The 55,447-nt window shown below is 47.7% G+C and overlaps 1 protein-coding gene and 1 long non-coding RNA gene across 5 annotated transcripts; both read right to left on the minus strand.

Moving 5' to 3' along the window:
• Nucleotides 1-18,960: 18,960 nt before the first annotated feature.
• On the minus strand, nucleotides 18,961-28,272 carry GORAB (golgin, RAB6 interacting). The gene is made up of 5 exons (XM_083847716.1): nucleotides 28,119-28,272; nucleotides 27,187-27,535; nucleotides 25,001-25,102; nucleotides 23,402-23,542; nucleotides 18,961-20,728 (listed from the first exon to the last, which is right to left on the minus strand). Exons 1-5 carry the CDS (start codon nucleotides 28,186-28,188, stop codon nucleotides 20,260-20,262), a joined length of 1,131 nt encoding a protein of 376 aa, XP_083703842.1. The 5' UTR covers nucleotides 28,189-28,272; the 3' UTR covers nucleotides 18,961-20,259.
• A 4,702-nt stretch (nucleotides 28,273-32,974) lies between these two features.
• LOC310903806 lies at nucleotides 32,975-53,620 on the minus strand. Of its 4 annotated transcripts, XR_014587825.1 has the most exons (6): nucleotides 53,032-53,620; nucleotides 40,147-40,262; nucleotides 36,794-39,605; nucleotides 36,453-36,584; nucleotides 34,728-34,822; nucleotides 32,975-33,918 (listed from the first exon to the last, which is right to left on the minus strand). It is a non-coding gene; the product is annotated as an uncharacterized lncRNA (long non-coding RNA). The 4 variants fall into 4 exon arrangements; XR_014587826.1 differs by having other exon boundaries at nucleotides 36,794-40,262; nucleotides 53,032-53,619; XR_014587827.1 differs by having other exon boundaries at nucleotides 36,794-40,265; nucleotides 53,032-53,619.
• Between the last annotated feature and the right edge of the window lie 1,827 nt (nucleotides 53,621-55,447).

Below are 55,447 nucleotides of genomic sequence, written 5' to 3' on the forward strand. Positions count from 1 at the left end.
GTGCTTTTAGGAAAGGAAAGCAAAATGAACAAGCAATTTATTACTGCTCTGTGCTCCTTGGCCTTAACTGTGCGAGGTGCTCAGCTACTCCAAGGAATGCCGGGTGCCCTCCAGCCCTGCTCTCCTGAGCCCTTTGGCCAAAAGCCCAGCCCTCCGCTCCCCAAAACTTCAGCCTCATCTCCCTAGGGCAAGGCGGTGAGCGGCATCGCATCAGAGCAGCTCTGCTGCTGGCCACTTCTGAGGCTGCACCCACCCCGTCCCACCCCTTGTCCAGCCCTGCGATATCCCCGCTGCTGGGCTCTGTTGCCAATACCTCATGCTGGGGAGCCAAACCAGAGCTCTGCAACCCTGGAAGATTTTTTTTTTCCCTTCTCCCTGACGCACCAGTTCACTGAAATGTCTGGTTTTGGGCTCTTTGCACTTGCTCCCCCTAGGACTGGGTATGAACTATGCAGAGCTGGAGACAGAGAGCACCTGCAGGAGGACGTGTGTGCCTAGAAATGCATCACACCTCTGTGTGTTCAGGCAGGTATGAACCCATTTCCAGCCTGGCAGCCCTCTTCCCCCAAACTCCTGCTGCACACTTGGGCCAAAGCTCCCTCTTTCCTTCCCCACACAGAGGTGCGTAAGTAGATCTGTGGGGATCAGGTAGTCTACAGCCGTTTTAAGCCGTAAACTCAACGTCAGGGGTTCTTCTAATCCCAAACATCTTGATGTCATCTGGAAATGCCACGAGCAGTTTATAATTAGGGTTTAGCATGCAGATTAATACCAGCAGCTCCAGGGTGAACAGACCATCAGAGTCCAATCAAAGCTCAAATGGGGCAGCAATTTAAAACTGAGATTTATTATTCCTCTGCATAATATTCTGAACCAGGGGCTGAGTTCACATCGCACACAATCATTCCTGGAAGTGCTATCACATCTCCAGTCGGAACGAGGTGGCTTGTTACTGGTTCACGGGGGTCATAAATGCTAGGCTTCGGGAACTTATTTGGGAATCACAACATTGGCACCGTACAAGATTTAGAACCTGAGGCAGAAGAGCGCTCACATGTGTGTGCAAGGCATGGGCTCCAGCTCCACGCGGATGGCGGGGCAAGGCCGTGCACTCCCGTTTCTTTGCTGTGCACCAGCTGCAATGAGGGAGGTGGCCCCGGGACACCAGCTACGGGGTTCTCTCCTTTGGCCAGGTGAGGAAGGATGTCCCTTGCCTCGTCAGCTATGAAACACAAGAGGACGAGGGGGCTGGGAGAGTGGAAATTCGGTCATTGGCTTGTTTGCACAACTCCCAGTTTTTAGGTTTCAAGACAGACTGAGTTTCAATTGTTGCCACCTAGCTTCCAACAGAGATGACAAGCAAATTTACCAGCTGCCAGAGGCACGAACTAGTTTTCTATTTTCTTTTTTTTTTTTTTTTTCCCAAAAGCTTTCCACCAAGTAGAAGAGGGGCTGTGAGGAAGGGAATGTCCCCATGTCCGTGCTACAGGGAGGCACTTTACCACCATTACCAGTCCTACTGTATGACCTGAAACAAGGATGTCCTACAAAAATCTGCTCTCTGACAGCTCCCGTGGCACTGCCAGCACAAACTCCTGCCCCAAAAGCTTTGCTCCAGCACCTGGGTGCTGAGCAGCTGGGCTGGCAGTGGTGGTGCCAGCAGTGTCAGACCACGAGTGGTGATGGGGCAGGGTCCTGCAGGAGGATGGCGCTTGTCCCCGTCATGCTAAGCTCCATCCCCTGCTCCATCCCCTGCAAGGATTTCGGTGGGGTTACTGGCCTCTGGAGCAAGGACTCTGCCTAGGAAGAAATCAGGTTGTGGCCCTTTCAGGTTGTCCACTAGCCTACCACGGCCACCTGGGGGCACTGAGATGGCCACCAGGGTCTGCCCGCTGCCAGCTAACCAGAGCTAGGCACGCTGAAGCAGGGCTAAGCCGTGTGTTCCCAAGGGCTCAGACCTGAGCTGGCTCCAGAGCTCCCAGCACAAGGAGCCACGGGTTTGGATAAGCCAGCCGTTTAACCGGGGTTTTATTACCGGGCAGGGTAACAAAAGCACTCAGAGGTCACCCGGGAACTTTAATCAGCTCCAAGGGTCACTGGGTACCTGGCCTAGACGGCACAAGGGCAGGGCCCAGGGCATGCAAATAAATAAATAGATGTATTGAAACCACCTCCACTCCTCCAAATGATTGCCTCCCTCTCTCCCCCTCCCCATGCACATTATAAAGATCTGTGCTCTTTACAATCAGACGCTCAAATGGCCCTAATTTCCCCAGCAGAAACTCCGAGATCTCCTGCAAATTTAGCTAAGACGTTTATCCACAAGCTAAAAAAAAACAAAACCAACAAAAAAAAACCTCTCACTGCTGGAGATGAAAGTTCAGTCTGCTGGACTGCTCTTGGGCTGGATATCAGATATCCCGAACCCTGGGGAGAGAAAGCGTCCCACCAGCTTCTCTCCCCTGCAGGAAAAAAAAACCTCCCATAATCAGAGTCTGGGCAGACAAATTGGCACCACTGTTTTCGTCTTTTCTCCCTCCACCCCCCCCCTTTCTGGAAGAGGACTAACCCTTCGGAGCACAGTCACAACTCACAAATATTTGTGGGTATTATATTGCAAGAGGGAAAAAATGCAAAGGAAGGTAACTGTTAAAAGCTTAGTCCCTCTCCAATGGAAAGCAGCTTTATGCATGTCCATAAATCTCCTTTGTAAGTGGTCATTAAAATTGTGTCTTGTTTAATTTTTTTTTTTTTTAATCTCATTTAAACACTTTTTCTCATCTTGCAAACGAATGATGTCATTGGCAGGCCCGGTAATGAACTGAAAAAAAAAAGTCACTCTTCTAATGTTTTGGGGTCTCTCTCTGAAAGCAAACATTTCAATACCAGTCCAGTAACCCAGCCAAGTATTTAAGCATGTGCTTAACAACAACTTGGATTTAAGTGCCTTGCTCCCTCGGGGACATCTGTCCACACTCATCTTCATGCACAAATGATGTGTTTAAAATGAAGAGCATGTTTAATCTGTTGCAGGGTGAGTGTCCCAGGGCCGGACTGCTGAGCTGTTGAGCTTCTCATTGCACGGGCAACACGACCAGAACATGACGGAGATCCCAAAACTGCTGCATGTGGGTATCCTGATGGTCACCAGTCTTCCGTCTCCTCTGCAGTCCTCAGAGTCTCGAGACTGATGTCCTCAGGGTTTCCTGCATTACCATTTTCTTTCTAACCATCAGGCTCACCTCTCCTTTTTGCCCACTTCTCAACGGAGCAGGCTTTCTCGTGCCACAAAGCAAGACCACCACATACCTGCCCTTTGCTTCACATACATGCCCTTCAACCCCAAAATGCTGTTTGGTTGGAAGGCTCCTTGCCGGATACTTGTGCTGTTGGGTTTGGGTGTGTGGCTGAGGTTTTTAGGTTGTTTTTCTCCCCTCTTTTTTTTTTTTTTGGAAGCCGTTTTTAATGAAGTGGAAGCAAAACCAAAGAGCAGACTGTGCAAATGGGGGAAAATAAATGCAAAACTTGAAAATGAATAATTGGCGTGGTTTTAATTAAAAAGCGGTTAACTGTTTCGGGGTGAAGAGCATGGGTTTGAGTTGACACCGCCTGAACCCGGGAAGAGCACGTTAAGCTGTTCACCATGCCGCGGGTTAACAAAATGGGAAATAAATACATCCCAGCCACTTGGAAAACTAAACCATCTTTAGGGCTCAGCTGTAAACTTTCTTCAGCAATTTATTAGAGTTCCAGAAAGCACTTGTTGAGTAGCCTTGGCCTGTAATAAATATCAGTCCTTGTTTGTTTGTTTTTGTAATGGGAACAAAACCACATCTTTTTCTTTCTAAAGTGGATAATTTAATTACATGGCAAGAAACACATTCATTGTCCAGAATACCCGGAGAAGATTGCCATGTAACTCGCTGTTCAGCAGAGAGAGGGGGGTAGCAGAGCCATCTGATACCCAGAATCATTTTCAGGGAAGATTTTCCTGTCGGCACACATGCTTCCTCTGGAGATGATGCTAGCGCTGGGACCGCCATCACAAACTGGAAGAGGAGACAGGCGGCTCACACGGCGCAAGGAGCTGTACCTCTGGGTAAGGCAGTGCTCACCTCAGGGGACCTGGAGCTGCGGAGCGGCAGGGCAGACACGAATGAAAGGGAAGGAGGAAAGCAGGGAAGGGAAAGGGATTTGTCTGAGCTGCTCAGCGGGTCAGAGGTGGCAGGGGGAACTGAGCTGAAGGCCTCCGATCTCAGCCTGGTATCTGCACTCACGTCTTTGTCATCGTCTCCTCCAGAAACTGCAGAGCCCGGGTTTCTGCCTCCGCCGTCAGCAGGGAGCCTGTCGCGTCCGTGTGTCAGCCCTGCTCCAGCAGCCTCGCTCAGCTGCCTGCTGACATGTTCTGCCTGCCTGGCCGGGGCCCCTTTCGGACCGGTTCCAGCAAAATGGGTCTTGTCTGAAGTCAGAAAAGCACCACTGTCCCACATCTCATCTCTTACTCTCTTTCAAACGTAGCTCCAGCCTGAAAATATCAGTGTTCCCATCTAGAGGCTGAGATGCTGCAACTTTTCTTGCTCTGTCATTCCTTTCTGTGGGAATCTGTCCTGGCCTCAGGTGTAGGAGGCAGATAATGGTGGGGCTCAAAAGTACATCTGGAGAGAAAAGCAGTGGATGTCCTAGGAGAAATGGGAGTGCTTGTGAGCATCCGTCCCTTTCCTTGCCCTTCATTTCTGGGGACCTGCATTGCAGAAGGAGAAACAGGGGTCGAGCCTTTAAAATCAGCTCTTGGTGGGTTGGATTCACCCACCCTCCCCAGGCAGCCTGACCCTGGGTTTAATGCTGGAAAAGTCACTGAGCCGAACTGGCTGAGGGGGGCACAATCCAGATAAGCAATTACCAGTGCGCCTTCCCAGGGACAGCCCAGCAATTACAGTCAGCAATAAAGAAATCTGACGGTTGTCAAAACACAGACCCTCATTCCTCCGAGCTCTTCTCGCGGGGCGCAATTAGCATGCTGATGTGATTAAAGCCACGTTTGGCCCTGCGATAGGAGGGCCAGATGCACCCAGATAACTCCTGCGAAGCCAGACGCTCGAAAGCGAGGCGTTGGTTACCTGATTTGTAGCCAATCAAGTGGAAATCAACCATTCCTGTCCACATAGCTACATCATGCCGTTAAACAGCCAAAAACTCTTCTCTTACATGTCTTTGAGGGAGATGAATTCCATATGGCCCAGAGAGAGAGCTCAGGCTAGGGATGGAAGGAAGGACAGAAACAGCATTTCTCCAGGACAGAAGACAATAGAAACGTTTCCACTGATTCCAATAGGTTCTGAATCAGCGGCTGCAACCAATTTTCCTCCTAAATGGACTTCCATATGTCTAAAAAAGTCTCACAAGCGCTGGAATTTGTTACAGAACAAACCTGTGCTTTATTACGCTGCTCCCCGACTCCTAGCGTTTCTCCCTTGAAATTCCTTGGTCAGCCATTCCTGGGCTTTGGGGTTCGCTTTCGAGAAAGGCATTCGCTTCTAAAGCAAACATTTTCCATGAAACAGAGAAAATCTCCCCCTCTGCCCCCAGACTTCACTTGGCTCCGCTGGGAACTTGTGTCTTAAACTTCATCCGAAAAAGAAGTGGCTCTATGTGCAGAGGAAAGAGCAGGGAGGAAATCAAGTTCACCAGACCTGAAACCTCCTCTGCTTTACAGATAGCCTCTGAAATGCAGATAGTTGGGCAAAAGCCTAGCAAAGCTGATTTTTACCAGAAATTTTCCATTTTCCACTTCTCCAAAAACAGAAGAGATCTTATTTTGCCGTCTTTGTGACTGGCATCTTTAAAGATTTTTCTATTTCCTTCTTTCATTAAGTAGAAACAAAAATTGGCAGCAGTGGACTTTTTCATTTTCATCAAAACCAGTTTTGTAAGGAAAGAGAGTCGCTTTTCTGCCCACCACCTCTGTGCTACGTGCTACATTTTAGGGATTTAGGAACCTATGTACCATTTTCAAAAGCAGTTTAGGCACTAGAAGGGACATTTGCACAGCTAGCTTCGTATCTTTGTTCCAGTAACATCAGTAAAGGTTAAGCTGCCAAATACCCTTAACTTGTCCTCAAGAGTCAACGACAGCCAGGCTTTCTACAATGCCTTGAACCCAGGGCTTAAGTTTAATTAAATTCCTGAAACCTAACAGAATTTTTAGAACTTACTTCTAACGCTGTACGGAAATGACCACAAACATTACAGTTTTCAAATTCATCTATCTGAGCAAAAATTATTTCTATTGCCTTGCAAGAATGAAAACACAGGAAGAAAGTTTCAAAACAACTCCCCCAGCGAACATCCCTAAGGCCCCATTTAATTCACAATTTTAAGAAGTTTTTTAGTTTCCAGAGCATTTTTTAGTTGATGTTAACTTTAGTTTAAGAGTGTTGCTTCGAAATGAAATCTCAAAACATTTCATTACAAAACAAAGCCAAAACGCTTGGACTTCTTTTTCTTCCCTTGCCAGAACAGTTCGTCAAGCTGATGTGAACTCACAAACATTTGCAGCCAACCTAAAGCACAATCTTTGGCAAATGAATAATTTGCCTAAAAAAAGAGAGTAATTGTCCTGTTCTAAGAATAAGGACGAAAATCCGTCTGTGATTTTAAGTGCTCGAACTGAACAACGATAGAGTATTTGCCCCAACGGCAGAGAATGAGAAATAAATTTTGGTCGTTACTTTACATATATATTTATACATATCTGAAATTTATACACACGCACGGCTCTTTCCTTCCAACATGAATGTTTTCAACACAGAAAAAGTAAAGAGAAGAGATTTAGTGCTGATTAGAACAAAAGTCGCACTGTACCTTACAGATTTCAGCATGTCTCATTAAAACCGGGCTTGAAATATACATATCCTTTAATAAATAAAGCTTAAGGTACATAAACACTGCAGCGGATATAAATTATTTTAACCAAAGTATGTAGGGAAAAAAAAATTACTGGAACACCATGATCCAGGGCATTTTACAGTAAATTGGACTTCATCAGCGGTTTTGCATTTTTATTTGATTTTGGAGTTCCTCCACTAAAGCTGTAAGTTTTGTAGAGTTTATTTCACACCTTGTAATTTAAAACGTTACACTCCATCGAAATTCCTCTCAAAAAAAGGACCCGAGTAATTAATGTCTTTGGGCTCAACGTTCATTATATCCCACTAGTGTGAAAATTCATAAAAATAAGACATGGGATTAGGAGCTTAACAGCCTCACACATTTGCAGAGCTGCTGCATTGGCAAATATTTCTCTGCCCTTTCGGAGCGGAGCGCTCTCCTGGCTGCTCTCGTTTGTTTTGTTGGATCATCCTGAGTCATTAGAAAGTGCCTGAAAAGAAAGCTCATGTCTCGTGCTCATTTCTTTTCTTGGAAGCAGATAAATAAAAGGGGTTGGGGCCATTTCTGCCCGTGCTCTTAACGTATTTTCTTCGTTTGGTGGCAGGATGTGCCTTAACTCCTGATGGAGACAATGAGAATTTTGGCCACGCGCAGCAAGGGGACTCCAGCTCCTCCTGGAAGGGAAGCAGGACCTGGGTTTTGGTTACCGAGAGCTGAATTGCTTCCTTCACAAGGACGCCCTGGGTTCTCCTCCCTGATTCCAAGGAGGTGGAACAGCTCCGGGTTGAAACCCAGGCTCCGTTTTGCCCTTGGTGGATTCAGAGATACAGCGGGTGAATTTCTGCAGTAACTTTGACCAGGGCTTAATTTCAGAGGGACATAAACCATTCACAAAGTTGGGTTGAACCTGACAAGCACCTTTTGCCAAAAAAACAAACAAAACCAACAACCCTAGTACAGGAGGCTCTTTTTTAAACTTCAAAACATTTCATTCCAAAGTGTTTTCAAAGCAAAGAGGTTGACTTCATGTAGGTGTTTCTGAAATGAGCCTTTTGGAGGTTTTATTGAAAAACCTGACTCTAGAAAAGAAGAAATTAAACCGTAAAATGGAACATTGTGCTTGAGATTAAAGACCATGTCCTAGGTTGACTCAGTATTTCAGGTTTATCCATTTATTTATTTATTCCTTCTTATTTTAAGATCGTGTTGGTCCAAACAAACAGAAGTGCTTAATTCCCTGGTCCCCTCCCCAGGTACCTGAATTTGACTACGGTACAGTGCATCTTTTATTCACGCAGGTTGCAATCACTCACCCCAGGACATGGCTGGCCAGAAACCCTACGGAGTCGATCGGTACAGCTCTCCCTGCGGCGCTGGCTGTTCAACTTCATTCTAAACCAGGCAATTCCTCCTGTACAGAGGTCCGTTCCAGGTCTGAGTTAATGAGCCTTCTAAAGCTGCTGGTGAGAAATTCCAGCCCAAGATCAAGCCATGCTCTGAACTTGCCACTTGCTTTTAGAAGGAATCAAGCTGTCCAGCTTGGACTTGGAGATACCTTAAATGAGGGGATGTGAAGTCTGCAACAAATGTACTCTGGGGCAGAAGGAATCACTGCAAATTGCTGTTGTCATTACTGCACGGGGCTGTGGAAAGGAAAACCTTTGTCCAAGATAGAGAGATCAGCTGCTGCATCTCTCCTGGAAATGAATTTGTCGGCAGCAGCTGGGAAAAGTGCATCAGCATTCCAGTCCTTTGCTGCTTTCTGATGTGTAAGGTCACATTCGCATCACCTTTCTGCCAAGTGTTTTTTTGGCTGTAAGATCACTGATCCAGGGAAGGGCTTTTCAGGAAGCTCTCAAAAGGATAGCAAGCCAGCAAAAAAAAGAACCATTTTATTTTCCTCTGCACATTTTTAAGCAATGCAATTAACATAATCATCTGAGCATCCTAAATGAGGTTTGCACATTTTACCCCATGACCAGTGCTTCTAACTGATGCAGTTAAAACATGCTCCTCAATAAAAAATTACACATCTTTTGAGCGTAATGAAAGAAGCTCCTGCCTCCAGACTTGATCTGGAGGCCGTGTTGCAGCCTCCCTTTGCTCTCCAGCCCTAGAGAACTCTTTTGTGCTCAGAGCAAGCCACCTTTGCAGTAAAGGGCGAGTGGATGCTAAGCAAACATCAGGGCTTCTCAGATGGGTGAAAACTGGGAGCTCTCTCAGAAAAGTTACTCTTTAGTTTGATCAAGAAATCTGTCATCACGTACTCTGGCTGGTGAAGAGGTGATAAAATCACTCAGCTTTGGGACACGGAGCGGTTCTCTCAAATTTAAATCAGATGGAAAGAGAGACAACTTGTTTTCAAAAGTAGTTAGGCTCTCAGCAAGGATGATGAGCCTTCTCATTTTCGTGTAGTTGCAAACTGAGCACGTTTAAGAGCTTGCATACAGCACTGAACAACCAGCATACTTTTGTTATGAACTTATGGTGCATCACAGCTCTGTGCCCTCACGAGCACAACAATGAGGAGACCTGGTGCTTCTGTCCATGTGTGCATGCAGTGCTCCACTTTGCTCTGAAGCTATCTACATGAGTTGACGCACAAGCATGAAGATGAGTCACAGATGGCTCGATTAGTGTTGGAAACTCGGTGCAGATCTGAACAAGTTTTGGATGCTTCCCACCGTGCATACTTCACTTTCTGTCTCACTGCAGAGCCTGCTGTGTGAATGCTTTAAAGGTTAACGCAGAGAAAGGGCTGTGCTTTGGAGAAGATAAAGAACCATCCTCCTAAATGCAGTTAATGGGACAAGAAGACCCAGGTTCAAGCTGCAGCAATACAGGTTCAAGTTAGGTCTTGGGGTAAACGCCTCCTGAAAGACCGATTCTCCATCACCGCAGGGCGCAGGAGCTATCAGACAATTATCTGTCAGGACAGACAGGATGGACATGGTTGTGGTTGCCAGTTAGAAGACATCTTGAAATCCTTTCCAACTTTGTCATTCCAGAAAAGGAGGCCTCCCTACCAGCACCTTAATCCTGAGTGGCACTGAAGGTGCACCCCAAGAAGACGTACTCTTACAGGTCAAGTCCACACACAGCAATTATTGAAGTAGCAATCTAAGAAACCACCTTAACATTGCTGTAACTTTTCAGCAGGCTCAGAACTCACACTTCTACAAGGAAACATCCCCATGAGCATGAGACTGCATGAGACAAAGTTTTGTTTGAGGGTGAACAGACTGGATTAAAGCTGCTGTGACCCCATGCAGCAAAACATTGATCTAGTGTATACCATTCTGACCGGTCAAATTTATCCTCTGAACTGTTATGGGGTAACTTCAGTCTAACAGAATTCATGCCAGATGGGGTATCGTATGTCTTCCTGCCGTCAGTGTAAAACATGAAGCCAATATAAACACTATATAGCATGTTCTAGCTAATTCAACACAAAGCAACAGCGCGCACACACCTGATCTGGATCACATTTGTCCTGCCAGGTGATTTTGCAGTACACAAGCGGAGTGTTAGTGATGTGGAATCCTAACCTCATCTATCGCCCTCTCAGATGCTTGGCTGACAAGTCCTCATCCAGTGTTTCCTTCTCAAAAAACCCTTCACACCACTTCAAGCTCACACGCGGCGTTCAGAGACACCACTACAGTCCTGACGAGTTATTCATGGTGAGTTTTCCCACTCTCAAGCAATCAATCCATATGTTCAAACCAGGCAGAGCCTGTGGGGAAAGGGATTTGTGTCTCTTAGCAGAGATGCACGAAACAGCACTGATGCTCAGCACCATCGCATAAACCCATCCCACAGAAGAGTCCCAGCCATAGTCCCTTGCTACGATCCTTCAGCTAGGGCTCAAAAACATGCAGGCACCCTTCCCCTTCACACATATCCTCTTGTGTGCCCTGACAGCACCTTCCCCTTCTCCCTGAGGACAATTCAGCTTGGGTGAGGGCCAACTCCCGTTACTCTCACGGCCACAGGCAAACCTGCTGCCCCCTTGTAAGCCAGCTAGGACAACAGTGTTGGATTCGCCTGAACTTCAAAATAAATGCCATACCTTACCTGAAATACCCCAACATGCCTGGGGCGCAGAAGAAGCCAGGCCCAATTCTCCTCTCTCCTCACCCCGTATCTCCAACCCTATGGGATGTTTCTCCCTGGCCTTCACACACCTCTGCTGCGCTCTGATTCTTCAGAGCCCAAACCTTTGGCCTTAACACTAGAAACTATCACCCCTCTTGGCCTTGAGACCAAGGGAAGGTCCAAAGATGCCCCAAGCACCACCTCCTGATGGCAGCACAGTTATCAGGTGAGGACTTGACTAGTTTATACAGCAGAAAATTGGAAGTGGAATGTGTTTCACCCCACCTTACACACACAAACACATACCAAATGCACAGTTGCAAATGCCTAGGGCTTGTTTAAAAAATAAGCGGCCTCTTGTTTCGGAGTTAGCTGGTCATTTTACCACAGAAACTCCTGTATCAGCACCTGCAAGTATTTAAAATTCTCAAGCCTTCTTGTTTTTGTTGTATCCACCTCCTGTTTTTTTCGAACCATTATGTTACAACTGAGCTGGATTTTCAAGCTCTTCTCCACAGAAATGAGGCCACCAGGTGACCCAGAGCATGGATGGCCAGCCAAAACTCTGTGGAGATGGGATGTGAACAGGTAGGGTGAGGGGAGAAAGCCCTGAGTGGAAGCAGGGTGCCAGAGGCCCTGAGAAAATCTCTAAACTGGAGGATGGATGGTATTAAAGGGGTGGAGAGGAAGGAAAAGTCTGAAGAGAAGGACTTTACCTCATGTTATTGGTAGTAAAGCTATGCCTAAGCAGACCGTGTGCCTCCTCTGTGCGTGGAGTGACCACTCCATGAGTTTTTCCCACAATAGCTGGGAAAAGTATACTAAAGCAACCCAAGGGAACATCAGCTGATCTTCAGGTCCAGGGTGGAAGGAGGATTCTTCAAGGCCAAGCAGGACTGGGAAACAAAAGCTGTGAGCTGCATTAGTCATGTACCATTCGGTCCTGTAAGAGAAGCCACGTTTCTACCTTGCACGGCTTCCCTGTGCTCTGGTGTGCAGCTGAGCCCCTGCAGTCCACAGGGTGGATGTTTTAGTGCCTGGCTCTTTTTAACTGGCACATGTTAAGAGCTTTGAATTAACAGGTGCATAAAAACTGTCAAAAAACACTTAGCTCTCAAGACAGTCTGTCGGTTGTATTAAAAATATGGTTTTATGTAACCACATTCTCTCAACACTCGCTGGGTATTACAGCATGGGAAAGTCACTCGCCCTTTCCAAATGAAAGCAGCGATGTTTAAACTCTCCCACAGAAAAAGAAAAAAAATGAGAAAGCCTACAGATCCTCAGATCTTGCCAGGGAATTGCTCTTGCTGTCCCAAACAAAGACAGATTTCTTCCGCTAAAATTGGACTGGCCTAAAGATCCGCAGGAGAGGCAAGCACCCCAGCAGGTCACAAGGCCAGTGCCTTGCAGCCCTACCGAGTTGGAATTGGGGAACTTTTGACAACTGAATGGAAGATGTCTCACTTTCTGACTGAGATGTTATCTGCTATAAGCTTGGTCTGATTTAAAAACTAAGCACAAAACAGTTTAACAGAGGCTTAGAGCAAAAAAAGCTATTTGTACCCATGTTGCAGAAGAGGTTTTCAAATGGTTTTAGTTCTTGTTCTTGCCTTAGTTGCCAGTCCCGAACATCTGGGATCCCAGAAACAAAAGCATCAGGTTTCCAGAGAGGAGAGAGTTGTAAGACACAGGTCTAGGAGAATTTTTAAAACTCTCAAAAGCATTTCTGAAATCAGTTCCCTTTTAAATATGTGGCAAATACATTAAAGTGGGCTTTGGATTAAAGTTTTATTGCCTCTTGATAAAAGCCATTCGCACCTTTGATGTGTTTGTGGATGGCAGCCGTCCCAAATGCCTCCCCCAGGCCTCACCCCCATCAGGAAGTCTCCCTTTGGCTCTCTCCAGGATTGCCCAGATGCGTTATCATCTGTCACCTCTCCAGAGGTGACCAACTCAAAACAGACCCTTCTGGGGTCGCAGACATGGTGAGAGCAAAGATTTCTGAGTGCAAGCGTTTAGGGTGTAATAGTTAAATGCGTGTGACCCAAAAGCACAGGAGAAGCGGGAAGAACAGCGGGGACCTGAAGCTTCTGAAGCTGTCTCTGAGTTTATTTCTAGTGAGTTTCAGTTCTTTGAATCAAAGCGTTTACACGCGTTTGTACCACCTTGTGCTCACCCACCTTCTGCTCAGCCTAATGCCTCCGAGGAGCCCTGGTTCGATGCCTAGCCTGGAGGACAGATGGGTCCAGGAAGTTTCTCGGCAGCTGCTGCAAAGGGGAAGCCAAACTGGTGGAAGGGGAAAAACCTGGTGTCTTGGGAGGGTTTGAGTAATGAGCCTGCAGTGTTGCAGGTACTATGGGCAGAGGAGATAGACGAGGTCTCGAAAAGCGGATCATGAGTCCCTGTATGGGAAGCAGGTTTAGCTTTGTGGATGTCAATGCCAGAAGGGAGCATCATGAATGTCCAAGCATGACATTCTGCAGGTTCCAGGCCAACAAAAGTATCCTCCTAGCTTCTCGGGTTCTGCCAGCGAGAGCGTCACCCCCAAGAGATTCATAAAGGGACTGTCACTGACAGTACCAGATATGTTGAGCAAGTCCAGGAGCAGGAGCCTGCCTGCTTGGCAGTGCTGGCTTCCTGCAGAGCTGGTTAGTGTCAGTGAGGCTGATGGACACTCCACAGTAGTTAGGGGATGCAGTGGGATGTCACGGAGAAAAGTACATGGCTAAATATTTTGATTTGAGGAAAGCAGAAAAGAAAACAAGTGGTATTTTAGCAGACTGGTTAAAAAAAAAGAGAGAAAAAAGTGAGAGAGAGATCTGGAGGCAAGAAGAAAATCCTGCAGAGAACCAGGCCTGACTTTTTAAACAGCTGCAAGATGTTCTTCTTGGAGGATCAGAGAAGCATGTTAGAAAAATGCTGGAATGGACCTAGTTCTTTATGAGCACATCCTTATGCCAAACAGCATTATCTTCTCTGCCATGAAGCTAACCACCAAAACATGGGACCAGCTGCAGCTCACACGATAGCGAAGATAGAGGCACAGCCCCTAGGATACCACCAGCGCTGCAGGCAATGGAATATGCACAATCAGCAACAAGAGTCATCACTTAAACAGCTACAAAACTCCCCAGAACATGATGCAGGGTTTTGTGTGAGACTGAGAAACCTAATTCCAATCCACATTGGGAAACTTTATAAAAGATGATGTCTGAATTGTATTAACTCATCCTTGGGACAGAGGATCTGTCTGTGCTGGAAACAGAAAAAGTGACTTGAGCCTGCAAAGACACAGCTATGTCACTCTAGCTCATGTTGCAAAGACAGTGAGAATACTCAGCACAGATTTCAGCACAGGCACACAGTGTGGGTCTCCAGGGAGTTTATAAAGCTTGTTGCCCAAACTACCAACCTGAGGAATAGCCAACCTGTTACCCTTCCACACGGAGAAAGGGAGAGAGCAAGACAACACGGCTTGCCAGGATAGCATCTGCAGGACCCCTAGCTCCATCCCTTGGTGAAGGAGTCACACCAACGGTGAGCTGCCGTTACCTGCTACCTAGGAATGACTCCCATGGCTCCACAAAACATCTGCAATCAGAGCAAAGCCCCATTACTACTGACTGAGAAAAGAAATGCTAGAGAGACATTTCAAGTGTCAGATTCAGCACTGATAACAACATGAGAGGCTCACACCACAGGATCGATCATCTGTTCAAATGCACTGCTAACTGCTTCAGAGAAGAGTAAGAATTTCTGCATGGGGAAAGCCAGAGAGGCCCATCATTCCGTGATTTATTTATGGCCCACGTTTCACCTTTATTACACACAGCAGTCAAGCCTGGTGTGGTGTTTTTTGTCCTATTCATCTCCAGCACTCAAGAGTCAGATGCAGGGAAGGCCACTGCTTCAGGCCATGCACGATTTGGGTGAACCATGTTTCTGCTCCTTTCTTTATTCAGCTCCCTTTCCGCTTCCTCTCCCATTTTTCAAGATGCAAGGGACTGGAGAGGCATCCTGAGCCCTGCAGCTTTCACACTGAATGATTTATATCCACTCCAATGGGATCACAAGGCACAAAATGGGTTCTCCCAGCTCTTGGGGTTTCATTCTTTTCTGCGAGGCATCTCTAAGTTTTTCTGTGGATGCCTGCTCAGATGGATCCCAGTGCTCCACCAGAAGACGGGGCTGAACTGTGCTGGCAGGGCCCCCATTCCATTTCAATTATCCAGCAGTCTCTGGAAAACAGCACAGGCCTTACATGGCACAGCCCTGGAAAGGTTTTGGCTTGGCTACCCAGCATACAAACGCAGCGCCTGGCTCGCAGACGTGCTTTCCAGTCCTGGATGTCACGTTGAAAGGCATCCCAACTGGTGCTACATTTTCTGAGCTCGTGCCACCAACCATTTCCTATTCAACAGGACGCTGTCCCCAGCCTCTGAAGGATGGCGTGACACAGGCTGCTGAGACTGCTCGATCCCTGCCAGCACCGCTGTACTTACTGCACAAGACCTTTTTCTCCCAGTTATCACCTCTCACACGTGTGCCAAGTGTGAGAACAGATTCAGACACTAAAACCCAGCTCCGGCGGTGTGGAAAAATAAAATCACCGGCTGATCAGCCCAACAAGCAGGTGGGAGTGGTACGGACAGAGGCAGGAGAGACAAGGTACTAAACCTGCCCAATGCTCCCGAGCGCCTCGTTACGTTGATTTATATTTAGCTAATTGAGAAAATGACTCTAACTACACAATCCAGGCCCTAATTCAGAAAGGCCCAACCTTTTTAGCGTCTCTACCCACATCTTAAAAGGCATGATTTAAACCCTGTAACTAACAGGCTGCCAAAGGCAAGGATTTGAAGGATCTGATGTCCTATGATGCCGAGGGGGTGAGGCTTGGCTAACTTCTCTCGTTACTTGGTCTTTCTCCACTGACGTACAAGTTTGCTGCTGGAACATAAATCAGGGGGAAATGATGAAGGAAACCAGTCTCGTGCCCCATCAAAGGAGCCAACACTCGCTTTAATAGGACCACGCAGACAAGCCTAAATAGGGCACTTAACAAGCATGTGGTTTCGATTATACCAGCCTACATCTCTACACCCTGTTTGCATTGCCACTGGCAAAACCCATCGTCCCTTGTAGCCCACACCTGCCCACGTGCACAGAGATAGAAAAGGGGCCACGATATAATACCAAAGTGTCAAACACAAGATTCTGGGGCTGAATCAGGCCTGCAGAAAAACTTTATCTAGCTCTTGACCACTGTATGAACCTTTATACACAGCTAGGGCATGCACTAGAGCAGAGCAGAGAGGTGCCTTAGCTAGTCTTGACCCAAGACACCGTGTCTACACAGAATCACACCCAAGCACTGAACAGGCCAGGACCAACAGCTGCTTGCAGACCCCACAGAGGGAAGTCTGGTAAAGTAGCAGGCCTCAGGCTGGGACAATCCACATCACAGAGGTTTTCATCCTTTTTTGAACCTTTACAAAGAACAGAAAGTCTGTAGATCCTACTGTCCTAAATAAAAAATGCAGAACAGAGTGAATCCCAGCATGGAAAGCAATTTGGTAGTGCTCTGCCCCTTCCTTTGGATCCAGAACTTCCCCCAAATTGAATAACTTTCCCATCAGTGATCCTTTCTAGCACATTCTTAACAGTGCTTGTCAGAAAAGGCAGCACTCCAGCCACTAGCCCAGTCACTGCTTTTCACTCTCGCTAGTCTATCCTTGTTGTGTTTAGATGGGATACAGGCTCAAAGGAAAGGCTCCAGTATATCGCAGAAGGTATTAGGAAGAAGCATGGCTGACTGAGAACTTAAGTCTCTCCCCAGACAGCTACCCTAAGCTGAAGCCTCCTGAGAGCCCAACTTCAGCTGGCTGGATACACAATCAGATTGGGGATTGTCCAAGTGTTTTACACCACGCACTAGACATCCATGGGAACCCTAGACTGCTGGAGTTATGCGATTTTGTCTCAGCCATGACCATCTGTGCTCATTTAAGCATTTCTTGACAGAGGAGGGAGTGTTAATCCCAACATCCTGGCCAAACTGCAACACGGGCAATTACATTGCGTTTTGTAACGTTCTCACAGTGGTACACATCGGTGTTTTCTACTTCTTCCCATAATGGCAATGCAGTGGCCCAACAGAAATGCCTACACTGCTGCAGGAGAAGGCGATTCCCACGTGATGAGCTCTGCGGCGTTACTGTCAGATATCATATGTCGCTTCTCTTCCCCGCCAGGGGTGTTCAACCCCAGCACCTTCCACATTCAGATTTCTACCTACACATGCAAGAGGCCCTCATTTTTAAATCTGCCTACCCATTCCTGACGTAGGCTGAATTTTGCAGTTTCCCACTTTTCTGAAGAGGTACAACACGCTGAGTGGACAGCGCACCTGCCTTTGATGCACTCCAGCAGCAGCAGAACCAAACACAACAAAGCGCATCGACTACTGCAAAGGTAGAAATGGCTTTTGCTTGAAGAGCCTCAATTCCAACTGTTCCGTTTCCTTCAAGGAAAAGCAAGGAAAAAAACCAACCCTTTTGTTGCACCAAAATCATCTCCTGGCATTTCTGACCAGCACACATGTTGTTACAATTACGACTGGACTGCTTGGCTCCGGGATAGGGGGAATGTTAAACCGGCACACTGGCACCCATCAAAACATTTGCGAATTTCCAAAGTGGAACTGACACCACGGTAGTGGTTTATATCACACGTCAGAGAAAGGCTTCATAACTCAGATCAAACAATTTAACTCTTGAGCTTCCTGTCTAGGGAGAGCAACCAAGTGCGAGGCTGCCTATTGTTATTTCATATGGTTTTTCATATGGCTTCCAGCCAGTTTGCTTCATATTGCAAGCTCAGAAGTTAAACACAGATAGAACTGGCCAGAACTTCGATGAGGAACTAGTAAGAGAAACTGCTGATTCTAACAATAACATTTTCCCCAAGAGACACAAACAGTACCAGCCCTACCAGGATGGCACATGAGAATTTTTCATCTTTTAAGCCTTTCAGTTGGATATAAACTTACTCCCTTCTAGGAAACTCATATTCCTAAGTGGTTGTCAAAAAGATCTTCAGGCTTGTATTTTTCCACCTTTTTTTGGTTTGAGGAATTCAGACAGGACTTGTATCACAACAAGGTGCAATCAGTAGGACTATTTCAACATGTTAGCCTACCATAGACCCACAAATTGCACCCCAAAGCATATGCATTTGCATTTTGTAAATACCATTACAATTCAAATCTTCTGTCAGATGCTCTTCTTTACGTCCCCCGACGAGCTGAACGCAACTGTAATGAGGAACAGACCTATCCACTAGAACTTAAGATTCTCTTGAGGAGCAACTGGGGACAGCTGCAGAGGATGAAAACAGAAATGGTACAATTAAATTATTATTGCACTTACTGGTATCCAGTTTTGAAAACCAAAATCAGGTTGCTATAAGCTGCTCTGCAATTACAGACAGAGCCAAGGAAGTCAGTCACATTTTTTTTCAAAATACAATCAAATATTTGTTTTTTAGGTCAACTTGTTTCAGCATAATAACAGGGAACACAGTGTATCAGCAACACAGCAGCGCTTCATGTGTATCTCGAAGGTTGCTTTGGAGTTTTTTAACTTGAATCAGCCCTGATCATGAGTGGCTTCTCTAGAAAAAGATTTATCCTTCTTTCTCCTGTGTACAGGAGAAAGTTTTCCTGTAGATTTTCCACTGCTACCTTGGGCCACAGTTAGTTGAAAAAATTCCTGCAAAGCGGTATGCTGCCATGTCTTTGCTCCATACATTTTTATATTTTGGAACAGCCTTCTTCGAGGTTTTCCTTTCATAGAGGAAAGTTGCCAAAGGACGTATCTGATTCCGTCATTTATCACCTCCTGTGGAAAAACAGTCTTGGATGCATGCATTAGTATCAGATATCAAAACTGAAAGCAAACACACTGCACAGAAGATGCACTGATTTATTAATAGAATAAAAATGTAGTGACACGTTTTTTCCACTATTAAAGCCACAGAGACAATCGGTGTCCTGTTTATATACTTGATGGCGTCACTCAGCAACTCATTCATAAATTCTGACACGTTCAGCTCAGGTATTACAGAAAACATTTCCACAAGGAAAGCAGCCTTCCTCTGTTACAAAGCGGATAGCTATGAATGCTGTCCCCAAGGTTTGCAGCTGCATCAGTCTATGGGAGGTTTTCATATGTCCTCTATTTGAATTCCTGAGACTTTCTCCACCTGGAATAGCTTTTTAAAGCCTTTCAGCAACAACAGGCAAATAGCTGAACTTCTTGTGGGGTACAAACCCACTCTTCAGGCAAGAGAATGCATTGATCATTACATGACAACAGGCTCAATTCCAATATAATGTTGGAATTATTCATTACACGGTCCCTGCTGATTACTGGTATTTTGAGGCAACAACAATAAAGAAAAACATTTATAAAGAAAGAGCTTTAATCATAACACTCTCTCTTCTGTGTTTCTACTTCTACACTGTAGATTCTGCCATGTCTTAAACTGTCGCCCACCGTCTTATTTAAACCATAGCTGCGGTGAGTTCATAGACAATTTGTTATGAACATGTAGCTTTGTGTGATCTAGCATTATCTGAAAGAAACAGGCAAAGTGATAAATAGGAAATATTACAATTAACTTTGCAATTTGCCTCAATATGTGAATTTCCTTTCAATCAGGTACAGGAAAGAGTATCAGCTATGAAGATATTTAAAGCATGTGCTTGGGTTTGACAGGATTAAAAACCGTTGAAAACTAATGCTTTATGCATACAAAGGAAGATAAACATCCTATTGTATTTGTCAGGAGAAAAGTGTGTTTAAAAGCAGCATAAGTGAGTAAGTTGCAATGTTTTCTCCTGTAGAGACGTATCTCTTGCACGCTACTTGGAACAGGTTATTTGTGATATCAATACACAGAAAAGCCTTTAGAAATACCCTACTCTTGACCTTTGAGTATCCTGATTCAAGAAGGTACAAAGCCCTGTGAAGAGGGCATTAGAAATGAAGCTAAAAAATCAGAATGACGATGACAGATGGTGATCCCCAAAAAAGGGTTCTGCAAAAGAAAACCAAAAGAGCCTGTAAAATTTGAAACAAAATTAAATGAAAAGAGAGATGAAGTGCATATTACTGGCACTGCAGAAGCCCAGAGATATAACATATAGCCCACAAGCCCGCAAAGAGTATTTAATCCATAACCGGATGGCTTGTCTGAACGCAGTAGTCATGTATCAGAGCAAGCTGGGGAGTCTCCTGGAGTCACATTTACTGCTTGAGGCTGGCTGTCCATATTGGAGAGGGATTTGGTACCAGAGTTTTCAGACTGCAATTGTTCAGAGATAGCAGGAGAACAAACACCACGGTTAGCATGCTCGCTCTCCTTTGCTGTAACACTGGGAGTGGGGTTTTCCTTAGCCAGCCCAGCATGACCGTGCGACTGGCTGACTTGTCTCCCTGCTTCTGCCTCCTGCTGCTGCAGCATCCGCTCCACCTCTATCTCAAGTTCCAGATTTTCCTCATCTGCCTCCACTTCCAGCTGCTGCATTAACTCCTCCAGCTTCCTGGCCTTGCGGAGTTCGTTCTGCTGTATGATTGTGCACAGGTGCTCCGTGAGGTGCTCCTTAATCTCCGTCTTGTGTTGGAGGTCCAGCTTGGCTGCCACGTACTCCGACTCAGCCTTATCGTACCGCTTCCTGCAAAATCATCATCATTTCTCGTGGGTTAGTTCTCAAAGCACTTTACAATCCGACACACGGACAGATACTTTAAGCATCCCTGAAACGCAACGTGCTCTGAATGCGTTATGCCAGCGATTTCATGACATGCTGTTAAGTTAGTCAAAAGAGGGGGGAAAAAAGCGTGAATAGATCGAATCTTCTCCTCTTGACGCACTAGCCTCCATTGCTGCTGCATTTTAAGAGTTAATTCGCTTGTCTGAAATACATGGATTGAATCACGAGCAAGCATTTTTACTGCATGTTTTAAGAGATGCATCACTAGCAGCAGAAAGAAACCATCAGAAGTTGTAGTGTTTTCACACTTCAAACGAACAACTAGCCAGTGAACTGGAACGCTGCGCAACTGTTTTGTGTTCTCCCAATCCACCCAACGGATACAGATGCTACAACGGTGCTACACACATTGACACTCAGACCCAATCTAGAAGCTTACGCTCTGGCCACCCAGATACACAATCAGAAAATCATGAGCAGCACAGATTGACACAGCATACGACATCAATAGCGATCACAACTTTTGCATGGCAGCAGATGTAGAATTTTATTGTGAGCATCCCCCCAACACACCCCTCCTGCCAATTTGCACTTCCTGTCATGGCAAATACAGCAAAAAGGAAATATTCCAAATGTTTATTGAGGTCAACGCATCCCCTACACCTAGCACTTTAATGGTTGGTGTCCACATTAGTGATGCATCTTCAACCACATTCAGTGAAACTGTATATTAATTTTGTTTAATTATTAGAGAGAGAAATGCTATCTTGCTCATCAGGAAAGGGGACATGCAAAGGTTTTTGCAGGGTGAGTACGCAATGTACCTTACAAAGCATTCATAAAACCAGTATTAGTGAGGTAGTTGAATAAAGAATCCAGCTGCTGTATAAAACCACATTCAAGTATCTGGTTAAACAAAGCAACAGAAAGATAGGAGAGCTCTTTTGCTTAGAGAAACAGAAGGAAAAAAAAGACAAAATATTCCCCAATTATGTTCTCCTATAAAACAATCACTAAACTCCTACCAAGCTGTAAAGGCTGTGTCTGCAGTGGGCAGTTGATGCCCACTTGTTCACAAGTAAGTCAAGATTTTCCTGTGCCAGGTATCCAAAAACAGAAGAGCCAACGCTATACTGAAAATTTCTGCACAGTTAAACCTTTGGGCTGAATTCACACATCATCTTCACATCATAATTATGAAAATTCCATTCCACAGCAATTGTCAGATGCCCTTTACCATGTGCTCAGAATTATTTAACATTGTACTTCTTGACCCACTGAAAAAAAGGGGGTTTTAGCCCTAAAATAGAAGGCAAAGACCAAAAAATTGCTTTCAAAGATGCCACTTAAAAGTAAATCAGCTTTGTCTCATAACGCACAAAAACTGCAGCACTGGAATGATGTAACTCACATTTCCAAATCCCTCCCTCACAAAAAGAAAGACTTACTAAGGTTCATCAAAGTCATTAAGTGTATTGGAAAGCTCATCCTCTTTGTCCTACCAATATCCCCTTTTGTTATCTTCATTAAAATCTGCTTTCCAGAAGCCAGAGCTGGTTGTTATATGCTCTTTTGCCATTAAGCATTTCAAATAGACATGTTGTTATAAAATTTTGCTAAGGAAATCTGCAGGAGCATCTAACAGTTTTAGAAACCAGAGTTAAACCTAAAATACACTAAAATGCTTTCCCACTTGAGGTTCTGAAATTCAATATTTATATGCACTCAGCTACTGAAACTACAGCTGATCTTAGGTATTTCAAATGATAATTATGCAAAAGAAATCCTTATTTTTTAGCTACCACTGCTATTTTTTTTTAAAGACTAATTACCGTGTTTATTGGCCTGTGGTCAACATATAGCAGGATTCAAAAGGAGAAAAAGAAGTTTAACACATTGAATCATGAACCAAAAACCGCAACCGAACATTTCCATTTTATTAAACGGCTACATAAACATGCTGATGTTTATCTACTGATGTTGTGGTTTACCCACAACTAATAGGGTGTTCCGACTAATTTCTTGCATTTAAGGAACTCATCAGAACCAGAGTGATTAAATGCACATTGTGAAGGGTGAAAGCCTTCTTTTTCTTAAAATTATCACCCCAATTCCAAAAGCACTTCAGTAGTATTATATGTCTTAAGCTTCATTGGTCCCATTGATTCTAACAGGACTAGAGCTGTCATCAGCAGGAGTTTCCCTGTAAAGGACTTTCATTTTAGGACTTAAAAAAAAAAAAAAAAACAAGAAAAACACAACAACTCTTCTCCCCGAGAATAAACAACCTTGAAAGAATAACGTAGGGCTTATGGACAACTGCACAGCTAAAGCAGTCAGTATGTCTCTTGACTGCATGAAGTTGGAAAGCACAGTCTGCAGTCACAAAACGTACTCCATTTTCCAGATTCCAAGGGAAAAATGAGGAAATGAAAGCTTTTACCTCAGGATTCCAAAGCCCCACAGACTGTCCACTTTAAGTACACGTTATTACAATGACTTAAGATGATCTCTCAAGGTCCCTTCCAATCCCTAACATTCTGTGATAAGTCCATTACTGCTTCAGTGACATCAAACTGCTTTTGCTCCCTCTGCTCAGGCAGGGCTATTCCATTCTCCCTGTCAGTCACTTACCGGGCATAGGAGTAGTCCAAGCTGGCTTGATCAATGCGGTTCCGCAGGATGCCGATGTCAGCAGACACCATGTCATCCAGAGCTTGTAACTCCTTCTGAATCCTTTTTAGCTTCACTGTTTCAGCTTGAGTTCTTTTGGATCTGCAAAAGGAAGGTGCATGTTTTTTCTTTACAAGCCTCTTTTCTTGACATAATGGGCCTCATTTCATTTCCAAAGCAACTATCTTCTTTAAGAGCTACTCAGAAGGCTGCTTCTTTATGGTCTAAGACTTTTGATCTTACTTAATATCCACAGGGATCTAAAATGCCTGCTATTAAAGGACTACAGCAAAATTACGTAATGACTATAATCAAAGTGCCTAAAATGGATTGTGTTTCTTTCACTGGGGAAACACACAAGAAGCTGCAGTATCTAAGTAGTTCCCAGCATAAGGAAACAGGAAATGGCTTGGGGAGGGGAGCGAGAGGGGGAAGGGTATTTAGCCCCGCAAATATCCCCTTTCAAAGACGACCAGTTAACAGGGGCCAAAAAGTCACCCAACCTAAGCTTGATTTCCATTTTGTGAAATTATTCCCAAAAGCCCTAGCCAAATCCCAGTGAAGTCAATGGAAAGTTTTACATCAAACACAAAGGATTTCAACGAAGCCTATGTAACCTTTTTCAACCCTGCATATTCATTCCTAAGGGCAGCAAGCTTTGACGGACCTCACTCCCAAGCAAACCAAGTAATTTTCAACAAGCTTTTACACCAGGTCACTTTGTGACTGTCATTCATCACCACGAGCAAAAACGTGCTTTTCACTGCTTTACACCTGCAGCAGGTACTTGAACAGCAAAAGCAGATAATGTAGAAAGTGAAACCATCTCCCATTAGGCCAGCTGATGCAGGTAGACAGAAAAAGACACCCTGTAGTACTGCCTAGAGCCCAAAGAAGGCCTTTCAATCTCAGATGTAGCTCCTTAGCGATCACCTTCTAGGTCCTCCTCTCCCTCCTTATGCCAGCCTGGTGGTCACACCCATGTTTGCTGTCCCACAGTGACTCAGACCAAATTCACATGTATTTTATCTCTGCCTGGCAAAGGAAAACAAAACCTTCAGAACCTCAAAGAGAATCTTCTGCACTGTACAGACCGTATTCATATTTGCTACCCAAGAGCTTTAATGGGCAGAACATAATCACGTCTGGGAGAAGACTGTGAGCCTGAGAACTGCACGTGTCCTTCCTCAATCCAGTGTTATCAGCTCTCCATATCAGACCTTATCTGCCTTACAAACCTTGTCTTATTTGCAGTCTTAATTACCTTGCTGGACAACACTGTACAGTACCTTAAAGTCTGGTCACCAGAAAAGCAAGAGCTAACAATTGTGAGGAAAAGTGAATTTTTATACATTTTAATCAGCCAGGGGTAAAATGCTTCTTAAACTTTAAGTTGGTGGTCTTCTCCTTTCAACATTACTTTCACGTAATTATAAGACAGACACATAGAACAGAGAGGGGAGGAACGAGTGAGATTTAAACAAGACAATATGGATTAAAAAACAGATTAAAAGCAACCCCTTTCTCAGCCTCAGGCCACGTCGCAGCACAGCCCCTCACCTCTCAGCAATAGCTTTGGCCAGGAGTGCCTTCTTGCGTTTATTCTTCTCTTCTATCAGCCGCTGCTCTTGTTGGAGGATTTCCCATCGCGATTTTTCCTGCCTGCTCATTGACAAAAAGGTCAAAATTAATCCCAAGTTCAATTCGCTCCCTGTCCTCCACACCCCGCCCCCAACACAAATATTCACCATCATATTTCCTGGAGCAAGATCTGACAATGCCAAAGGAACAATAAACAGGTTTCCCTTCTGAGGAAAGAAGAATCACCTGTAAGAAGCCGTTCAGCCCAATAAAACATTTTCAGATGAAATCTGCTGATCAGAACAAAAATCTTCATACGCAAATAAGCTGTGCCTTAATTCAAGTTTGCTGAAAGAAAGAGCATATGGCACTTGTTCAGCATTGGATGTGATTTTTCATTTAAAGGATGTACTTCACCGCTAGGTAAAAGCGGTTTCAGGTTTCTTTCTAGCTGCTATAAATTATCTGTTCAGTTTGCCAATGCAGCCTCTTTTTTTGGGATTTTTTTTTCTCTATAAAACAGATCCTCTCACAGTACTGCCTTACGATACAGACCCCGAATAATTAAACTGATATAAATGAAGGGCGGGTAAAAATGACAATGAAATCGAGCAATGAGGTAGAACAAGAAGTCACTTTTGCTACCAAGGAAAGAGTTGCATGGCTTCCGTTTCCGAGGGCACATCTACCAAGAGACACAACTGGCCCCAGAGGATGGAAGGCCAGGTCCTAGGTGAGAGGGGACACCCTGCGTGAACACAGCTGGACAGGATTAAGGAGAAACAAAATCTGCTTTGCTGCCTTTCCATCTTGTAGAGATCTTTATGCTTTCTCCTAAGGAGTCTGTTCCAAAGTCTTGTGTAGCTTTAGAATGCCAAAGTAACTCAGCTCTGTTTATTTTAGCAATCATTTCTGCACAAGAATATCTCTTCAGGCTTCTCCTCGCCACCCTATTCCTAAAACCACACAGAGAAAAATATTTTTATTACGATTTAAATCTGACTGCATGGGCTGAGACAAATTCAGCAGATTCAGGGGGCGGCTGCAGCAGCTAAACGTCATTTGCTCTCCACACAGTGAAAAGCTTCAGATATCTTCTCCCCCGTCAGAAAACGTCTGTGTTTTTCACCACCAGGAAGGGGCTGACCAGCCAGCACCCCTGGTGAGCAACAGCCACGTGAATAATTTGGTACTGCTCTGTCAAGTGCTGCTCTTCTGGTGAAGGGCGAGCTATGTGCAGGTGGGCGATCCCAGCCAGGCAGCATAGCCAGCAGCTGCTGCCTCTCCAGAGACATCTGTGCGACACAGAACCTCCTGCAAATGAACTCAAGGCTGCAGCAGCATTATCCAAGAGTTTTAAAAACACACTATGTGCCCTAGAAAAAGGATTTGCCTTTGGTCCTCACACTTTGCTTTAAAGACAAGAGAATAACTATGTGTGCTCTTGTGAAAAAAACAGCACTTGGATACAGACAGAAAGAAAAAGATGAAGAGGTAAAAACCAAGGCATCTCATATTGGAAATTCTGCCCTGTCTGGCATTTGGACAACAGCCTCCTTTTACAGGCCACTGTCTCTATTTGGCTGCTGAACAAAGTGACTGCTGTATGCAATCAAACTGCCAGACACCCCTCTGGGGGCTGATGCACAGGGTGAGGACTTGAATCATAAAAGATACAGAACTGTTTAGAACAGAAATTCTCTCTCCTTATCAAAGCAATAGTAAAAATTCTGCAGCGATATGGTGAAGGCGAACACAAGTCACTACTTCTACTGTATCTACTCCCAACAGGTACAGCTACTTTCTCTTGTGGATGCCGGCTTCTCTGCACGCGGTGCCACAGGTGAGGTTAGGTCTTCATAAATCGTGTTTATTCAGCCCCACATTTTGTGTGCTTTATGATCTATAGTCCCACTGCCAGAGGAAATTATTTGAAGAAGGCACAGTCTGTATCTGCATGGATTACAGGATGGAATTGGGTATTGGGTCAGGTTTAACTCAACTAGAGGTGAAAAGCGGACTTCAGTGCAGAGGAAGCAAACACGAGCTCTCAAACCTCCCTGTTAGATACAGGAAAGTTCAATACTGAATTTCATTTTACTGTAGAGGAAAAGAAAGAACCCATTGGAATGAGATCCATCCCCCAATTCTACTGACTTACTAACAATTCCACTTTCTTTTTCTCCACTTTGGTGTTTGGCTTTGCAGGGAGGTTCTGGGCACTGTCACTGCCATTGCAGGGATCCGCCGGTGTCAGTTCCTTCTGCTGCTCTCTGCCGTTACGTTGTTTTTGATCCGCCACTGAAGGACAGTGAGGTGGTGGCGCAGGCTGCTGAGGATGACCAGGTTGATGTTTCGGCACAGACAGTAACTGCTCGGGAGGCACAGAGACTGCTCCACCCTGCAGCCCCAGCTTCTGACATTGCTGCTGGATGGCTTTTTCCCGTTGCAATTGCTTCCGGTTCTTATTTGCAGGCTGGGGATGACGCTGCTGCTCCGATGGTTCAGAAGAATCTATTGATGGATGAGGAGAAACGGAATTAAAAGCAGGCCACGAGATCAAAGACAGGCTCTGTAAATTAAACTGGGCAAGCAAACTAGGGCTAGACCAACCTATGGCTAAGATATGCCTGGGTGCCAAGGGGAGGCACCCTGAGGAAAACCCAGGAACCCGTGAATGCTTTGTTAGTCTAAAAATCGCGAGTTCCAGAGCACTTGAAACGAGGTGAGGGAGAGATAAGGGGCTTGGACTGGGGACAGCCGGGGGGCCACGGTTAACCCCCAGCCGCTGCGGCCGGCCCCGGGCCCCTCAGGGCCCCTCAGGGCTCCTCAGAGTCCCTTAGAGCCCCTCAGAGCCCCTCAGGGTCCCCCCAGAGCCCCCCCGGGCCCCCTCAGGGATCCCCCAAGCTTTCCCCAGGACCCCCTCAGGACCCCCTCAGGACCCCCTCAGGACCCCCTCAGGACCCCCTCAGGACCCCCTCAGGACCCCCTCAGGACCCCCTCAGGACCCCCTCAGGACCCCCTCAGGACCCCCTCAGGACCCCCTCAGGACCCCCTCAGGACCCCCTCAGGACCCCCTCAGGACCCCGGCCCCCACCCGGGCGCAGGCCCCGCAGCCGCCGCAGCTCCTCCTGCGAGAAGCCGGCCCAGGCCCCGTCGCCGGCCATGGCGCTTCCTCCTTCCGCTCGCGGGGTCCTCCGAAGCAAGGACCCGAGGTTGCCCCTTAGCCGCCGCCGCTCGCCCGCCTCAGGCGAACGCCGCGGACAGCCCCGGCCGGCAGCGCGGGGCCGTGGGGAAAGGGCTTCGCGGTGCCATGGCAACGTGGCGGGAAGATGGCGGCCCGGGGGGTGGCGGGGGGGGGGGAGCCTAGTCCTGTAGGGACCGGGCTCCCGGGGAAAGTGGAAAATAAAAGTCTTGAAAATAAACTGAAAATAAAGTTTAAAAACAAAACAAAACAAAGTCCTGAAAATAAAGTTTTAAAAAACCAGAATAAAACAAACAAACAAAAACGAGGCCCAGCTGATGGGGCTTAAATTAAGATGGGGGAGCCACTCCGTAATAAAGAGAGGTTAAAGAAGCATCGCCACAACCCCCAGGCCATTTGTAGCTCCTACTTAGGTAGTTTGTAAGGACCAGTAAAACGTTTTCTCTAGAGTATCTCAAAGCTTCATTTTTAAGAGTACAGAAAGCACGTCTTAGGGACACATATAGTAAGGGAGCCAAGGGCATGTGCACGGCTAGATGTTGACATACTTTAATTACTTACAGGGATAACACTGAGGTAATTGGCAAGGAAAAGGAGCATTTTCCCATACTGATGTTTCGAAGTTCTGTTTTGACCATTTTGCTGCTGGAAGTATAAATAATCATAGTGAGGTAACATTCAGCCAGCATCTGCCCTCTGCTTCCCTGTTCTCTGCCAAGTGATTGCACAGTCCTAGCCTATACACAGTTTCAGAGAAAAATAAAAAAAGATAACAGAAGCTGATTATTCCAATAGTAACCAAGACAGGTATCCCTCCCAGGGAGGGATGGACTCCTGAAGTAGCACACTGCTGCCACACTTCTGAGAAAGAATAGTGAATGATGTGGCAACACAGAGAGAGAGGCTCTTGGAAAAAGCCTGCCCACAGGAGTAGCTCACCCAGTGTTAGCTCAGCTCAAAGTGGGGAGCTAGAAACACTCACAGACTGCTAGCTTTTAGCTGAACATTCTTTCAGTTAGGATAAACTTCTTAGCCAGACCTCTCTAAACTTAAATATTAATAATTTTACCACCACACGCATGAGGATTCACGTGTATACTTCCATCTCTAAGTAGAAACTGAACAAGTCCTGCCACATGCAGCAATATTCGCTCACTAGCCATGGGAGCATGCATTTTTTCCAACCAGCCCAAACTCTTGCAGCTGCTTGAAGCCTATCAGAGGTCGTGCAGACGAGTTTACCTCCCACTGGGAGAAAGTCGGGTGGAACACACAAGCCCCAGGCTTAGCTGAAGCAGTCCAGAGGGCTGGAGGCTTGAATAATACATCATCAGCAATAAAAAGGGGACATTTTCAGTGCTTAACCACATCCCTCGCAGTTTCCAATCTGTGAGGGATTAGTCAAGCTCTGAAGTATTGCTATGTCCCAGAGCAAGCTCGTTACGCGACGATCATGTATGACTTAGCAATTTATCGCAGCAGCACTTCTAACAGCTCCTGCGTGACTAACACATCCCATAAATACCAGCCCCGGTCAAAGGAGACGTGGTCCTGAACTGCCACTCACAGGCAGGTGTTAAGCATTTCTGCTAGGACTTGGCCGAGCACTTTGGGGAGCAGATGTGTCACCATTTTTCCACCAGCAGCTTGGTTGTAGGCCTCAAGGTGAAACAGAGACCTCGCAGACACCCAGTGGAGGGCAGGTGGGGCATGGTTGTCTCCATTCCATCAGCACCAACTGGGAGGTCACCAACCAGGTGCTGAGGGGTGCGGAATGGACCTTCAGCCAGGATTTTGACTTCCTTTGGGAAACTTAACCAAGCATAGAAGAGATTGAACAAGAACTATAATCTAGCCTTGACTAAAATGCTCTCAAACTCCAGGAAGCCCAGATGGCAGAGCCAGGTGTCAACTTGAATTTTATGATGAATCAGTATTGACCAGCCTCACAACAAGATGTAGACACCTAATTCCCTTTTAGTTGCCTACGTAGGAATCTAAATTTATCCTGGTACCTAAAATCACAACAATGGGCTGTGCTTAAACTGAAGATACCAAATGAAGGAGCTTTGCAAAGTACAAACTCCAGACCTCATTCCTGAACCTTAGTTCTTTCTTCTCTTCCAAGTTTTAATGCTGCAAACAAAAATGAAGCACCATATTCTCTTTATTGCAGCAGATATTCCAGGCATAAAACTCCCATGTGCTTTATAGAAAAAGTATAAAGACTTTTGAGTTGTTAACTATAATGCTATAGGCAAAGCAGCAATCCACTTTAACAGTTTCCATCAGCCAAAGGTTTAATTACCAGCCATTGGGCCAGCCTTCTCCAGGAACAATTATAACACGGTGAAGTCATTTCACAGGGCATTTAGCAGCAGCAGACTTAGAAAACAGAGGCTGTCCGTGTTCCCTGGCTGATTAAAGGCCTGTGAGCATAACATGAAACTGAATATTTGACACCTAGGAATAAAGTATTTTCTGAGCAAACACAGGCTGGATGAAGAGAAAATAGAAACCTTATTTTCCATCCCCACTTCAGAAAAGAGATGATGGACAACTCAAACCACGACAAAAAAAGCAGTAACGCAAACCTTCCTTTTACATCTGGGACCAGATTAGACTTTGGTATCATTTTGTGATTCGACAGCTATCTGATGAGCAGACCTGATGATGTCTGTGACTGCTGCATCCGTTTTCTGTTGGTCTATTTGGCCTGGAGCCTGCTGGCTCTGGAAGCAGCAAGTAGCATCAGATCACAAAAATATTTTTTCTTCTGAGATTCCCAAATCAGTGTGGACATGTCATCACAGACCGGCAAATCTGACTCTTTAGGGCAGACCTCAGGGTCAGACCTCAGCTGACATTTCAACCCAGGACAGACGCAATTTGTACCGGGACATAACTTCAATTTGCATTGGTTTAGTTCATACTGATTTTTTTCTTTTCTTTCCTTTTTTTTTCTTTTTAAAGTGCCAAATAAGCTCTTCCTGCAAGGGGCTCCCTGACTTAGACATACATGTTTAATCGGATTCTGCTCCCCACTCTGCACACTGTCGCAGTAACACTCAAAGCAACACAATCCCGGTAAATGACTGAATGATAACGTTAGATGGAAAGGCATGAATATGGCAGGACAATTTCCTTCCTGCTTGTGTTTCAGACCCTGTCGTGAGTTCCCAAGGACTGTGACATGCAATTAATGAGGCCTGGGGAAATACTCACCATCCTGAAAGAAACCAATGCAAAAATTCCTAAATCCCTTTATTTTGCTTTCTACTGAGAAAATATATCAAACTATATCCAGGCAAATACTATCCCACTTTTTACCAGAGGGTAATGGTGGACAGCTTCTTCAGAAGAATTGCCTTGTCCAGCCATGCAAGGCTACTGTGTGAGCAAGAAGCAAGCCTTGCCTTTTGAGAATGATTTAACTCATGAATTAATTTCTCCTTTAAAGGATGCTTTTGACATCCAAGCTATGGAAATTTAGTTTGCTGATTCTCAGTGGTACTATCCAGGAAGGTTCTGAGCCTGAGATGAGTAATTAATTTCTTAGCGTGGCACTGAAAGCAAGAGGACCCTTGAGGTGCAGAAGCGACCAGCAGCCATGCACTAAACTGTACCTTTTCTGCAGCCCAGTGAAGGCAGTTGAGGTTTTTCTGTTGTCCAGCAGGCTGTGGATTAGATTCTGCATTGGGAACCCAGAGCTCAACCCATGGCAGGATGAGGCTCTGAGTGCAATGGGATAATTGCTGTATTACAGTTTCTCAGCTTTGGGATAGGCTAACAGTGAGTGCTGCGTGCCTACTCTGCCTCTTGGCTGCTTTAATCTGAACATAAAGCTACAGCCAGTGATTCAAGCCCCTGCAGCAGCGCGAGAACACAGCCCCACTGTAATCACGCCACTGCCTGCTGTACTGCAAGGGACGGGCTTGCAAATTTACGCAAAAAGGCAAATATATCTAGTGGGAATAGTCTTTTCTGTGTAAAATGAATTCTCATCCTGCAATGAGAAAGCCACATTAAAAATCACAGCATTATTCTCTCTTCCCAGTTTTTGTTCTCCTAAGCTGCCCAGCGGGATCAAGTCAACACCATCATTTCTGGCACCACAGCAGTCTTGGTTTGTAAGAATTTCTTAGAGGGAAACAGAAATCCACTTATCTAAAGAGCTACCAGGTGAAAAAACTACATGGGAAAACTGCTTCTTAAACCATATAAACCAATGGTTTTCAACATCTTTTGATTTGTGGATCTTTATTGGATTTTCTAGTGAAGAGGCAGACTCTTATATAGCAAATTTAAGGCTGTGACCTGCCTCCTCTGTGTTACCATTCACAGAGACCTAAGGGGCAATCTCCTGATCCCTGAGGTTTGAAACCACAGTTATTATACTTTAAAAGGGTCAAGTTTTACTTCTCATATCCCAGTGAAGAGGGAGCAAATCCTCCCAGCAGATTTCTCTCTTCTTGCAGGATGCTGCAGGGCTGTCTATGAAGCGGGTCCTGCCCTGCAGGGAGAGTGGCACTGGACCAAAGGAAAAAAAAGTCTTCGCACAGCCAGAGGCGTGTGATGTGAGCACACAGTGCAAGGCTGTGGAAGTCCCCCATGTTCTCCAATATCAGCCTCTGCTTTTATCCTTAAGAAAAGTTCAGTTTTGCAAAAACAAAACCTGAACTGAAAGAAAACTCAGAATACAATGAGTGTTTCCTCTTAAAAAAAATTTAAAAAAGAAAGTTTTTACATACATTTTTGGGGTCTTTATTTCTTCACCGAGAATTGTTAAGACAAATTTTCCATAAAAAATATTTTAGTAATTTCTCACCTTAAAATGTTTGTGTGGAAGAAAAAAGTTATCTATCTAAAAAGAATTAAAAGCTGCCAAAAATAAAAGCAACTTCAGAAAAAAGCTGGTAAAATAAAATTCATCCTGACCATAAATTTCCCCAAGATTATGAATTTACTGCTTTGGAAGGCAAAGCTAGAGCTAAGCAGTAAAACAAGTGGAAGCATGGAACTGAGCAATTATTGTAATATATATTTTCTTACAGCTAAGGCAATATTTTTGCAGCTAATAGCTTGTAAAAAAATTATCTAGAAAGTATCTTTTTATGTCTCAAAAAGAATACTCTTTAAAAACCAAGTTAAATATTTCATGACAGTTCTGTAATACTTCTAACTGCATTGCTCAATATAAAAGTCATAATTCAAACATCTACGCAGAAAAATTAGAAAGCAATTGCTTTAATTCTAACCATTTGTGTTAAAAATGGTAATCTTAATGGTAATCTTAACTGTCAAAACAGTTGATAAAACTAGAGATTTGAAGAGAAATTTGCTAAATGTTTGTTATTTTTGGCATAGAAAGAGTTATTAGAACCACTGCACTAAACAAATTGTATTTCATCGAACAAATATATTGTTACATGCTCAAGTGAATGAACTGTGGTTGTTTAGTCTGGATGGGAGAGAATTGCAGGGGAGAAGACATGATAATAGTCTTTAAACATAGAAAATGCAGATGTGAAGAAGCACGGGTAATCAGTTTTCAGTGTCCACGGTGGATAGGTGGAGAAGGATATTGATTATGAGGAGGGGCTTCCCAGCAGTTCGGGCAGCAAAATGTTGAGAGAATTGGCTACAGAAGAGCACGGGGCGTCCATCACCAGATATTTTTAAGAATAAACATCTGTTGGGCAAGAAAGAGGAAAGGTCGATGCAGCCTTGGGACAACAAGATGTGGTTTTCAGTGGTTTCCAGATGTGAGGATCCCCACACAAGTTCTAGAGGAGATGGAGACCCAGAGATGCCCCGCGGGCCCAGGCTGCTGTACGACATTTTTGACCTTTCTTTGCTGAATAATTTTTGTTGGCCCGTTGGAAAATCAGCCTTGTTCCCATGACCGTGACGCTTCCCACACCATTCCCACCTCCGCCTACTCCTGTCACGGCCCTGCCACCCTGCTCGCAGGGACACACCGCCGGCTGTGCCATCCCTGCTGCTGGCCAGCTCTTCACCTCCTACCTCCTCTGCAAAGCCAGCGTGGGAAATCATCATCTTCTCAAGGACTAGTGTTTGCCAATCCCCAGACCCAGTAATAGGCTATTAAATTATGTGAAAATCGTGCCAAATATCCCTAGCCCAGCTCAATGCCACTGCAATTCAGCAAGCTGGGCGTAGACAGCTTCTTTCTGTGCATGAGATGGTGGAGGCCTTCAGGGAGTGATGTGGGATGGGACCCTGCTCCTATCCTGCTGTGTCCCCACAGGTAGCCCTGGAATCCTCCTGTGCTGGTGCAATAAGGATGGAGTGCTGAATCAGTTTGCACTCTTTTGGCTCATTTTTGGCCCAGATGGCTGAAGGGATGCTCACACCAGCAGGTTTGGGTGGGCTTCTCAGGCCCCAGCAAACAGGACCGATAATGCCAGGTAAGGTGATGTATCCAGCCCCAAAGGGGGTGTGTGTGACAACCCCTACATGTCTGCAAAACAAGCTCACCTTTCTGTGTCCTCGTAGTAGGACATCAGACATTTCTCTGAGGAGTCTTGTCCAGGACAAAACGATCTCCTTCACATCCAGGTCTCTGCAGATGCCTGTAGCAAAAACAACAAAAACAACATCTCCCATGGCAGAGGAGCCCATCTGGAGACCAGCAGGCTGCAAACTCCTCCAGCTTACTTCATGCCCCATCCTGCAAACATTTAAGCCCAACAGATGTGCAGGGCTAGGACCTCGCGGCCCCCTCAGCTGCCTGGTAAGAGCCCATGGTTGTCCTCAGCACCATAAATTGGTGCTCTGAGGCAGCATGGCCAATTCCACGCGCAGCACGCCAGCACCACCTCATACAAACATGACCTGTGTCTGGCTGGCTCTTGAGCACACACCAAGCCCCAAGGGAAGGTCGTCTGCTTCCACTCGGAGCCACCAGCCACAGCCCAGATAACAAGTGATGCAGTTGGGAAGTCTTTGAGGCAAAACACTACATCCTTCCCACAGTAAAGTTCAAGAAACGTTGGTGCTTTCTCTCTGCAGCCAGTACAAAAAAAAAAAAGATGTAAAAGCTCATGTGTTTATGGGTGTACTTTAGTGAGGAACTGTTATTTGAAAACCTCCTCTCAAATCCAGTGTCAGCAAAGGACTGCCGAGTTGCAGAGTGCTTGGCTCTTACCAAGGCTTTAGAAGGTAGCTTCCTTTTATGACTTTGGAAAAATCACCCCTGCAAGGCAGTAGCTGCCTTCCAAAACGCTCTTGTAGAAGCTGCTTTTCAGCAGTCTCTAACAGGGAGTGTTTTCTTTAGGTTTTAGCCTTGTCACGACTGACACACCCGCACGGCTTACCAGGGCCACATGTGCTAATGAAGATTTCTAAATCGTCATTAGTCAGTGTCAACTGCAAGCTTCAAGCCTGAGCTGTAAAGACTGTAAATAAGCAGGCTGATGGCCAGAGAGGCTTAGCAGCTCTTTGATGAGGTATCCAAGATCGTTGGAGAGAGATCTGTACCACACCCTGGCTGTGAACAGGGATATCACAGATCTCAGCTAGCAATAAATTAGCAGTTCAATAAAAAAAGCTTCAATTAAAATAGGGGCAACCAAAATTAGACCCTTTACTGCTGCAGCAGTAAGGTGAAAAGAAGGATGATGGGTTTCTGCTGGTGGCCAAAGTAAAAGTGAAGGTGGAAAATCCTTGTTTTGGAGCCAAGCTGAAGAGGAAGGACTTAATACAATCAGAAAAACTCATTTCATTTTTGGTCAAGCAAAAACATTTTGCTTGACCATCAACAAAACGTTCTGGTTTGCTTGGAGACTATTTAATCTTACCAAAAAAAAAAATACAACTATGCCCCACAACTTTTCCTTCTTTTAAATTTGGGTCCATTGGAAAATGAAAAAAAGAGCTTCAAACTCAATGATTGTCACTAAAGCAAGCTACTTCAGCCTGAAAATGCTGAAGTGAAACTTTTCAATATTTAAGGAAAGGACTTGTATTGTTTTGCCTTATCATCAACTGACTTCAGCCCAGAGTTGAGTTATTTTGGTTGCTTTCCTCTCCTCAGGAGACTTCATTTTTTAACTAATATAGCAATCTCTTCCAATTCAGTTTGAGATATAAATGATAGGGCTCAGCAAAGCTCATAAGTACATGGGTGAGGTGACAATTTGCACAAATATCAGGCAAAACAGACTTTTTTATTTTTGCATTTAGGTTTTCTTTGAAATTTACCTGAATTTCAGAGGACCTGTGGGGTCCTCAGGACCAGCCACCCCACAAACACACACACAGCAAAACCCTCCAAGCCTGCATGATCTGCCATGTAACCTGTGCACCACAAAAATTCAGATGCCATCTTCAGTCCTGCAAAATATTAAGGCAGGCATTTAAGATTTACCCAAGTGATTAAGCATGAGCAGCTTGTAATTGTTTCCAGATTCCTCTCCTAGTAGGAGAAAAGGCTCCGCAATTCCTGTCCACGTGCTTGGTGTAGCAATGCGCTCCCAAACAGAGACTGGAGATGAGCTGAAGAGGACAAACAGATATCCCAGCTGAGAACAAGCCAGCATTACCTTTTAATCCAGCGTGGACTGATCAGCTTGGAAAAGCAGGATTATTTAGCCAGCATGCATCGGGTTACATCTGCATCGTCCCTGTAGCAACACCTGTGCACCAGCAACTAAAAACCCTCTTAAGTACACATGGCAAGATTGTCTGCAATTTTTCATCTGGCTCAGGAGTGTTAAACGAAGATCAACTGTTGGAACTAACCTCGTTTGGGGGCAGTGGACTGTGTCTGTGCTTACAGAGGGGACCTTTGTCCTCCAGGCTTTATATAAAGCCCCAAAGATTGCAGGCTTTCTGCATGCGCCGCAAAGCAATCCAGCGAGCATCTGGAGAGACTCGCCTCACATCCCAAACTGTTCCCTTCTTGCAAATCTATCCATGTATTTTTCCCACAGACTGCTTGGTCATGAAAAGAGATCTTCCAAAACTCACTCAGGGCTTCAAACCCCTTAGCAGGCCCAGCACAAGGCTGAAAGCAAGCTCCAGGGTTCGCCCCTGCCTTTGAACCCAGCGGGGATCTGCTCCAGCAGGTTAGCTCTCGGGGGCCACGTCGCTCCCAAGATTTAAGCCAGACCACATGTGAAATGGCAACTACCTCTTAATTTTTATTATTATTTTTAAACAGAACAGTTTAGGGGCTATGGCTTTTTATTATTACTATTTTAATGGCGAATTCATTGTGCTGCCTTCTCCCCTTAATGAAGGGAACTGAGGACTCAGTGCTCAGCTTCTTCTGCTTTCTAGAAGCAGTCCCTACAAGCCTTTTGTGAAAAACTAACCACAACCTCGCTTTCCCCTTCCCCATCCCTCCAGAGAGAAAGGGGCTTTCAACAGCTTGGGCCATTTTTCTTCTGCTGACTCTTTACCTTAACCTTTTCTCCAGGGTTACATTTATTTTCCAAGCCTGCAGCCAAGACAATGACCTGTGGCTTTGTCTTGCAAGGGTCACTGTCCCCCTGCGAGAGGCACGAGCCTTGGGGTGGGCTGACCACGACCCCTGCCCACAAACAGCCCAGTACGGCCCAGTACAGCCAGTCAGCAGCAGCCGGCGCTGCCGCCCGGAGAGCATATCCACAGTCAGGATGACTCCTGCACTTGGACTCTGCAAAACAATCTTCTCTCCCTTCTGCAGCCCCAGCCATCGCATGCACATCTGGTTATTCCTCTGAACCTCTCTGCATTCGTTGCTTCATCGCCGTTCAGCTCCAGGCTGGAAATGTATCTGCTCTCCCCTCTCCTGGGGCTTCATCTGTCTCCTCCTCTCGCTGAATTCACGGGGTGGTGGCTCGTGCCATCCCTTCTTGTGCAAAAAGAGAAGGGTCTCGTTCCAGGATGGAAATTTGGGCGAGTTCCTCAAGGAGATTATCTCAGACATCTAGAGAGAGAGGTTCACCACCCTCTGTGGAAACTCGCAAGGTCTGGGCTTCCTCCAGATGTGATTTGATTTTTAAATTTGAGCAAAAGCACTTCAGCCTTTACAATGTGAGAAAGGAGTGAAAAAATACATTGCTGCCATTATAGGAGAGGGGGAGAAAAGCCGATCCGGCTGTCTTTGAAGAGCCTTGGTGCCAAAACAAACGGGAATCTCTCAGATCAGATGGATTTTCTAGCAAAAACAGCCTTTGCTTGCTTCAGCTAACATGGGTGAGGGTAGGCATTTGTCTCCTGAGCCTGGCTGCCCAGGGGGGTGGGGCAGGGCTCAGCCCTGCCAGGTAGAGAACACAGTAGCGTGCACAGGAGCACACGTATGTGCCTTCAGTGACTGTTATCCATATGGTCTTTACATATCAGGAGCATAATAGGAGCTCCTCCATCAAAGCACATGCCCACACAGCCTCGAGAAGATGTCCTCTACAGAAGCAGATTTGTTGCCCTTATAGGCAGAGTTTTGGACTCACGCAATCACCCCAATTTACTGCAGTTCTGCCCAGACCATCGTCTGCATCCTCTCTGCAGGCTGGGCTGGGTCTGCTGCCTCCAAGTAGCATTTCCCTTGGGAAAACACCACCGGCTTGTCCACATCAGGGGAACGAGGGGCTTGAAACCAGGGCAGATTTGCCCCTCATCGCTATTTCACAGCCCTCCCCAGGCTGTCACAGCGTGGAAGCCATTAGCATTTAAAAATACTTGCAGGAATGGGAGGGGAGAGGAAAAAATGGTATTTGCTGAGGCCCATTCCTCAGCACACTTTCATGTGTGCCAAAGTTTGTTGGCATGGCTCTGCGTTTGATAGGGAACATCTGGGCTGCTGTTGCTGCCTGGATGCTGGCTGAGGGCAGCGAACAAAAGGGGCTTGTGCAGGAATGCACGGGGAGGGGGGCGGCTCAGAGGCAAAAGGCAGAAATACTCAGTGGAGAAAGCTTAATGCACATCCCTGCTTTTTCCAAAGGGAGAGGAGCCTCCCCCCTTCCTTCCTCCCTGCCCCAGAGCGTGCAACGACAGCAAGCAGGACTCCAGCGCTGATCAACGCCCCACTACCTCTGCGGTCTGGAAAAGCCAGAGGATGCACCCAGAGCATGCTGAGCCTGGTGATATTGGACCATTACCACTGTGAACAGCACCGGTTGATGCTTCCTCTGCTCCTGATGGGAAACTGGGTTGGGATTCAGAGTCTTGCAACCCTCTGCTCCAGCAGACCTGTCCCAGGGACCATGTGGAGCCCACAGACACACCATCCATCCCATAATGTGCCCTCCCCAAGGAATCACTGCCATCCATGTGTGGGCACAGGACATCCCTGATCATCCCCATGCCACAGTTCTGACCTTTTGCAGCTCCTGCTTTCTGCTCTCTCAGGCCTGCAGTACTTCCGCAGTTCTGGAAACAAAAGCACCGATGCGATTCCCTACATGCTGGTCCCTCTTCGCTCATCCCGTTTGTGCCCAGTGAACACCTGCTCGTGGGTAATGGCTTGGGGGCATCTCCAAGAATCCTTTTATCAGCAGCGCATTTCTGTTCTCTCCTCTCCAGGGCACGCGTTTGGCCAGGAGCCCACCCAGCAGCCTACGTCCCCACTCAGCTCCGGACCTGAGCAGGGACCCATATCAGGCCTGCCACCCAGATTTCTGCTGCCTCCACCTTTGGGGCTCCTCTGAGTTGCCAGAGCCACCCCAGAGCGGGTACGCTGAGAAGGGTGCTGAATTTCGGCAATACCCAAATGGAGCTGGTCCCAGGCTGCTTAGCAGCTCAACACGTTTGCCTAAGTTTGTCCCTGGGACAATTAAAGAGTTCAGTGTGGTCCATTTGCCCCATGGCCACAGCTTGCCCATGGCTCAACAGGAGCCAGCAGAGAAGCTGCTGGTGGGAAAACGTCCACCGAGCTTCTCGCAGGCAAAGGGAGCTGCAGCAGTTGTTTCACCTTGGAAAAAAATTGGTGTGCCTATCCAAATTGTCCGAGTGTTTGGCTTCTGCATTTCCTTTGGTGACACATCCCAGGGTTTTTAGTTGAAAAGGTCTTTTCTCCTTAGGATTAGGCTGCTTGTAGGAAAAAAATAATAATCAAAACAGGAAGCTTGAAATTATCAAAGAAACATTTTCATTGACTTAAGAAGATATTACCCTGAAGTTTTTTGGTTCGCAAAATTTTTTGGGACTGAATCTTCATCCCCACGAGAGAAGAGAAATACTGCCAGTACCTCCAAAATGCTCGCAGAAGGAAAAAAATATTAATTACCAACCTATTTTTTTTTAAACCTGAGACCAAGAGTCATGTCTCATGGGTGGCAAATGAACCCCCATGAGGCTTGGCCATTGGCTTCATGAATGCTTTTAAGCCAGAGAGGATTTTCAGGGGTGGGACAGGCACTCTGCTAACAGAGAATAGAGGATGATGGAGGTAGAGATGCTGTCAGCTCATGCCTTCAGACTGTCCTATCGATTTCTGCAGCCAGGTTCAGGTATCACACGCTTCTGCCATCCATCTATTCAGAGATAAACAGTTACCTCCCCCCCATCCATCTCTTTAGAAATTGTTACCTCCCCTCCCTCCCCCATTCTACCTCTGAAAATAAAGTGTTTATTTTTCCTCCCCCTCAGTTCCAGAACCCAGAGAGGACTAGATGGATTTTGCTCAAAGTTTCCAAGAAGTTCACAACCAGGCAAGGACCAGGCATGCAAAAAATTTTGACCTGAGACACGAATGTTTTCAGAAGTTATTAGCTTATGAAAAGGGTTATAATGGAAACTGTTTTACTGCCATAATTTTAACACTATGAACAGAGCCTGCTGCAATATATAACATTATCAAGTGCCTGTCAGCATTTAATAGAAGTCTTAATTAACTGCTGTGGAAGAACATGGCAAAAATTTATTTTCAGGAAAACTTTTGGGAGTCACATAATTCTGGGCTTTTTTTAAATCCCCCTCTCTATGAGCCTTAATAAAGTTCATAGGATAGACTAAATACAAGACACAAGCGTGTATCTTGTTGGCACTACTTAGTGATAGGATTTTCTTTTCTGTTAAACTACATAATCCAGAAACAACAACAATGTTTGCATTGGGGCCGAGCCAGACAGTTTGGATCTGGATTTAACCTTCCTGAGGGCTGGGTTGCTCAGAGCCAGGGGCTCAGTTCGGCTGGCAGGACCCTGACCTGCTTTACTCTCCTCCCACTCCCCCCAAGCCAAAGATGCTCGGATTTGGAGGGGGGTCCACACCTGATGGCATCCCCATCTCCTGGTGCAATGTGCGCCCAAATTAACATAGCCAAAGAAACCTGGCACTCACCAGCCAAGACCAGCTCTCCCCACTCTTTCAATCCCATGCCCAAATCTTGTTTTCGTTCCCTCCCTGGCCCCTGCAGCCCTGCTCTGCAAGCTGGCAGGCCACTTCCATCTCCCCCGATAGCCCAACAGCTGCTCTGTGTCCCTTCGGAGATTAGTTTGTTTTCCTAATGCAATTACCGCCACGTGGCCCTGCTTTCTGCAGGGATCAAGCCTGGATAGAGATAAAGCAGCGATAAGATCGCCCGCCACTCCGGACCGCGCCGCCGCAGGGACGCAGGCACAACTCGTCCCACGTGTCCCCGCTCCCCTGGGTGCCACCAGCTCCTCCAGACCCCAGGAATTCAGTTCCCGGCTTCTTTTGCCACACTGAGGAATTATTTTGGGATGGATCCACGTGATACAGAGCCATTGCGTGGGTACACCCCCATGGCTGAGATTTCATACGAAGCCAAGCCCACCTGCCTGCACCCCGAGCTCGGCTCCGACAGCACCCACCCTCCACAAAGAAGCTGGTTAACGCCATCCCCTGATGCTGAGCATCCTGGCAGGGTGTCACACCAGTTCTCACCCCATAAAGCAGTCACAGGTCTGCCCCAAACGTTCTCCATCACCTCCAAAAGTCTCCTCGTGGTCCCAGACCCACGTGCGGGGAGCCGCTGGGGCACGCCGGGAGAGGACACTCGCGGAGCCGAGCTGCCTTCAGAGAGACGAGCATCCTTGCCAGATGTCTCCCATAAAGCTGCAAGTACTTTATTTTAATAATAAGCCTTAATGTATTCATTAAAGGCTCCCAGTGACCTGGGATGAATTTCCCCGCTATTGTAAAGGGCTGTGGGAATCTGGAAACCACTGCATTACAGTTAATAACTTTAATTTTACAAGGCCCAAAATAGACAACTGAAAAAATACACAAACTCACTGTTTCCAATTAAGAAGGGATTTCTTCTAATTCCTCTGCCACCGGCGCTCTTGTTTAGCAAACAAGATCAGCCAACATTCAACCATAGACGAGAGGAAAGCAAGCCCAGAGTCTCCTTCGGCATCAAGAGGCGAGGAAGAAGCTGGGAGCCTTCCTCTTCACCACACACAAAGCCTCGTCAGCAACAGCAAACCCAAACCAGGGGAGCTGTGGACAAACCTTAATGCCTGCGTAAGCCTGATGGAGAGCTTGAACACAGGAGATGGTTTCCAACCCATCTTCTCCCCGCTCCCACGCAGGGGTCCCAGCGGGGGTGCTGCAGGGAGCCCCAGGGTGCTGTGAAGCCACCCCAGCATCTGGCTGAGCATCCCGCTGACCTTTGGGGTTAGGCACATCTCAGATCTTAGGGTTGGGAAGGAATATTCCTCCCGGATCAGTTTGGCAGAGATTGCTGTGGATTTATCTTGCCTATTTCTTCCTCTGGAGAAAGAGGGGCAGTTTGGTTCCCAGGGAAAAAAATGGGAATGGAAGACAAAACCGTTTTGCCTGATTTTTGTTTAATTTCTGTCAATCTAATGTTTCCTGGCCCAAAACCTTTAATTTCCAGTTGGTTCTACTTCAGCTTTCCAGCTAAAACCCAGCTTCTTCGAGAAGATGATGACGTTCTACATGAAAATTCACTTAGCACACCTCAACCGTTCTGGGGAGGAAAACTGAATTTCAGAGCAAGTTGGAGCCGGCGAAGCAGCCCGGCTGCGGACAGCACGGTGCTGGTGGCCAACATCTCTGGCTGTGACACATCAGCATCCTCCCTCCGCAGGCACGAGGCGCACGTGTGCGCTCTAAGGGGAGGCGACATCACAGCCGTCCAGCCCCGGGACCCAGCTTGCTGCTGCTCCCGTCGCCCACGAGCCGCTCTCAGCGGCGCTGAGCTCACGCCAGCCCTCGCGCAGCAGCGGATTGATTTCCCCAGCCGAACCGATAAAAGTGAAAAATGATTTTCATATGCCTCCACTCCATATTTGCCCATAAATAAGGCAGCCGTGGAAGCTGGGGGAAGGGGGTGTCGGGGTGGTACGTCATCTGTCAAAGCCACACCGCGAGCATTGCTCCAGCCCCAGCTCAGGGAAGCATCTCTATTGACAGCGGGCAGGCACATCTCTAGTTTCCTTTATATCCCCTGGAAATGGAGCTTTTGCTTCTTGGCCAGACCATTTAAAGATATCCGTGTGCCTAAAGGTACAGATAAGCCCTAGACATCAGCCAATAAAACCCTTGTATTTGTGCCCGAGGTATTTGGGCACACAAGGGCTTGAATGGGAAGGAAGATGCTCATCGAGCATCCCCCCCAGCCTCCCTCCTCAATTCTGCCCTGAGATATTTGACCTGATGTGCCTAAATCAGATAGGAGCTGAACCTACAGTGCCAACAAAACCCCAAACAGCGCCCAGCCTCCCAGCAAACATTTCCCACCCCATGCCTGAGTCAGCTACCGGCTTGCTCACATCAGTGCCCTGCCTGCTTGTGGAAAAAAACTCAATCTAAGCAGTTTTTATCAGATCATTTTTCAGTTAAAGGCAACTTTTAAAAATAAATTAAAAAAAGCAGAAAACCTATTCTATGGAAATTTGCCTGCTTGTCTGAAATATCAAAAGCTTAGAAAAACCCTCAAGTTCTGGCCTCGCGATGCAAAAATCTTGATTTTCACCAAAAAATGCAATTTTTCAGGGTTAAGGCACAGATTAAAGAAAACTTTCAGAGCAAATAAATTCTCTTGCTTCCACTAAAAGCATCCGAGGGGCAATGGCTGTGTTCAGATCTCCAAAAACCCTCCATCTCCGCAGACCACGAGGGAAATCAAGCAGATGGGAGAAGTGTCAGGGGCTGTAACCTGCCCAAGGAGCATCCCCAGCCCTTTTCCAGGTATAATATTTTTCGGAGACCCAGGTGAAGGCAGCAGTGCCCAGGGATGCTGGCTGCTCTGCCCGGCGGCACCCGGGTGGGTGAGGAGCGAGCGCGGCTGCTGCCTCCCCATCTGGAGCCCATGTACGGCGAGTGGCAAGATTTATATCGTGCTGAAGCATTCCACAGTTTTGAGCACAGAAATGATTGAACTCCAGATGTTAACAAGATGCAGGACCCTTTTTTTATTATTAAAAACGTGATTTCTTGTTTTGCTCATGACAAAACCCATCAGATTAACTTATTAGGAGCGGAACTGCCGTGGGCCTGGCTGGAAGCGAGGACAGCTCTGGCTGCCCGTGGGCACGTGGCGAGAGATCGGGGCTGCCCCGGGGCAGGGCCACCTCCAGGCGTGACACGGGTGACACTGCCAGCGGTGTGGGGGATGGCAGTGAGCCCGCATGCCTCAGTTTCCCCATGAATCAGTGGGGAATAGAGCCAGAGCTGGAAGGGAAAGCCCTGAGCCTGCTCAGATGAATCAAAACCTATAACAAAGTTCCTGCTCCTTCAGCAAACGGGCAGCACAGACCACAGGAACATGCCCCTTGTCCTCCCAGCTCCTTCACCTCACCCGCAGCAGGACAAGGTGGATGCAGGACCTGTGGCTGCCGGGCTGGGACAACTCAGCATTCAGCTCCCAAGCCCTGATCCCCTTCAAATCCCCATCCCAAATGCCTCTCCCCACCAGAAGGGAACCAAATCCCCCAATACCCCTGCAGCGCCGCCGAGAGCATCCCCTGCACAGCCAACATCTGCAGCGCAGAGCGGGGCCGGCCGGGGGCCAGCCCAGAGCTGTCACATCTCCGTGTTATCACAGGAACTTTATCACACACTCGTAGCACATGCGTCTTTGCACCGGGAGATCAAACAGGTAGGGGGTGGCACCGCAGCCCGCTGTCACCGGGCGCTGCCCCACGCTGGGAGCCGGCGCACCGCAGGGCCCCCGGCCTCCCCACATCCTCCCCGGGGATGGAGCAGGAGAGAAGGGCTGCGAGGTGTCAGGACTCTGCCAACAGCCCCAGAATAGACCTACCAGCCCCCTTGGTCCCCAAACAGGAAAAGATTGACCCAAAGGGATGCCATGAACAGAGCTAAAGGCCTTGCCACCCTGCCTGGCCTTGGGGATGCCTATTCCCTCTTTGCCTCCCCAGAAGAGAATGCGGAACTTTTTGCTTTTCCTTCAGCTTCTTGTTTTCAGAACAATGCTTTTCCAGCTTTTTGGGGAAAGAGCCCACAGACCTTTAGTCCCCTCCTTCCCAAAGAGAGCCTTACAGAGAGGGAAAACCCCAAACCCAAACAAACAGCCCACCCCTCTGACAAGCATAATTCACCAGCACAGTTTCTGGGAAGAAACACCCCCATAAAGACCTGTGTTCACCACGGGCTTTGCCTGCAGAGGATGGATCCTGAGGGACCCCAACCTCCTCCCTGGTGGCACCACGTGCCAGGGACCTGCAGCAGCGGGGCAGGTGAGCTCCAGCTCTGTCGGCCCTCGTGGCTTCTCCCCATGCTCCTGGCACAGGGCATCGCTCAAATACACTTCAAAGAGGTGGCTCTGCAGCAAGAATGCTTCAAAAATATAATATTCCCATCTGTCATTCCCATAGTACATGCTGTGGGGCTCTCCTCACGACTATTTGCCTTTCTTTGCTCCTACCAGGTGCACGAGCAGAGGGGTGAGCCCTTGGGGCTGGCAGGGGGGTACCTAACCCCACACCACAGCCCAGCTCTGCCCCCTGCACACTTCCCCAAAGGGAAGGGCACAGGCAAGACAGCACCCAGCACTATTATTTTAAGGCAGTGAGGTCCTCACCTTTTTTTCACCCTGGGAGCAAGCGACACCTGCTGAGCCCATAGCTCCTGGCGAGCAGCCCAGCAGCAGCACCCTGTGCCGAAAGCACCCCTCCTGGACCCGCATCCCCCACCAAAACAAGCACAGGGAGGGTTTGGGGTTCTCCACACCTCTGCCGCTCACCCGCTGCCAGTTGGTCAGACCTGGAAGCAAACTGGGTGAAGCAAAGTCTTCCCAGCCTCTCCGGACAGCTGGGGAGATAACTTCCATTTGTAAGCCACGGCCAGGACGAAATAATTCTTTATTTTTATACAGCCCATTGTAAGTCATCATTTAGTGCTCCCAGGTGCCCTATATCATCAAAGGCGCATTCCTCCATAAGCGGCCCATCAGAGGATGTGCCGCTGCCATCCCCAACAGGGATGGAGCAGGAGAGATCCTGGGGCCGGCCCCAGCCCCACAGCTCAGCCCCACACCCCCAGGAGCAGGAGGGAAGGTCGTGCCCCATCCCAGCACAACATTAAACCAGAGGCATGGGATTATTCCCCCCCACCCTGCATCCTAACATGTAACCCAATCTACTCAGCTGGAAACGGAGCTTTTATTGCATCCTGAGTCATTTAGAGCTCCTTTTCATAAGGGAAATATTCCCCCCCTCCCCCCCCCCCATTTAACAAGCTCCCAAATATCTGCCCATGGGTCACCAGACCCCGCTCCCCATCGGACCCGATGGGCAGCAGCAAGCCACGGCAATCCCCAACCACTGCACCTTCCACCTTGGGGACAACCCAAATCCCAACCTCCAAACAGGCAGGATGAGGCCATCGTGCTCCGAGGCCATATCCCCTGCCCACCAGGGAGCTGAAACCCTGGAGATGGGCTCTCAGCATCTGCAAGCTGGGGAAAAACAAGGAAAGCCCCCAAACCACATAAATTTGTGTGAGTTTAGGCTCTGCGAATGGTGTGCTGGATATTGGGGGTTTCTTGTTGCTCAAGCAAGGAAGAAGCAGGGCATTGAGCAGAGTGGGCAACCTGGAGAGCCCGGTTATTATTTTTAAATGAGAGCTTGGATTTTGCAACATATGAAATCCATCACGCTTTCAGCCACATAATACATCAAGGAGCCTGGATACTTCCAGTCCCTTTGCTCAGTTCGGTAATAGAGAAAAGCACTGCACAGTGGCGTATATGGGGAGCTCACAATTTAAAATGGACCTCATTCAATAATTGTGTCAGCGTTTGTAGGAACAGTAATCAGTAACAGTTAATATAACTTACAGTAAATACCAGATCGCCATTTAATGGTGTTAATACGCAACCTATAAAACATATGTTTGTGTAATTATACCGATAAGTTTCCAATCAGCAAAGAACAAAGGAAATCTGTCCACAAACCTTACGTGGAATTAAAAAAGCCGGCAGTGGCGAGCACAAGTCGCAGAAGCATCTTTGGGAGAAGGGAGAGCAGCACAGCACCAACGGGGGGACCCTCGTGGGCTGCACAGGAGCAGCAAGGATGAAGCAGAGCCCTTCGGGGCCCTGACCCCTGCTCAGCCTCCCTTAAGCTGCTCGTAGAGGATGTAAATGCTCCCAGATTTCCCTCTCTGGCAAAGCATCTCACCCACTTGCACAGAGGCGATGCTTGGCTGGCAGAGCATCCCAAAACTTTACAGGAGGCACTCCATCCAAGAGGTAAATGAGACTTTGGTGATGGCCCCAGCCTCTTCCAGGCAATTTCCTGAGCTCTTGGCCTGCAGAACGGGTCCCTTCGCACTGTGCTGTACCTCCTGCACCAAGCGCTGCCTCGGGAACCAGGGCTCCTCTGCTGGAGCAGGGGCTCCTGGCGATGTCAGCCAGCGCAGGAAAAATGGAAGGGGGAAATGCCATTATAGATTCCGCCCCCCCCCCCCGTGAAAATTTCCTCTGTGATGACCAAGTGTTTCTAAGCTGGGAAAAAAATCATAAATCTGGGGGGATGCTCTTGCATCTCTACCTCAGCCCTGTATTTGCTCTGCTGGTGCACAGAAGGTGCAGACGGATCACAGCACAAGGAGGGCAAAGGCTGCCCTCCAGCTCAGGCAGGACACATCTCCCCCAGCTTATTATTTAATATTACTAAATAAGGAAGCACTGAACATTTCCTACCAGCCCTATGTTGCAATCCTGGGGTGATTTCAACTGAATATTTGTGGCCCAAAAACGAGCAAAATAAAGTCACTTTTTTTTTTTTTAAATGCTGTATTTTAATGGGTAAGGGGCACTCAGAAGGGTGAGCTCTCTCACTGGGGAGACCTGAGGCTCCCTCACTGGCTTCATTTCAGCCTCACCAGCTCACACCAGTTGTGCTTTGGGGTCCAGCAGCTGACCCCAGGCATCTCTTCCTGGGGCAGAGCCATTGATTAAATATAAAAAAAACCAAAACAAAACACCAACAGCACCCTGTAGGACCAGCACAGCTCAGGGTGGGGGCACCCAGGCAGGCTGGTACTTCCCAGCATCTCTTCTTTCTAAAAACTTCTTGAATTTGTTCCTGGCCTCATCAGGCTGGAGCAGAGTAGCCAGTAAACAAACAGGGCATAAACCAGCTAGCACTTACAGCCTAATACCCAGCTGCACACTGACACAATTGGAGTCATCTGCGAGTAATTAGAAAATATAAACACTCGCAAGAGAACTTGGGTTCCTATACTCAGCAAGACATTAATGGGCTTTTCTTCAGCCAGAAAATCCTTATTATGGTGATAAATTATTAGCCTTTTTTCCTAAAGCAGCATGAAGCGTTACAATGGAAAAATGACAAAAGGAGAAACATAACCCGTTTTGGGCAACGCTGGCGGGGAGGACGGCAGGCACGGTGGAGCCGGAGCCTGCTGCAGCACACACTGCCCTGCGGCTTCTCTGCCGGCTGCTATCACTGCTCAGCACCCCCTGGGCCAACAAGGCTGAAGGCAGCTCTAGGATAAGAAGCGTCCCCACTCTGTAATGGGACGGAGACCACAGGTGGGTCTCCCCAAGATGTCACAACCCATGGAGATGAGACTGGGATGTGCCAGAAGCTGCTGATGCCACCGTGGGCCCGGGGAGTGTGGCACCACTCATGTAAGACCCCACATCCACGAGACTGATGGAGATTAGGAAGGAGCCACACTGGTTTGGCTCCTGGAGGCATCCAGAGAAGCATGATCTTCCCTCACCCCGAGATGAGCCAGGGAAAAAACCTTTCCCATGGGGTATTCTGGTGCTGGCTGGGCAGGACCAGGGGTGGGTGAGATGGGGTCACTAAGCACATCAGAGCATCACCATGCCGAGCTTCATAACCACCTCCAGCCCAAAGAAGGGCTTAGCATCCTCCAGACCAAGCATTTTCAGTGGAAACACTCCCCATTTTCAGCTCAACCCAACACCAGCCACCCCCAAAACACGAATCAAACCTAGGACGCCTTCCTTCAGTCCTGAATCCCACGAGCAGCTCCCCCAGCAAGTCCCACATGGGGTCCCCAATTATCACCGGTCCCCCATGCTGAATCACAGAGCCCTTAACGGGGCCGACGCGGGGCTTCGAGCGAGGGGAAAGAACAAATGACTGCCGGGGGAGATATGGTTTGCATCATTTAATCACCATTTACAATAAAACGCCGCAGCGGCTCTGCGGAGGGTAAGACAGCAGAGTTCAGCAGATTTTATCAATAACATCGCAGGATTCCTACTGCGCGGCTCAGAGAGTTGCCATGGTTATCCTGACAGATTTACTATCATTGTAACTTAATGCACCATAATAAGTATCTGCATAGTTATTATTGTTTTACAATGATAACCATAATTCAACCGCAGCTTTATGACTAAATTTGTAACATTACTACGATGTTCTGGGAAGAATTGGAAGCAGGACGATTCACATGCTTTCTCAGAATATATAGAGAAAAAGAAATTCTGGTCGGTTTCTTTTTCTCTCCTTTTTGATTGCTTCTTTGAGAACAATTTTTGTGGTTTGGTTACTGTTGGTTTGGGACAGGGTGCTCTGTCAGAATCAATGCACAGAGGTAGCTGAAAAATGGAATTTTTTTTTTCCACTGCACAATTGATCCTGGGAAAAAAAAAAAATCCCCAAAGCCTTTCAACATAAAGCTGCTAAAAAATTCCCAAGCCTTGCCAGTTGGGAAACAGATACAAAGCGCTGGCAAGGCAAACAAAAATTGTCAGGTTTTGTTCAAAAGGAATGACCAGATCATCAAAAAATGTCGCTGAAAACTACCCTGGTAATCAGTGGAAACAAAGCACTGCTAGGAGAAAAAAAATAAAGCACTCTGGCAGCCCTGGGAGCTTTGGCACAGGGGATAGGACCCATACCAGGCAAGCCCCCTGTGATGCTGCCCGTGCCATGAGTGGCACCTGGGCCACAGTCCCCCAAGGTCCCCATGGAAAGGGGAGGTGAAATGAGCCCGAGATGAAGCTGGGGTCTCCAGCCTGGTGCCCTGCACCCTCCTGGGAAAGCTCTCCCCAGTTTGAGGACTTAGCTCCTTCTTGGGTTTTATAGGAAGCGCCGTGCTGCCAATTACCCCACAAGTTTATAGGGAGGTCTGGGGTTTGTGCCCCCCTGCTCTGTCTGTGCAGCCCACTCCGTGGGCTTCAGGGGTGATTAATGCTCCCTGCACACAGGAGGCAGCTCTGCTGCCTAGGCTGGGCAAATTAATGCAGAAAAAGGGCATTTTTCCAGCGCCTTCTCATTATCCACGTTATTCTGCCCACTGGAGCTTTAAGCTTAATGCATCGAGTTCATTTCCCAGGCAGGAGCCCCATTCCCTCCGCCTGGTGGCTCGCAGTGGCCGTGGGCAGAGCTTCAAGCCCCTGAGGAAACGACCCTCAGCTCCTGCAGCCCCTGGGGAAGGACCCTCAGCAGGTCCCCAGCTCCCACCTCCATCCCACTCTCCTGGGGTCTGGGGATCAGAGCCTCATGGGGTTCCCACCTCCATTGCTTTCCTGGGTGATTTTTGGTCTTTTCCCAATTCTCATCCCAATTTGACCCCGTTTCCCTGGTTCCCCATCCTACAGAATGGGACAATTGAAGGTCTTAATGATTTTTTTCCCAACATAAGGGATTCTATCATTCTATTTATATTGGATATCAGGAAAAACTTCACACAACAGCTGGTTAGGCACTGGAGCAGGCTGCCCAGGGAAGTGGTGGGGTCACCATCCCTGCAAGTATTTAGAGACTTGTGGATGTGGGACTTCAGGATATGATTTAGTGGTGGACTTCATAGAGTTAAGTTGGACTTGATGAGCTTATCCAGCCTAGGACTTGATGGTCTTCTCCAACCCAGGTCACTCCATGATTCTATAAATCCCATTCCCTCCCAGAGGGGACATTGCCCACCCCAGGGCTCTTGGGGGCAGAGCAGGCAGCAAACCTGAGGACTTCAGAAGTGTCCCCTTCTTCACAGGGGTCCCCCAAAGCCCCCCCCCCATCATCAGAGGAAGGAGCAATGCTCCTCGCGAGCCTGGGCTTACGTCACGTTCCCCCCGCCGCCACCTCCTGCTCCTGTGGCTGATACATGAGAGCAGATATAGGAAAATCTACTCATAAAATTAATGGAGGCTGCATGAACTCACAGATCATAAACTCAGAGGGGTTTGCAGCTTACTTTTTGGGGCAGGGGGAGGGCATGGAGGCAATTTAGCAGCAAGGACTAACTTGCAGCAGCTGTCCCATCGCATCCCGCACCCCCTCATCGTGCTGGGGGAGATTTAGGGGAACACAGCACTGAAGCCTCACAGGCACAGCGCTGGAGCTGGCACCCGTCAGCCTGAGGTCAGCCCGGTGGGGCTGAGCTGCTCGCTCCGCTCCCAGCCCGGGGCCGGTGGCCAAGCCGCGCTCTCAGGGACAGGCCTGCCTGGAGCATAAATCACTGGCAGCGAAGGCCAAAGCGTGCTTTGAGCATCACGAGCAGCTCCATCCCCTGCCCCGGGGCTGCAGGGATGTGACACATGGCTCAGGCCAGGGGGTGGGGGTGCACAGAGGGGAGGAAGAGGAGGAGACACCATGTGGACATCCAGCAGGATGAACCCAAGCTCCCCAATGTGCCAAGCAGCGGGCACCACACTGGGGACAAGGCTGATGGTGCTCCTCTAGCCTGGGAGCATGTGAAAATCCTCTGTGAGATCCTCTAACTGGAGAGATTTTGAGACCAAGGCTCCACTGTGAGCTTCCCAACACCTTCTTGCAGCTCATCCAGGGCCCCCAGCGGTGGGGGCCACCAGCTGTCCTGAAGCAAATCCCAGCCCCAACTTGAGGGCCTTATCCTGCCCAAAGGAGGCATGCATAGGGCTGGGCCAGCACGTCCCCATTCACCCACCTGCCCAGGGCAGCGGGTGAGTGGGGAAGAGGAGGAGGATGCAGCCTTCCTCCACACCAACATCAAGGCAGCAGGGACCAGCCAGGCACCAAGACCCCCCAGGGCCACCACCTTCAAGGTGGAGAACGCAGCTGTCCCCTCCCCTCCCCAAAGCAGCCTCTTGGCCTGGCCCTGCTCTGGTTTTCTCTCCACGCCAAGGGCAATTTTTGCTCTTTTCCATCAAAAACCATCTTGGCACCCGGCAGCTGCCCCGACGGCTCCAGCAGCCATGACTCAGAGCCCTGCCCTAACCTCAAGGCTCCGCTGACTCAGAGGCAGTGACGAGCCCCAGCCCCAGCTGCGTGGGGGCCCCGGGGCTTCTCGAGGGGTTTGGAGACCAAGGGGAGCTGGGCAACATCCACACTGAGCACCCGGCCAGCTCCAGCACAAGCTGTCCTCTCCTTAGGGCCCCCCCTCACAGGCACCCTAAGGTTCACCCCTTTTTGCATACCTGCTTTCCAGTGAGGATGTCTCACAGCCCAAAAAGTGACACGGGATATAACCTCCATGCATGGGTGCTCCCCTTCATCCCCTCCTCATCCTCCTCCACCTCCTGCTGCTGCTGGTACCAAAGGGAGGGTGAGCCCTGCTCCCTCCCCATTTATAGGGCTCAGCATCCCTCAGGTGGCCCCATCAGCCTCCTGCTGATGATGCCTGGCCCCGGGAGGGTCCTGCTGCCAACCCACCTGTGTCCGGGGGGCTTCGTTCACTCCTCAGATGCACATGGTTCTCCAAAGGTGAAAAGGAGCAGGAGGGACAGGGCTAGCTCTGAGCCAAAGCTGGCATTTGAACAAACAAACAGACAGACAGACAGACAGGACTTGGTGCCCTCCCCAGACAGGACCCACAAGCTCTCAGACACGTTCTCCAAACCGTCAGCATCCACATTGCCTCTCGGCTCCGGACAGCAGCTGATGGAGAGACATCTGTTCCCCATCCAGCCAGCAGCGTCTTCCTGATCTGCCTCTTAAAAATTACAAGGCAATTTGGAGTTTCTATTTTGTACTTTTGATTTGCCCAAACACCTGAAACATGAGCTCTCAATCCAGGATCAAAGGCTCTCTCTGGAGCAACACAGACGGCTATATCCACCGCCGTATTTATGCATGATTAGGAACGCCTGCATTGGAGAAGGGATTTGGCACGGGTGCGTGCGCTGCAAAGCCCTGAAACTCCATCTCCTCCGGAGCAGAAGTCCCGTCAGGTCAGGGCTGGCACCAGCTCCATGGGGCAATGCCTTGCAGAGGGGGTGGCCCCCCTGTGTCACTTGTCCCCTGGTGCTGCCACCCAGGGCCCAGACCTGGGATCTCGCCTCCTTGCTTTGCTCCACCACTGGATGCAAATTGGACCTTGCAATGTGGACACAACCTATGACGTATGAGGCACCATGGATGGTGCTAGGCCAAGCAAAAGGTTAATGATAATTAACACAAGTTGTTAAGGAGCTGAAGGGGAGACCTTATGGGATGAGCGTATCCCCTCTGAGCCCACTGCCTCCGAGCAGGGCAGGGGGGACCTTGCTCCAGACCCATGGCACGGATTCTGCTTCTTCCGAAGATAAAGTGCTTCGGAGGAGAAGGATGTGATCCCTGTGTAAGGGATCTGTAGGCAGGGCACGTTGTTTATGGGAAAGCCAGCAATAAAATCAGGAGGATATAAAGATGCCTGCCCTTACACAGGTAGCAGGCCAGAAAAACATCCACACGTGTCAGACAGAGGGATGCCTTTCGCTTCCGCTCTCCTCCTTTCAGATCAGTTCAAAACATAGGAAAATGCTATAAAATGCCAGATGCTTCTGCCTTGTGGACAAAATTGTCTTTGGAGAATGTGTAAGGCATCAGCTTAAGCTAAGGTTACCAGCCTAAGGCTGAGATGCCCTTAACTCTGCCCTTTTAGGTGGGAACCCGCCGCCTCCCTCTGGGCTGCCACTGTTTGTAAGCAGGATATGGGCAGCTTTCACCATGCCGATGGGTAAACCAGAGCATGCTCTGTTATTAAAGCAAGCGACACAACCCCACACTCCTTTTCTTGGGAAATTGGTCGGGTTCCTTTGTGCCACAGTTTCCCCACACGCTGAGAAACCTTCGGAGCAGTGCCGGGAACAAGGCGCCCCGCAGATCCCGGTGCGCTCCTTCCCCGCCGGTTCAGCACTGGGAACGAGCCGGGAATAAATTTTGCCACAAATATTCGCAGCAAATTATAAAGTCTTGGAAAAAGCCGATTTCAGTTCTACTGAGAAGTTTCTGTTTTGACAGATGTTTTAAGTATTTTTTTTTTTCAGGAATTTTATTTCTTATTGAAACCAAAGGAGGTCTTGAAACCAAAGGCTGGGCCAAGACCAAACTAAGAAACTTTCTGCTTTGAAAACGTCTAGGCAAAACGCTTCTCTTTTCACCCTGTTCCCCGTTTCAACAATCCGGGGAATGGAGATGAATTTGCAGAATTTCGCCTTCTCTGAATCCGTCCTGTTTGCCCAGAAAATGTTCTGGCTGAGAAGCGCCTTTCATGCCCCATTGAACCCAGCTCCTTTGAACACCAATGGGACCTCCACCTCCAGCGTCCCTCCGGTGCGGTTTCCACGTAAATTGGCTGAAACTGGAGCCTTCCTGGTCAGAGGTTTTGCAAAGCCTGTGGGATCCAGCTCATTGAAGGCAGAGCAGCACCCAAGGTGCGCCCATGCCCACGTCCCTGGGGCGAGGCACCGAGGGCAAAATCTCACCACTGCCATCTCAGCCCTGGCTGCATCCCACACCCCCAGCTCGCTGCAGAGGTATTGAGGTCCCCGTAAAAGTCTAGAGGTTTTGGGAGCTGAGCACGACCCCTGGGGTGCGGCGGCAGCTCCCACTCGGCAGCGCAGCACACGTGCT

This window comes from Anser anser (genome assembly GCF_964211835.1).
Source record: "Anser anser genome assembly, chromosome: 8".
Lineage (NCBI taxonomy): Eukaryota > Metazoa > Chordata > Aves > Anseriformes > Anatidae > Anser > Anser anser.

Bases quoted from the DNA above. Each gene is read 5' to 3' on its own strand.
- GORAB (XM_083847716.1), bottom strand. From the start codon at position 28,188: ATGGCCGGCGACGGGGCCTGGGCCGGCTTCTCGCAGGAGGAGCTGCGG. The intron at 27,536-28,118 runs GTGGGGGCCGGG...ATCCATCAATAG, and splicing joins GCTGCGGGGCCTGCGCCCGG to ATTCTTCTGAACCATCGGAG. The intron at 20,729-23,401 runs GTAAGTGACTGA...ATGATTTTGCAG, and splicing joins TTGGACTACTCCTATGCCCG to GAAGCGGTACGATAAGGCTG.